This window comes from Eubalaena glacialis, chromosome 11, assembly GCF_028564815.1.
Source record: "Eubalaena glacialis isolate mEubGla1 chromosome 11, mEubGla1.1.hap2.+ XY, whole genome shotgun sequence".
In the NCBI taxonomy this organism is placed as follows: Eukaryota; Metazoa; Chordata; class Mammalia; order Artiodactyla; family Balaenidae; genus Eubalaena; species Eubalaena glacialis.
The window spans coordinates 110,241,403-110,313,491 of record NC_083726.1 but is presented as its reverse complement, the minus strand read 5'-3'; the positions used below and the strand labels follow the sequence as shown (position 1 = coordinate 110,313,491).

The window sequence follows — 72,089 nt, the reverse complement described above, 5'->3', positions numbered from 1 at the left end:
TTATGTGCTGATGCCACTTACAACATCTGGGAACCGCCACTGTGCAGAAAAAACTATGACTACCACCACTGTTATATATTTGAAGTTCTCTTATTTGCTGATGGTTCTCAAAGCCAAAGTAATTCCAAGTTTTTTGGATCAGGTTAAAGGTAAGCACAAGTCAGACCAGCTCCAAAACTCAAAGAAAGGTGAACTCATTTTGGAGTCATCATCCTCTGCCTTTTAATTCTTCCCAGTTTAAACAACCAGTTCAAAGGATGATAGTTTAAATGAGAACCAAATAATCTCAGTCTGTTTGTTTGAATAAATGATCCAGCAGAAGAAGAAAACATCATATGCAGATGATCCAGTAAGAGGAATAAAAAACAGCTAGAGAGAATCCAGACCATTTGCTACTGCCAACCCTGGATCAACAGCAGATGGCGCCAAAGAACCTTAGTAACAGCTCTGCTACCAGCTCCAAGATTGCCTTCTGCTTCCCACACCATTCACCCAGGATTGCTAAGGAGTGGAGGTTAAGAGCACAGACTCCAGAGTCAGACTGCCTGTCTTCACAGTACTGCATTTGCTCGCTGGGTGACCCTGAATGAGTTTTGAACTTGGTTTTCCTCTTTGTAGAATAAGGATGTTAATAAAAACTCTATCTCACAGGATTGTTGTGAAGATTACATGAATTCTTACATGTAATCACAGGCAATAGTTTCTTGTATATAATAATCTTTCAAAGTGTTATTTGTTAGTGAATACATAATATAAAAAGAAGTACTGCTGTGACATCAAAAGCATAATATTTAGGAGGGAGAGCAAAAGGTTAAGCTTTTGTATAGGATTGAAATTAAGTTGTTATCAGAATAAAATTGACTGTTAGTTATAAGATGTCTTTTGTAAGCCTCATGATAACCAAAAACTAACAACCTACAGTAGATACACAAAAGGTAATGAGAAGGAAATCAAAGCACACCATTATCCAAAATTATCAATTCACAAAGGAAGATCACAAGAGAGGAAGAAAGAAACAAGGGAACTAAAAAAAAAAAGAAAAAAAGAAAAAGGCAAGAAACCAATAGGATGGCATTAGTAATTCCTTACCTATCAATAATTATTTTAAATGTGAATGGATTCAATTCTTCAACAAAAAAAGCAGAGTGGCTGAATGAATAAAAAAAATAAAACCCAGCTATATGTTGGCTACAAGAGATTCACTTCAGCTTTAAGGATACATATAGGCTCATTAAATAGATGGAAAATGATATTCGTGGAAATAGAAACCAAAAGAGAGCAGGGGTCTTATATTTATATCAGACAAAATAGGCTTTAATTCAAAAGCTGTAAAAAGAGACAGAGATGGTCATTATATAGTGATAAAGGGTTCAGTTTATCAAGAGCACCCAACATCAGAGCACCTAAATATAAAAGCAAGTACTCGCATCTCTAAAGGGAGAAATAGGTTACACTATAATCAGGAGGCCAAGAATAGTCAATGGGGAAAGGATAGTCTCTTCAACAAATGTCGTTGGGAAAACTGGATAATCACATGTAAAAGAATGAAATTGCACCCCTATCTTACTCAATCCACACACATTGACTTGAAATGTATTAAAGACTTAAATGTAAGACCTGAAACTGTAAAATCCTAAAAGTAAACATAGGGGAAAACTCCATAACATTGGTCTTGGCAATGATTTTCTGGAAATGATACAAAAGCAGAAGCACAAAAGCATAAATCAAGTGGGACTGCATCCAACTAAAAAGCTTCTGCACAACAAAAGAGCTATTAACAAAATGAAAAGGCAACTTCTGGGATGGAGGAGTATATTTTCAGACCATATATCTGAAAACAGGTTAATATCCAAAATATATAAGGAGCTAATACAACTGAATGGCAAAAACAAAAACAAATAGACTGATTAAAAACCAGGCAAAGGGCTTCCCTAGTGGCACAGTGGTTGGGAATCCGCCTGCCATTGCAGGGGACACGGGTTCGAGCCCTGGTCCTGGAAGATCCCACATGCCACGGGGCAACTAAGCCCGTGCACTACAGCTACTGAGCCTTCACTCTAGAACCCACGAGCCACAACTACTGAACCCTGTGCACCTAGAGCCTGTGCTCCGCAACAAGAGAAGCCACCACAATGGGAAGCCCGCGCACCGCAACGAAGAGTAGCTCCCGCTCACCACAACTAGAGAAAGCCTGCGCGCAGCAATGAAGACCCAACATAGCCAAAAAAAAAAAAACAAAAAACAAAAAACAAAACCGAGTCAGAGGACCTGAATAGACATTTTTCCAGAAAAAGACATACAAATAACCAACAGGTACATGAAAAGATGCTCAACATCACTAATCATCAGGGAAATGTAAATTAAATCACAATGAGATATCATCTCACATTGTTAGACTAGCTATCATCAAAAAGACAGAAAAAAAAAAGATAAAAGATAAGTATTGGTGAGGATTTGGAGACAAGGGAACCCTTGAGCACTTTTGGTGGGAAAGTAATCTGTTGCAGTCACTGTGGAAAACAGTATGGGGGTTCCTCAAAAAAATAAAAATAGAATTATCATCCAGCAATCTCACTTCTGGGTATATGTTCAAAGGAAATGAAATTATTATTTTGCAGCGACATCTGCAACTCCATGTTCATTGCAGCATAATTCATAATAGCCAAGACATGGAAACAACCTGAGTGCCCATCATTGGAAGAATTGTAAGGACTATATATACATATATGTGTATATATATGTATATGTATATGTGTATACACACACAGAGTGGAATATTACTCAGCCATAAAAAAGGAAATCCTGCTATTTGAGACAACATGGTGGGACTTTGAGGGCATTATGCTAATGCAATAAGTCAGATAGAGAAAGACAAATACTGTACGATCTCACTTATATGTGGAATCTAAAAAAGCCAAACTTGTAGAAACAGAGAGTAGAATATTAGCTGACAGGAGCTTGGGTTGGGGGAAATGTGGAGATGTTGGTAAAAGGATAGAAACTTCCATTTATAAGATGAATAAGTTCTGGGAATCTAATGGACAGTATGGTGACTACAGTAACAATACTGTATTATACACTTGAAAGCTGCTCTAATAGAGTAGATCTTGAAAGTTATAACCACAAAATGAAAAATGGTAGTTATTGTACTAATCGTTTTGCAATATTTACACGTATCGAGTTATCATATTTTATACCTTAAACTTACAAATATGTCAATTATATGTCTAAAAAGCTGGAAAAAAAGAGTTCCTGTTTTGTTTTAGGATGGGGAAATGTTATATTGGGAGGGGCAGAAGCTTCTGGGTATGGAGAGCCTGGGTATTGAGGCTTCGCAGGGCTAAGTCAGGCTGCTCAGGAGGGCTGAGGACCCCATGGATTTGGATGGTGACTATAGTTAATGATACTGTATTGTGTATTGTGTATTCGGAAAGTTGCTAAGAGAGTAGATCTTAAAAGTTCTCATCACAAGAAAAAAAACTGGGGACTTCCCTGGCGATCCAGTGTTTAGGACTCCGCGCTTCCAATGCAGGGGACGATGGTTCAACCCCTGGTAGGGGAACTAAGATCCCACATTCCTCGCAGTTGTGCCAACGAATTAAATAAACACACAAGAAAAAAAATTGTAACTATAGTGTGATGGATGTTAACTAGACTCATGGTGATTCTTTTGCAACATATACATTCAGTAGTCCCCTGTTATCTGCAGTCTCGCTTTCCCGAGTTTCAGTTAACCATGGTCAACTTTGGTCTGAAAATACTAAATGGAAAATTCCATAAATAAATAATTCATAAGTTTTAAATTGTGTGCCATTCTTTTTTTTTTTTTTGCCATGCTACACGGCTTGCGGGATCTTAGTTCCCCTACCAAGGATGGAACCTGCGCCCCCTGCCGTGGAAGCGTGGAGCCTCAACAGCTGGACCGCCAGGGAATTCCCAAATTGTGTGCCATCCTGAGTAGGGTGATGAAATCTTGCACCTTCCTGCTTCATCCAACCCCGGGATGTGAATCAACCCTGTGTTCAGTGTATCCAGCTGTATGTGCTACCCACCCATTAGTCACTTAGTAGCCATCTCAGGTATCAAATGGACTGTCCTGGCATTACCGTGCATGTGTTTAAGTAATGCTTATGTTACTTAATAATGGCTCCAAAGCACAAGAGTAATGATGCTTGCAATTCAGATATTCTCTTACTGTGCCTAATTTGTAAATTAAACTTTATCATAGGTACGTATGTATAGGAAAAAACAGTGTAGGAAAAAACAGTTTATTTAGGATTTGGTACTCTCCATGGTGTCAGGTATTCTCTGGGGGTCTTAGAATGTATGTCCTGAGAATAAGGGGAGACTACTGCATACTGAATTATTATATTGTACACCTGAAACTAATATAATGTTATATGCCAATTGTATTTCAATTAAAATAAAAGAATCAGGGAATAGAGACAGTGGCTGAAGGGACATCTAGGGTCAGAGACCCTCTCTTCGTGGGCGAGACAAAGTCATTGAAAAACTGTAAGGTGAGGTGTTGGCCTTCTCCTTAAAGGTATTAAAATTGTAAATCTTCTTAGCATGGGGACCAGGGTGGACTGCTTCCTGGAAATCTCACCAGAAAAAAATTCAGAAATCCTTGGGGCATCAGGAAATGGATTTGGTCCAAAGCCATGAAGGTTTCAGAAAGCTACAGCTTAGATTCCTCACCCTAGCCTCCCCCAAACTTCCTCACTTTCATCCAGTGAAGTACTCTTAGGGCAGAGCTCTCTATTCTTCACAATTAACTTGTGTTCCAGGGACGGAAACACTCCATTTCTGTAACACACAGTTTATATTCTTCTTACTTCTCACTTGACACTTTTTCTACCCTCCTCTAAAAAATCTCGAGCTTTTGGTATTGGTGCCATTTGGTACAGGTGTTTCATTGGTTGTGTTGTTTACCCAGGCTGCAGCCTATCATCTTGTGGTGGGAAGGAGCAGGTTCAGTTTTAGCTATAGTCTGTCCATGATATTAACCAAACCATTCATGGATCTGCCTTCCTTCTACTTGAGGAATACCACTTTCTTTAAAAAAATGTATGTTGTGTGATATGAGGATTTCCACGGACTTTCTCCTCCACTCTCTCTTATGGGAAAAATTCTTGAAGGAATCATTCTGGTAAATTCATATAATAAAGAATGGTTCTGGATTTCTAGTTGGAGTCTACAAACGACTCTCCTCTGGGTTTCAATATCTTAATCCTTTCTTCCTCCATGCATTCCTTCACTCTGAGATGTTATATTTAGCACCATAATTTTTTGTGCTGCATCTTCCTGACTGCCCTCCCCAACCCTCTCAAGTACAGTTCTGCTAACAGTGTGGACGGCATGGTGGTATATTCTTGGTAATTTTTACTGAATGCTTTGGCTAAGCTAAGCTGGTTTCTTGTTACTATATATATATTACAGTTTACCAATCTTGGAAAAGTCTACATAGAAAAGACTTAAAAGCCGCTCTGCATTCTAAAATTTGGAAAGCCATGCAAATTCATTGTCAAAAAGAACCCAAACTTCCTATATTTGATCATAAGCATCTGTGAAATCCAGAGGATGGAGCAAATCAATTATTAACTTTTCTATAAGGTTGCCTTTGTCTCTGCAGTCTTACTTGGATGGATGCCTAAAAGCCCCTGTTTCTTGGTCCTCTTTCATACTTTCTTTTGATTTTTTTAAATAAATTTATTTATTTATTTATTTTTGGCTGTGTTGGGTCTTCGTTTCTGTGCGAGGGCTTTCTCTAGTTGCGGCGAGCGGGGGCCACTCTTCATCGCGGTGCGCGGGCCTCTCACTATCGCGGCCTCTCTTGTTGCGGAGCACAGGCTCCAGACGCGCAGGCTCAGTAGTTGTGGTTCGCGGGCCTAGTTGCTCCGCGGCATGTGGGATCCTCCCAGACCAGGGCTCGAACCCGTGTCCCCTGCATTGGCAGGCAGACCCTCAACCACTGCGCCACCAGGGAAGCCCCTTTCTTTTGATTTCTTTTCTTCCCTTCTCACAGTTAAGGCTACATCCTGCTACACTACCTGAGCTAATGTAGTAACATGTTTGTGGATGACAATTTAATGTCATTTTTAATGACTAATTTCTTTCTACTTTGGGACAGCAGCTATAAGTTACAAATCAGGGAGGACCAGACTTCTTGGGTCACTGAGTCTCCTGGGAAAATCCTCCTAGCAATCTGTTAGGACAAACATACCCTGCCTCTGCATCCTGACCCTCCTGCTTTTCTTCTAACTGTTGTGCAGAACCGTTGAGTTGCCCGGGTTCTATGGCATCCTTCCAGATCAGCTTGAGAGGACTCTCCTTTCATAAAGTGAAAGACAAATTAAGCTTTTTTTTTTTTTTTTTTTTTTAAAGCAAAAGAAGTCTTTCTGCTCCTCATCTCCTTATGTCATAGCGACGGTGCAGCTGTACTTTTTTAATTGCAAATTTTCTTCCTGTGATATTCCTGTGTGGTTGTAATTGAAAAGCTGCCAAATGATAAATCATATATAAATATCCTGTCTCCTCTGTCAGGTCTGATTAAGACTTAATAAGAAGCCTCGTGGCCTCCACCTGTTAGTATGTTGTGGTGTGTCTTCTGTATGTTTTGAGACAGAGATTTGTCGTGTTTGCTGTGACACATTTGTTGGTGATAAGCTGCTTGTTTTTGAAAATCAAAATTGCCTTATTAATTGCTGAAATCTTATGCCTTTGAAACGAAAATATCAATTACCTAAATAATGTTCTCAAAAATATTTCTTCTTACTTAAGAGAATTTCTCTTAAATGTCTAGTTCAGTACCACTCAGTCATTCAATAAACATTAGTTGGGCATCTATTAAGTTATAGACAGTGGAAATAGAGACAGTATCCTCAAAACCTAGTTTAGGAGATCGTGTGGCATATAGAGAAATGAGTTTACAATTTCAGGCCCTCTGGTAGCAGTACCTGGGAGGTAAAATGGGGTATTAAAGGAGTTATGTAAGTATAGGCATTATGCCAATCTTGGGCCCTAGCAGGGCCTCAGCAGATGCCTGCAGCCTGCAACGGCCTTAGTTAGCGTACCCAGATGGGGAAGCATTCACTGATAAGGAAAAGAGAATCTGTTCACAGATTTTTTAACTGTTAGAGGCAAGAACAAATTTATCTGTATTATCAGTGCTCTTTAGGCTGGTCTGCAGGCAGGACTCAGCTGCTACAAAGTTCCATGTGCAACACACACCAATGTGGGAGTGTCAGGCTTTGAACTCTGAGTGTCACTAATGTTGAGTTTAAATGGTTTAAGAATCACCACCGGGCTTCCCTGGTGGCGCAGTGGTTGAGAATCTGCCTGCCAATGCAGGGGACACGGGTTCGAGCCCTGGTCTGGGAAGATCCCACATGCCACGGAGCAGCTGGGCCCGTGAGCCACAACTACTGAGCCTGTGCGTCTGGAGCCTGTGCTCCGCAACAAGAGAGGCCGCGATAGTGAGAGGCCCGCGCAACGCGATGAAGAGTGGTCCCCACATGCCACAACTAGAGAAAGCCCTCGCACAGAAACGAAGACCCAACACAGCAATCAATCAATCAATAAATCAATCAATAAATAAGAAAGTGAATTTCTAAAAAAAAAAAAAAAAAAAAAAAAGAATCACCACCTACAAGAACTCAATGGCTCTGGAGTTGTTAACTACATGAACTCTGGGCAGAGGTGGATGAATCATGAAACGAATGAAGCTTCATCTTCATGGCCTCTCATTGCACCAGCCCCTTCCAAGGTCTGAGAGCCTAGCGCTGTGCTCACAAGAGCATAGGTTTTGAATGTGTCATTGTCTTGTATTGAAGAAAAGAAGCAATTCAGTAAAATTATTTCTTATCCAATGGCCAAGAAGTTAATTAAGTGCATGGAGCACTAAATCCAGGAATCAGATTTGTTCAGGAAATCAGCAAGAATCTGAAGAGGTTTAGAAAGCACATGCTGCCTTTTCATTAGTACAGGGTTGGTGGAAGGATAAAAATAAAATCAAACATGATGGACTGACTAACCCAGAGGAAAGGAGAGCTGTTTAAGGATGAAGGTCAAGATGCTAAGAGACAAAAGCGGGTAAATGGGAGCATGACTGTCAGCACAGACTGACATAAAGGGAAAAGGAGATGCACCAGGTGCAGGTGTTCTTAAACAGGGCTCTGGATCTAGTTGTTGGTAAATCAGAAATGGTGACTGGGAACCAGCCAAGTGCAACAGAGGAAGCAAGGTGAGATCTGAGGGAGCAGCTTGGGATGAAGACACAGAAGGAAGATGAGATCCAGGAAAATACTGAGAAGCACTTTCTTCATGTGACAGATTCTGTCTTCTTTTCAAGTCTTCTTTCTCCTTTGTATCAGTCAGAATAGACTTTGTTCTGCTGCTGGAACAGGTGAATCCCCAAATCTCAGTGGTCACACACACACACACACACACACACACACACACAAGCATTTATCATTAACCTACATATGTACTGTGGTCAGTGGAGGGCTCTGCTCCACATAGTAACTCAGGACCCAGGCTGACTGGGGCTCCACCAGCTTGTACATGCACTATTTGGAACATGCAGTTTCTGGGACAGGAAAGAGAGAGACTAGAGAGTCACACTTGGGATTTTCACTGCCCCCACTTGGAAGTGACAGACGTGACACCCACCCACATTTCATTGGCCAGAACTAGTCACTGGGGACTAGAAAAACAAATATTTGATGAGTATTGCTGTCTATGCCACATCCTTCAATAAAATTGTTGATAGCAGTGTTGTCAGTTTTTTCTTGCCTTGGAGAAGCTTCCGAGTTACAGCTTTGTGCAGAAATTAAATGTGATCTGACCCTCCCCAGAGTGGAATTTGAAGGCATTTTCTATTTGATTCCTTTGGCTGCTGTGTCTCTGACTCCTTACATTCACTTTAGTCTGTGCGGAGTGTGATTAGTCAGATTTGTGTGTCCCCTGTCCCCACCTCCCTCTCCCCACCCCTGTAGTCACTAACTGCAGGGTTATTTTCAGCCTTTGTTCATGCATTCATTTTTTAATTATCCAATATTGCTTAAGCTCTTACTATGTGCCTTTACTTGGTCCAAAAGAGGTATTGAAGAATAAGACACAATACTTGCTCTCAAGAAGCTCCCACTTTGGAGACAGTAAGCAAGTTTTTATAGACTAAATAGACACAGTAGTAATTTTGAGCTGGAAGGATCAAAAAGAGAGTCATAGAGGTGACAACTCTGTGCATTTATAAACATGGGAAGATTTATGAATGATCTATCTGTAGTGGGCTTGAAAATGTGTCCTCTAGAATTCAAGGTATGCATAAGTGCAGTATTTTCTGTTTTTCTGTAACTGATTTCATCTTGCTCACTAGCAAGGGGTGTTTGTGTGGATTAAAAGTTTCCATAAAGTTAACACAGACTCTCCCATTTAAAATGTGTCCTTCGACTTAGCTCAGTAATAATTACCTTGTCAATTCTAGGTTCAAACTCCCTGTTGAGATTGGTTTTCCTCTTTTTAGGAGGCATCTTCTCCGTTTCTCCTCCCAAAGATGGTGTCTGGGACGAGGTGGTTTCTTACAATCCAGTGGCAGTGGGGAAGGGTTCTTGGTCTGCATGCTCTCCACTTTTATTTGCTTGTCTTTGATTTAGTATATTTGAGCTGGTCTGGTCTCTGGGCATCTGGTGCTGGACCTCTGGAGAAATGAATGAGGTCAATTCAGTGCCAAGCTCTTTGCTAGATGTTTCTGGTCATGGACTGTAAAGAACTGAACAGAGTCAATGGGCTGGACCTCAGGCAGCTCATGACCTTGCTCTTTCTTTTATGCCTTTGTGATGAAGTGGTCTTTGGTAAAGGAGCCTTTCCTAACCCTGTACCATCCATGCAAGGAATACAGATGGTGAGGTTGATCTCCAATACTTTGGTGAAACAACTCAATTAACAATTTCCTTTTAATGTTATATAGATCTTTTTTAATTCAAAAAGAGTATTTTGTATTTTAGTCACCCTGTTTCTGATTGGTCCAAAGGAAATGTCCCTCAAGCACAGATGTTTAATTATTAACTGCCCTAGCAAAGGGATTACTTAACCTCTTAAACCTCCATTTTCTCATGTGTAAATTGGGAATAATAATGCCAAATTACAATATTGTTGCAGCATACTGTATTGTTTTACAATCCATAAGGCCAATCAAACAGTTATCCTAAGTAAAAGAACAGAATTCTTTCTGCTCTTTCCTTCTGCACTTCTAATTCAATATAGAAGCTGTTGAACTAAATTTTTATAGCAAAATTTTGTTCCTGTTACAGTCATGTGTGGCTGTAATTGAAAATGTGCCAAATGATAAATATATAAACATCCTGCCCACTTGGCCGTATCTGATTAAGACTAGAGCACGAGGCTTCATGATCTTCTCCTGTCAGTATATTGTGGTTTGTCTTCTGTATCTTTGGATACACAAAGAAACTTGCAGCATCTATAAATTTTTAAAACTGGCTGTCTCAGCACTGCTCTGGGAATGGGGCTGCATTTGTTTCTGGACACTGGAATTTACTGCATTCATTGCAGAATTGTGCTGTAATGAACCATGCGTAGCTTGTACCATTTAATAGTACTGAAATATCATTACAACAAATGATGCAACTTGCGTTGTGCTCTTAAGTCCTCACAACAAATTGAATTATGTTTTCAAAACAGTTCTTTTTGATTGGAATGATTTGTGCAAAACACCTAGCAGAGTGCCATTCATTCATTCATGTATTCAATAGACATAGTTTGGGATTTTTAATTAGCCAGGCATTGGGAATCTGGAGGCAAATTAAACACAGAACTTCTACCAAGAACATTCTCACTTATAAAGTAGAATTAGGAAGTAAACAACTTAATTCATGAAAGGGTTATAGATGGTAAGGCAGAGCTTCATGAGCGCCCCCAAAGAGAGAGGGGTCAGTTGTAGAAGGCTCACAACTCTGACTGGTACAAATTATCATCACACAACTGTGCTTTCCCAGTAGAATTTGACAGGCTCCAGTCAAGGCTTGATGTAACAGAGTTTAATTTCACATTCTAGAGTCCTGTGATTCCTGGGATGGGATGGAGAAAGATGCCCTAATACTATTTCTCTACTACCACTAAGTATTGCCAGTAGCCAGCACTTATCACTTACTAATGCCAACTCACTTAATCCTCACCAAAACTCTGTCATCTAGGCCCGATCATAACCCTCCTTTTATAGACGAGGTAACCAAGACCCAGAGAGTTTAAGAACCCTGTTCAAGGTCGCACACGTGGTATGTGGCTGAGCTGTGAGTCAAGACAGGGCAGTCTGGCTCCCGAGTCTGTTCTCTTGACCACTGCACTGCACTCTCTCAAGTTCACTGTGGGACCCCGCTGGGTTGGTGTCCTCTCTAAAACTTTCTTCCTTTTCAAATCTTTGTTGAGATTGTACACTGATATTTCCTTATGTGACAAAGAAGACTTACCTTCATCAGAGGATGAGTTGGTCCATGTTGATACTGCACCCCAAGCTCTGGGGTATAGGGTGCTGCTTGGGGACAGCATGTCAGCTCTGAGTTAGCCCCTCTTCCCAGCCCATCCCTCCCTAGAACAGGGTCTGGAACCCCTAACAGTGTCTTATCTGTGCGATCTCAATCCCGAAGTAAGTGAGACCATGTGTACCTGGTTCTGTAAATGCATCCCTATGTCATCCTGTGGGAAGGGATGACTGGACTCCAGGAAGCACATCCTGTGTTCTAGGTGTCTGGCTGAATGGCTTCTGGTGATGGTGTGGAATCCACAACGGGTAAGGAATATTAAATCAGGGCCACAGAGGGAGTATAGCATCAACTCTAAGTGACTGACCAGACCCTGGTCCTACTCTAGTACCTGAGTTTAAATTCCAGTCCTGATGTTTATAATCAGTGATTATCATTAATGTGTTAAGAGTACAGATGTAGAAGGAGATGGAGCTCGTGTACATCCATGGGACTTCAGAGTGAGAGGAACAGATGACAAGTAAGTTATTCTTGTAAAATGAATGGGTGTTAGATTGTATATAAGTAATAGTAAGTATATAGTACCCTTATACTATAATATATACTTAATTATAGTATAAGGGTAATATATACTTAATTATCTATTAATTATTAATAATAAGTATATTTAGTGAGAAAAATGTATGTGTTCAGTTGTCTTTTCTCCCTTTTCATGTACCCGAGTCTCAAGGAGAAAGAATGGGCATGGCAGGAACAGAGAAGCTGTGTCTGCTCACCTTGATGACGGGGTCCTCTGGTGGGTAACGTGACGGGGCTGTGGACTGACCTGCAGCTGCCCTCAGGGTTGGTCCCACTGAGACCATCAGGTGTGGGATGGGGAGGGCGTGAACATGTCTCTGAGCTCTGGTGGGGACTCAGGGGCATGTGTGTTGTAGAAAGCTTCCTTCCCATGTCTGTGTGCTGAAATGTAAAGAGTTAGGGTGAGGGGGTCACAGGGTGGGCTTGTGTGAACCGCAGGGGTGCATCACGGGAACCCTGAGCCTGAGGGGGTGTGAAGAGTGAGGGTAGCATGTTAGTGACCTTGAATTTTGAGGTGAGGGCTCAATCTTGCCTCCCCTACGGTCCCTCTCAGTCTCTCTACTCATCCCAGGGCTACTTTCTGGGGAGCTTCCATGATCAGTGGAAACCAGAACAAGGCAGCAATGACTAAACTGGGCATAAGTCCCTTCTGCTTTGATCTTTCCCCTCAACCCATCTGGGCTTCCATTCCTGCTGCCACCTTTCCTCTTAAATGCAGAACGAAGGAGGTGGGGTCACTGATGGTTTCAGGCAGCATGTACCCCCATCTCTTTTCTGTTTCTCATGCCTCTTCTTTGTCCCCTTGCCTGCATCCACCCTCTAGCAGAAGACGTTCTATTTCCCCTTTCTGTCTTGGGCAGTTTCCTTAAATTATATTTTGCATCTTCTTTAGTTATGATTTATAATACAATTGTGTTCTAAGTCCTACCAAACCAAACTTTCAATATATAAAGGGGAAAAATTTGAAGTTTAGAAAAGCTTAGTCTTTCAAAACTATTTATTTTCTTCTTGGGACCCGAAAATCCTATTTTGGAGGGCTATAGTTGACTGATGACTTCCTCTTTCTCTTTATTTCCTGTAACAGCAATCTCTTTCTCTCCTGAAGCCTCATTTGGTGACTAGCTGAAAGGGATATTTCACATAAAATGAAATGCAATAAAGGAAAAGGCATTTAGCATGTCTAAAAAGCCCCTTATATATAGCTATTGTGTCTCTGTATCTATCTATCTATCACCATCACCATCATCATCAATCCATTATCCCATCTGTCTAATCTATTTTTTAGTGTCTATTTATATTGCTATTTTAATTAATTTATTTATAGTTCAAACAATGACACTCTGGTGTCTTCAACAATAGACCATTCTAAGATGTTTAAATATGAAAATAACATTAATTGTGATCTTTTAAAAAAAACCAACCACTTAAATTTTACTTGACTTTAGCTTCCAGGAATTTGTCATTCCCAGCCCTGCCACCTCGTGGCGATCCTATAAACTGCACACTTGCAAAGTGGAACCTGATACTATTAGCCAAGCAGCATCCACGTAGAAGCTGAAACCTTCATGCGTTGGACAAGTGCACAGATACAGTGAGTGGATTACAATTTGACCTTGGACTTTCATTGTAAAGATTAATCATTTAAATATTTGGAACTCAGAAGTCTAGAACCCATCAGGACTTTGAAATATTCCATGTCTACTTGAGCCGAGGGCCGGCAGTAAGACCTGGGAAAGAGCAGGGCTAAAGATTGGGAGGAGTCATCAACACCAAAGTCTCCATTGTCTGGAAACCTCCCCATCCCAGCCACTCCTGGAAGAGACAGTGACCTAGACCTGGAGTGGAATGAGAGAGAGAGGTTTATTTTTTCCTTTTCCTTTTTCAAGAAGGTTGAGTGATTCAGAGGAGAATAGATAGATTTCCAGGTACTATATAGCAATATGGTAAAAAATTTCTCTCTGATAATGATTGATAAGTTATTACCATTAAGGTAGCTAACTGTTAATATGTTCTCATTTTCAAAAGGATATGAGATGTCTACCGACTGCCACTTTTCATAAAACAATTTAAACTTACATCATAGGAACATGTTTATTAATATACTCTGGGAACTGCAGCTGTCAGGTGGGCTGGATATTACCTAAATGTGACCAAAGCATCTTCAAACTGTCCCCTCAGAGAAATCTGAGGCTGGAAGGTGAGGTTAGAATGTGGCCTCGCGGGGAGAGCCAGCCTGAGGCCTGCCCTCCTCCTCTTCCCATTTCCTCACCTCCCACACAGCCAGGGGCCTGGCCTGTGAGCAGGTGCTGCACCCCAATCTGGGTGTCTTTGTTCCTTATAAACCAGTACCTTCAAATCTTGATGTGCAGAAGAATACCCTGGAAAGCTTGTGACACACAGAGTCTATTTGCTAGGCCTGGGGTGTGGCCTGAGAACTTTCTAACAAGCTCCCAGGTCTTGCTGGTGCTGCCTGCAGGTGGACCACGCTTTGAGAAGCCCTGGTCTAAACTGCACCCCCATCTCCACAGCAAACAGCAGGCCCCTGGTCACCCTCAGGACCAGGGTTGACCACTCGTTTTCCGCTCTTGGGAGCACGTGTTGGGAAGAGACCCATGTTGGTTTTGCAGAAGGCGGGGCACCATCTGGGCAGGGAATTCCTGGTTCTGTGAACCCAGATTGGTCTAGAAGGGGGATGGCATGGACTCCATCTGGCTGCGCGTGTCCACTCTGCTCACAGACTCCTTTCCCTCTTGTGGGGCTGGCTGGGGGGCAGCCGGGGCAGTATCCTCTAAAGTGCAGCATCCAGGGCGGGGCCTCTCTGGACTGAGTCTAAGGGGGCTTCTGCCTGGACACACTCTAATCACTGCACTGAGCCTGTGTTTTGCAGGAAGAAAAATGGTAAAGTGCACCAGCCAGGTGGCTCTGAGCCCTGAGCCCCACCCGGCTCTCAGGGTAGGACTGCTGGCCCTGGGCAGCTGCCTAGAGTGGAGGAGATCGGGTCTGTAAATATCCTGCAGACTACATCCCCCTCTCATCCTGGAGAAGGGGAATTTAGCCCCAGGTGACCTGTGCCTGCTGGACAGAGTGGTCTTAGGGGCTAAGAGAGATCCCTGATGGGGAAATGTTAGGGTCTGTCAAAGCCCCGTGTCACTATGAGCCCCTCGGTGCTCCAGGACCCAGTCTCCAGATCATTCTGAGAAGGGGGGAAGACCAACAATCTCATCCCCCCCAACTTCATGGTTCCCACCTCCTGCCTTCCACGTTCACCTGTGAATTCCTGTGCTCCTGGTCCTCATTTTCTGCTGGCCTGATAATTATTCTTGTATTTCAAGCCTTCTTTTGGTTCTCTGCTTTGGCTCTGAGCTCTGTCACAGGGAAGAACAATGCTTGATTCCACCAATGATATTCTCCACGGGCCAACCGATCCCAGCACCCTGACCCTGCGAGACCTCACAGTCTGCAGAGATCAGCCAGGATGATTGGGGGAGAGAAAGCCATTCATGCTTTTCGATGCAACTTTTCTACGCCAGCCCCGGTCATGGGGGCCTGGTTCTCAGGGGCCCACGGAAGCTGGAGGTCAAAGGACCGTGTTGCTTATATAAGGAGATGTTGAAAATTCAGAAGCTAATTGGTGTTTGAGCTTCAGAAAGTGGCAGATGAAGGCTCCGATAGCGTCTGAAATGGTAAAAGGTGTCGCTATTGGCTCTCAGTAGGGAGGATGTCGTGGGATGGGTCTATAGAGACCTGTGTCGGTGCCCTGGTGCCTCGTCACAGGGTGATTTTGCAGCTGGGATTGTGACCTTGATGACTTGGGCGTCAGGATGGCTCTGAACGGACGCCTCTCCCCTCAGGGACTCAGTTTCCTCCTTCTCAGCACTCTGTTGAGTGGGCAAGGTAAGAGCTGCCCCTCTTTCCTGGGGTTAACAGCAAGGGAGTGGATGCCTTGGGAAAGGGAAAGGTCTCTGGAGTTCTGGAGCCGAAGCCTCGGTGAAGACCCTGTGTTTCTGACCAAAAAGGAACCACGCTGACTGTGAATATTGGTTCCTCTCCTGGGGAGGGTCGACTGACCGTAGCGACAGGTTTTACAGAGAAGTGATGCTTGATCTGGACTGAGGAGGGTCAGCTTCGGTCCTCTGCACTGTCTCCCTTGTTTTCAGGGAGCCTCTATGAGTCCCAGGGGCTCCCAGTGTGTGGAAGATCTAGCGATTGACCTCAGCTGGAACTCTGGGCTGTTCCCCATACACTCCATTTGCCTGCTGTGTAGACACTGCCCCTGGGATTCCCATGTTGTATGCGTTTATGCCCCTTTAGGCTCTGTGCTTGTGTGTGTGTGTGTGTGTGTGTGTGTGTGTGTGTGTGGAGAGCGTGAAGCCTGTCTGTGTGAGAGGAACAGGGCTGCTAAGGAGGGACTGAGTCAGTTGGTCTGTGAAACACACAGGGTGCCCACAAGGCTGGGTGTTCTGTCAGCTGCATGTAACCAGATCATGGATACTCGTGCACCTGCCTGCTTCTCTCTGGCTCCTCTCCTCCAACCCCAGGGCCTCCCCTCTGCTCGTTGCAGTGCTTGCCCAGCACCGGGCTCTGTGAGAGGCTTTGCCTCCTGGCCTCACCTGTTCCCACCAGGTGTCCCTTGTGGAGAAGAGGAACCTGCAGCCAGGAGCGGGTACCTCTTGTTTATAGAGATTAGTTGATGCACAGCACCAGTTATATAATGTTTCCGAGTCCCTGCCCCAGTCCCTGTGAATTGTCTCCTGCTGTGCTGGGGTCCTGGGATGGTCCTTTCCCCTCCCTAGGATCTGCTGTGAATTCTGTAGGGTGCATTTTCTCTCTCTCATGCCATCTTCTGTCCCTCCCTGGGGGCTGGTTTCCACTGAGTGAGAGGATGACAGGCATCAGGGATGGGATGCAGAAAATCTAGTCCTCAGCCTGGAGGAGGTGGCTCTTTCAGATTTGGGTGTTGGTCTGGCTGAACTCAGTACAGCCCTGTCTCCTCTCAGTGCTCACTGTCGCTCCCTAGACCTCAGCTTCTGGTCCCACAGCTCTCCGTGGGAAGCCCCCTCCCTCCTAGTCTCTTCTTCTCCAGTGCTGGGCAGATGCTAGTGAAAATTCTCCTTCTGGCGGCTCTGAAGTGCAGACGTGGGTTTTGGTCCTATGAGGGGGAGAGATAATGGATGTTCTGATACAAGGCCCCCTCCTCTTACTAGGAAAACTGTAGGAAATTTCCTCAGTAGTTTTATAAGAAGCAAGAACTTTTCACCAAAGCAAGCACTATTTTCATTTTCCATGAAACAACACCGTTCAGAGTTATCCTACTAAAATTTTATTCTTCTACTTCATACGACGTTGGACACTTGCTCCTTGTAAAACAGTGGTCTTGGCCTTTGTGAGCATCTGATGATTTCTGAGCTGGGCACACATTACAGGAGTCTCCACCTTGAAATTCATGATGGGCATTGGCATCAAATTATCCCTCAAACGCAATTTATGCCATTATACACAAAAATGTAGACCCTCAAGAATAGATAATTTGGTATATATGATTTTGTAACCTGTTTTTACAATCAATAATATATTTTGGACATTTTTCTATATCATTAACTATGCTTTAACACACTAAAATGTTTTATTGTAGAATTAAGAAACACAGGATATCACAGGGATAGTATTGAAATTTTTAATTGTCTTCAGTTATTTCACTATATGAATGAAATGCAATATACTCACCTAACCATCTGTATTGGGCATTTAGTTGTTTTCAACGTTTTTGCTATTTTGAAAAAAGTTGCTCTGAACTTCCCTGTATTTAAATGTAAGGACCATCCATGATTGTTTCTCTTAATCACATTTTATGTGGAGTTGCTGCTTTATAGGCTATGAGTACCTTTAAGGCTTTTGATACATAGAGATTAATGCCTGCCAGAAATGTTTGCAATGCATTTTAGTTCCACAAATGTTGTACGAGAATGTTAGTTTCCACATACCCTCACCAACTTTGTCTTCTTATGAAGTTTTAAATTCTTAGCCAGTTTTGTAGGCAAAAACTGGCGTATATTAGCCAATTTAATCCTTCATTTGTGAATTACTTGCTCATGACATTTGTCCTTTTAAACTTGTGATGTTTGTCATTTTTGTCATGATTTATATTGAAGCTCTTTGTACTACTACTACTACTATCTACTACAACTACACCACCAGATACCTATACTGCATTCACTTATATGAACTCATTTGAGTGCACAGCAATCCTATAAGGAAGAATATATTTTTTACCTCCCAAAACAGATCACTGAGGCAAAGCAAAGTTAAGTCACTTGCCCAAGGTGCGACAGGTATAAGAAGTAGAGGCAAGAATTGAACCCAAGCAGTTTGGGTGCAAGTCCTTGTCCTTATTGAATTATTCCATCTATAGGCCGAAGAGATGTCCTTCAGTTTATTATTTTAATTTTATCTTTCCTTTGTTTTTAGTTTCATGCAAGTTTCTAATAATATTAATTGTCTATTAAAATTTCCCTTTTTTTTTGTTTTTGCTTTCAGAGCCTTATTAAGAATGTTCTTCTCCACTTCAAGTTTAAATAAATTATTTAATCTTTAATAATTTTATGAATATATTTAAATATTTGTCAATACTAAATAACTGTGTAAGTTATTTTATATCCAATATGAAATTCTAATTTTATTTTTTCATATATCATTCTTGCAGTATGTCTTTTTCTTTTCTCACTGATTTGAATGCCACATAAAAAAACATGCTAAATTACATCATTTCCATACCTTCTTTTTGGAATTTATTTAGACTTTCATTCCACAATATTTATTGATTTAAAGAGGGTCTTGTGGGGTATTAAATCCATACCCTTTGCAGTTCACCAGATGCTGAGGCACTAATGGTGATGAATGAAGTTCCCTGGCCCATAAAGCTTATAGTCTAGTGAAGCTGGGCACCAGAACAAGAATTTATAATAAACTCTGGTAAGTGCCATCAATCGGGACACCAGTAGGGTTACTTAATCTAGCTGGGAGAAGCAGAAAACATGTCCCTAAAGTAATAAATTTTAAGCTGAGACCATGTGTTCTAGAAATGAAGTTATTTAAAGTTTAGAATTTATAGTATTGACAGTAAAGCCTAATATATAAACTCTTGTATGCATACATATCTAGTATATGTCACTTTTATGTAATGTAATTTATTTAAATTGTTTATTTCAAGTATTAAAGGCTGAGAAATATATTCCAAGCTCCCATTACTATTATTCCTCTGTCAGTTTTTCCTTGCATTTGCAAAAGTTTTAGTCTATATACATAGTTTTTTCTATTTTTTTCTAGCTTTATTGGGTATAATTGCCATAAGATATGGTATAAGTGTAAGGTGTACAATGTGATGCTTTGAAATGCATATATATATTCTCTGAGGAAGTCGTACAGATGGCCAAAAAGCACATGAAAAAATCTAATTATCAACATCACTAATTATCAGAGAAACGCAAATCAAAACTACAATGAGGTATCACCACACATCAGTAAGAATAGCCATCATCAAAAGGTCTACAAACAATAAATGCTGGAGAGGGTGCGGAGAAAATAGAACCCTCCTATACTGTTGGTGGGAATGTAAATTAGTGCAACCACTATGGAGAACAGTATGGAGGTTCCTTTAAAAACTAAAATTAGAACTACCAAATGATCCAGCAATCCCACTCCTGGGCATATATCTGGAGAAAACCATAATCTGAAAGTATACATGTACCCCAATGTTCATTTCAGCACTATTTACAATAGCCAAGACATGGAAACAACCTTAATGTCCACTGACAGAGGAAAGGATAAAGAAGATATGGTACATATATACAATGGAATATTACTCAGCCATAAAAAAGAATGAAATAATGCCATCTGCAACAACATGGATGGACCTAGAGATTATCATACTAAGTGCAGTAAATCAGACAGATATAGACAAATATCATGTGATATCACTCATATGTGGAATCTAATTCTTAAAAAAAAGATAAAAATGAACTTATTTACAAAACAGAAACAGACTTACAGATATCAAAAACAAACTTATGGTTACCAAAGGGAAAATGTTGGGGGGGAGGGATAAATCAGGAGCTTGGGATTAACACACACACACTCTGCTATATATAAGATGGATAATCAACACAGACCTACTGTATAGCACAGGGAACTCTACTCAATATTCTGTGATAACCTATATGAGAAAAGAATCTAAAAAAGAATGAGTATATGTATATGTATAACTGAATCACTTTGCTGTACACCTGAAGCTAACACAACATTGTAAATCAACTATACGCCAACAAAATTAAAATATTAAAAAAAGAAATATGTATTATGAAATGATTACCATCATTAAGTCAGTTAACACATATATCACATCACATAGTTACTTTTCGTATGTGTGTTATGAGGACTTTTAAGATTGACTTTATTAGTAATGATCAAGTACACAATCCAGTATTATCAACTACAGTCACATGTACATTCCATTCCCAGAGCTTATTCATGTTATAAGTAGAAGTTTGTACCCTTTGACCACCTTCATGCATTCCTCCCACCCCCACCCCTGCCCAGGCAGCCACCAATTTACTCTCTGTTTCTATGAGTTTGGTATTTTAGATTCCACATATAATGAGATCAAACAGTATTTGTTTTTCTCTGTCTTACTTATTTCATTGAGCGTAATGTCCTCAAGGTCCATCCATGTTGTCCCTAGAGACAGAATTTCCTACATTTTTATGGCTGAATAATTATTCCATTGTGTGTATCTATATCTACATCTATAATATCTATGCCTGTATATAGACTTAAACCTACATCTTTATCTATAGATATATCTATAAATCTATACATCAAATATTTATCACATTTTCTTTATCCTTATAATTGTCAATGAACACTTAGGTTGTTTCCACGTCTTGGCTATTGTGAATAATGCTGCAAAATGATAGGAGTGCAGATATCTCTTCAAGATCATGATTTCATTTTTTAAGATAAATACTTGAAGTGGAATTTCTGGATTACATAGTAGTTCTATTTTTAATTTTTTGAGGAACCTCCATATTGTTTTCCATAGAGGCTGTACCTATTTAAATTCTCGCCAACAGTGAACAAGGTTTCCCTTTTGTCCACATCTTTGCCAACAATTTTTATCTCTTGTCTTTTTTTGAAATAGCCATTGTAAGAGGTGTGAGGTGATAGCTCATGGTTTTGATTTGCATTTTCTTGATGGTTAGTGATGTTGAACACCTTTTCATATACTTACTGGTCATTTGTATATCCTCTTTAGAAAAATGTGTATTTACATCCTTTACCCATTTTACAATCATATTATTTTTGGTTTTTTTGTGGGTTTTTTTTTTTGCCATTGATTCATGAGTTTCTCACATATTTTGGATATTGGCCACTTGTCAGGTATATGATTTGCAAGTATTTTTTCCATTCTGTAGGTTGTCTTTTTATTTTGTGAATTGTTTCTTTTGCTCTACAGGAGCTTTTTAGTTTGATGTAGTCTCACTGTTTATTTTGATTTTGTTGCTTGTGCTTTAGGTGTCATATCCAAAAACTCATTGACAATACCTATGTCAAGGAGATTTTCTCCTATATTTTGTCCTAGAAGTTTTATGGTTTCAGAGCCTAAAGGAAATTAAGTCTTTAGTGTATTTTGAGTTAATTTTTGTGAATGGTGTAAGACAGGGGTCTAGTTTCATTCTTCTGTGTGTAAATATCCAGTTTTCCCTGCGCCATTTATTGGAAAGACTATCTTTCCCCATTGAATATTCTTGGCTTCCTAGTCAAACATTAGTTGACTGTATATGCTTGGTTTTATTTCTGAGCTCTCATTCTGTTTTATTGATCTATGTGTCTATTTCATATCATTTCTCTACTGCTTGGTTACTACAGCTATGTAGTATATTTAGAAATCACAAATCCAGGTTTTGTTTGTCTGTTTGTTTTTTCCAAAGATTGCTTTGGCTATTTGAGGTCTTTTGTGGTTTGACACAAATTTTAGTATTTTTTTTCATTACTGTCAAAAATGCCATTGGTCTTGATAGGAATTGCCTTGACTCTATAGATGGCTTTGGGTAGTATGGAATTTTAACAGTATTAATTCTTCTAATTCATGAACATTGTATAGATTTCCATTTATTTGTGTCTTTTTCAATTTCTTTCATCAGTCTTATACTTTTTATAAGATCTTTCACCTCTTTCACCTCTTAAATTTATTCTTAAGTATTTTATTATTTTTGATACAATTTTTAAAAATAAATTTATTTATTTTTGGCTGTATTGGGTCTTCGTTGCTGTGCGTGAGCTTTTCTCTAGTTGCGGTGAGTGGGGGCTAGCTCTTTGTTGCGGTACATGGGCTTCTCATTGCGGTGGCTTCTCTTGTTGCGGAGCATGGGCCCCCTAGGTACGTGGGCTTCAGTAGTTGTGGCACACAGGCTCAGTAGTTGTGGCTCGTGGGCTCTAGAGAGTAGGCTCAGTAGTTGTGGTGCACGGGTTTAGTTGCTCCGCAGCATGTGGAATCTTCCCGGACCAGGGCTCGAACCCATGTCCCCTGTGTTGGCAGGCAGATTCTTAACCACTGCACCACCAGGGAAGTCCTTGATACAATTTTAATGAGATTATGTTCTTGATTTTTTTCCCAGATGTTTCATTGTTAATGTATAGAAATGCAAATGATTTCTGTATGTTGATTTTGTCTCCTGCAACTTTACTGAATTCTTTTATTAATTCTAATGGTTTTTATCTTGGTGGAGTGTTAGGGTTTTCTACATATAGCATCATGTCATCTGCAGAAACAATTTTAATTCTTCCTCTCTAATTTGGATGCTTTTCTTCCCCTCTCTCTCTTTCTTTATTTCCTCCTCCTTCCCTTCCTTCCATCCTTCCTTCCATCCTTCCTTCCATCCTTCCATCCTTTCTTCCTTCCTTCCTTCCTTTCTTCCTTCCTTTCTTTCTTCCTTTCTTTCTTTCTTCCTTCCTTCCTTCCTTCCTTCCTTTCCTTCCTTCCTTCCTCCCTCCCTCCCTCCCTCCCTCCCTCCCTCCCTCCTTTCTTTCTTTCTTTCTTTCTTTCTTTCTTTCTTTCTTTCTTTCTTTCTTTCTTTCTTTCTTTCTTTCTTTCTTTCTTTCTTTCTTTCTTTCTTTCTTTCTTTCTTTCTTTTCTCTCTCTCTCTTTCTCTCTTTCTTCTTACTTGATCTGGATGGGACTGCCAGTACTATGTGGAATAAAAATGGTAAGGGTGGACACACTTGTCTCACTCCTGATCTTAGAGGAAAAGCTTTCAACCTTTCACCATTGAGTGTGATGTTAACTATGGGCTTCTCATATATGGTCTATATTATGTTGAGGAATGTTCCTTCTATACCCAATTTTTTGAGAGTTTTTTAAATGTAAGGATGTTGAATTTTGTCAGACACTTTTTCTGCATCTATTGAGATGATCATATGATTTTTATCTTTCATTCTATTTATGTGGTGTATCACAATATTGATTGCATATGTTGAACCATCCTTGCATCCTAGGGATTAAACTCACTTGATTATAGTGTTGAATCCTTTTAATGTGGTGTTGAATTCAGTTGGTTAAATTTATTGAGAATTTTTAATTTATATTCAAAGGGACATTGGCTTGTAACTTTTTTTCTTGTAGTGTCCTTACATAGCTTTGGTATCAGGTTAATTCTGGCCATGTAAAATTATTTTCAAAGTGTGCCTTCTTCAGTTTTCTGGAAGAGTTTAAAAAGGATAAGCAGATCCAAGCAGGAAAAAAAAATTAAAAAAATATAAAAAGGATTGGCATTATTTCTTCTTTAAATATTTGGTAGAATTCATCAGTGAAAACATCTGTTGGAAATTCCCTGGTGGTCCAGTGGTTAGGACTCCACCCTTCCACTGCAGTGGGCATGGGTTCAATACCTGGTCAGGGAACTAAGAGCCTGCATGCTTCGCAGCATGGCCAAAAAAAAAAAAAAAAAAAGGTAAACATCTGTTCTTGGCCTTTTTTGGGGGGATGTTTTTAATTACTGATTCAATCTCCTTATGCATTATTGATTTCTTCCAATTTACTATTTTTTCATGATTCAATCTTGGTAGGTTTTATGCTTCTGTGAATTTATCCATTTCTTCTTTGTATGCTTCTACGAATTTATCCACTTCTCCTAGGTCATCCAATTTCTTTGGCATATAATGGTTCATACTGGTCTCTTATGATCCTTTGTATTTTGTGGGATCAGTTTTAATATCTCCTCTCTCCTATCTAATTTTATTTATTTGAGTGTTACCTCTTTCTTTCTTGGTTAGTCTAGCTGAAGGTTTGTTTATCATTTTTGTTCATCTTTTCAAAGAACCAACTCTTAGTTTTGTTAATGTTTTCTATTGTTTTCCTACTCTCTATTTCATTTATTTCTGCTCTAATCTTTGTTTTTTCCTCTCTCTGCTAGCTTTAGGTTTAGTTTGTTCTTCACTTTTAGTTCTTTGAAGTGTAACGTTAGGTTGCTTCTTTGAGATGTTTCTTTTTTCTTAATGTATGCATTTATCACTATAAATTTCCCTCTTACAACTGCTTTTGCTGCATTCCATACTGTTAGTATGTGTGTTTCCACTTTAGTTTCTCTGAAGATATTTTAAAATTTCTCTTTTGATTTCTCTGTTGATTGATTGGTTGTTCAATAGCATGTTGTTTAGATTCCACATATTTGTGAATTTTCCAGTTTTCTTCCTGTTGTTTTCTACTTTCCTGTCATTGTGGTCCAAAACATATTTTACATTATTTCTATATTCTTGAATTTGTTGATATGTTTTGTAGTTCAATATATGGTTTATTTTAGAAAATGTTCTGTGTGTATTTGAGAAAATTTGCTACTCTGTTGCTGTTAGTTGAAAAATTCTGTATATGTCTGTGCAATCAATTTGGTTTACAATGTTGTTCAAATCTGCTGTTTCCTTACTGGTTCCCTGTCTGGATGATGAATCCATTGATCTTAATATATTTAGGTGCTCTGATGTTGGGTACTTATATATTTATGAGTATTATATCCTCTTGATAAATTGACCCCTTAATCAATATTTAATGACCTTTTTTCTCTCTTGCTACAGCTTTTGACTTAAAGTCTACTTTGTCTAATATAATTATAGTGGCCTCTGCTCTCTTTTGGTTTCCATTTGCCATGGAATATCTTTTTCCATCCTTCACTTTGAGCCTATGTGTGTCCTTAAAGCTGAAGTGAGTCTCTTGTAGGCAGCTATACTTGGGTCTTGTTTTATTTATCCATGCAGTTAGTCTATGTTTTTTGATTACAGAATTCAATCCATTTACCTTTAGAGTAATTATTGATAGGTAGGACTCATTAATGCCATCTTATTAATTGTTTTCTAGCTGTTTTGTACTTCTCTTACTCCTTTCTTCTCTCTTGCTGTCTTTACATATTGCATATTTTCCATTGTGGTATGCTCTGATTCCCTTCTTTTTATTTATTATGGATCTATTGTAGGCTTTTGCTCTGTGGTTACCCAGAGTTTTACATAAAACATCATATATATATATATCAGTGTATTTTATGCTAATACTAATTAACTTTGATTGCATACAAAACTCTACCCTTATCCTCCTCCCCACATACATTTTATGTGTTTGATGTCACAATTTACCTATTTTTGTATTGTGTATTCATTGACAATTGTACTTAGAGCTATTTTTAATACTTTCGTCCTTTTACTAGATTAAAGTAGTTAACACACCACTGTATTATAGTATTAGGGGATTCTGAATCTGGCTATATGCTTAACTTTACCTATACCTAGTGTGTGTGTTATATTTTCATATGTTTTATGTTAGTAATTAGTTTCCTTTCATTTTGGCTTGGAGACCTCTTATCAGAAGTTTTTGTAAAGCAGGTCTAATGGTAATGATCTCCATCAAATTTTGTTTGTTAGGGAAATTCTTTATCTCTCGATCATTTCTGAATGACAACTTTGTTGAGTAAGGTATTCTTTTTTTTTTTAATTTTTATTTATTTATGGCTCTGTTGGGTCTTCATTTCTGTGTGAGGGCTTTCTCCAGTTGTGGCAAGCGGGGGCCACTCTTCATCACAGTGCACGGGCCTCTCACTATCGCGGCTTCTCTTGTTGTGGAGCACAGGCTCCAGACACGCAGGCTCAGTAATTGTGGCTCACGGGCCCAGTTGCTCCGCGGCATGTGGGATCTTCCCAGACCAGGGCTCGAACCTGTGTCCCCTGCATTGGCAGGCAGATTCTCAACCACTGCGCCACCAGGGAAGCCCGAGTAAGGTATTCTTGGTTGGCAGTTTCCTTTATTTTTTTCTTTACTTTTCTCCCTTCCTTCCTTCCTTTCTTTCTTCACTTTGAATATGTAATCAATCCTTCTCTCCTGGTCTGCAAGATTTCTTTTGACAAATCTGCTGATCTCCTTATGTGAGTTCTCTTATGTGACAGAATTTTTTTCTCCTCTTTGGACTTTTAAAATTCTCTGTCTTTGATTTTAGACAGTTTATTATGTGTGTCTTGGAGAAGACTGTTTTGGATTGAAATTTTGGGATGACTTATTAGCCTCATGAACTTGAATGTCCAAATCTTTCCCCAGGTTTGGGAAATTCTCAGCCATTATTTCTTTTCTCCCTCACATCTCCTTCTGTGACTCCATTGCATACATTGTTTCTCTTGATGGTGTCCATCATTCCCACTGGTTTTCTATGTTCCTTTTCATTCTCTTTTCTCTTTTTGCTCCTCTGATTGGATAATTTCAATTGATCTTTCTTCTAACTCATTGATTCTTTCTTTTGCTTGGTCAAGTCTGTTGTTGAACCTCTGTATTGAATTCTTCAGTTCACTCATATTATTCAGCTCCAAAATTTCTGGTTAGTTCTTCTTCTTCTTCTTTTTTAAAAAATATTTTCTATATCTTTATTGTTCTCATTTTATTTGTATTGTTTTCTTGGTATCATTAAATATCTATATATGTTCTCTTGTAGCTCTCTGAGAACCTTTATTATATTTTTAAATTATTTTGCAATGTTCACACTCTCTCTCTCCACTGCCGGGGGGCTGGGGTCTCCTGTGGGGGGCCCAGATGGTACCCCAGGTCTCCCTTCAGGGCCGGGGTGAATGCCGGGGAGAGCCGGGAGGGGGAGGAGACTGGGCAGGGGTTGGGGCAGGGAGAGCAGCGGCCCCAGCGAGTTTGGGGGAGTAGTAACCAGGTGGGGGGGGAGGGGCCAAGCAGGGAGGGGCCTCAGGGCTCCCCCCCACCTATGGACAAGTGGCTGCTGGGGCCGCCTCCTCCAGGTGGGGGCTAGGGGGGCCTTGGGTTAGTGGGTGGGGAGCCTGGGGACCCTGCTGAACCTCCCAGTGGCAGAGACCCCGGTGGGGGTGGGGGTGGGGTCCCGGGAGGCTGAGGGAAGCAAGACATCAGGGACATTCTGTAGCAGATAATGACCATCACCGACCAGAGCCTGGACGAGGCCCAGGCCAAGAAACATGCCCTAAACCACCAGTGAATGAAGCCTGCCCTCTTTAGCGTCTTGTGTGAAATCAAGGAGAAAACTGGCCTCAGCACTCGAAGCTCCCAAGAGGAGGAGCCTGTGGACCCGCAGCTGATGTGCTTGGACAACATGCTTCTGGCAGAGGGTGAGGCAGGGCCTGAGAAAGGGGGGGGGCTCAGCGGCAGCAGCTGCCACTGCTGCAGCCGCCGGGGACGGTGTGTCCCCTGACACCTCCATCGAACACTCCGATGATCGCAGCAAACTTGCCCAGATTTGCCACATTTGCCACTCGGAACTGGAGAAGTATCAGCAGGCATGTCACGAATTCACAAGCCACGTCATGAACCTGCTGAGGGAGCAGAGCCGCACGCGGCCCGTGGCACCCAAGGAGATGGAGCGCGTGGTGAGCGTCACCCACTGGAAGTTCAGCGCCATCCAGATGCAACTCAAGCAGAGCGCCTGCGAGGCCATCATGATCCTGCGTTCCTGCTTCCTGGATGCCAGACGAAGAAGCCGTAATTTCAGCAAACAGGTCACTGAGGTCCTGAATGAGTATTTCTACTCCCACCTGAGTAACCCATATTCTAGTGAGGAGGCTAAGGAGGAGCCGCCAAGAAGTGCAGAATCACTGTCTCTCAGGTCTCCAACTGGTTTGGCAACAAGCGGATTCGCTATAAGAAAAATATTGGAAAGTTCCAAGAGGAGGCAAAAATCTATGCCATCAAGACTGCTGTGTCAGTCACCCAGGGAGGCCACAGCCCCACAAGATCCCTGACACCCGCTTCCTCCGCAGGCTCTGGGGGCTCTTTCAATCTCTCAGGATCCGGTGACATGTTTCTGGGGATGGCGGGCTCAACGGAGATTCCTACCCTGCCTCCCAGGTGGAATCACTCCGACACTTGTTGTGGCCGGGGGCTACGGGGATAACCTCGGGGGAGGCCAGATGTATAGCCCTCGGGAAATGAGGGCAAACGGTGGCTGGCAGGAGGCTGTGACCCCGTCCTCAGTGACATCCCCGGCAGAGGGACCAGGGAGCGTTCATTCTGACACTTCCAACTGATCTCGCCTCTCAGGGCCACAGGGGTGGGGGGCTCACAAGGCAACTCTTGAAGAGGACGCAGGCATCCAGAGGACAAAACCCAGACACAGGGGAAGCACAGGATAGAGAAGGGCAAATGCGGTCATCCCCTCCCTGGCCAGACTCTCTCATTGCTGGGTGTGGGGGGGGTGATGACTACATGGCAGGGAAGATGGGGTCCCTTAAGGGGAGAGTGAAGTCTGTCTCCCCTTTTTTCCTTTTTTCTCCCCCTTTCTCTCTCACACAGAAACACACACACCCAGAATCCTATTTTTCAGATCTTTCCTCTCCTCTCCTTCTCTTTCTCTCATACACACACATACAGCTATTCCGTTTCTTTCTCTCTCTTTCTCTCTCTCTGTCTCTCTCCGGGCTCCCCCACTCCCCCCCCCCCCCTTTATATGCTCTGGGATCTGTGGAGATGCCAGGCCTGCCCAACCAGAGATGCCAAAAATGGGGACATGACTTCTGGACAGAGGACATGGGCCACACCCCCTGTGCCTCCCAAGCCCCTGCCCCTCCACATGACTTTATTACCTCATACCAGCTCATCTTAAACCAATAGAATTGTTCCGTGGACGAGAGTGTCTGACTCAGATATCTACCTCAGAGGGAGTTTCTGCTACTTTAGAGAATTGTTGACTGGGCTTTGGGGTTGAACCTTTTTTTTTTTTAAGGAAAGAAAAATTAACCCTGGGATCCATCTGTTTTTTTTTTTTTTTTTTTCGGGGTTTTTTGTTGTTCGTGGTGGTTCTTAATTTTTAATTTAGTTTGGGGAAGTAGATGTTTTTATAAATACGTTGATTTTTTAAAAAAATTTCTTGCTTTTCCTATATTAAGGGTGATAGCCAAAGGAGTCATGATAAGAGAAAGGGGAACAAATAGAACTGGTGTAGAGGCCTGCTTGGATCCAGTCCTGTCCATCAGGAAGTACATTTAGCAGGGCCCCACGCCTGCCCCCCCTAAAATCACTTGGGTGCTCTCCTTTGCTAAAGTCACTGAGGTGTTCTTTGCTTGTGCAGGCAGCTTCCTGCTGCATTTGGTGTGGAGGCAGTCAGGGCTTGCTCAGCCAGCCTATTCCCCCTGTTCCCACCACTGTTGGGCAGGGCTAGACTCAGTAATTTTGAGCAAATGTCACCTTCCCCTGGGAGTGACACTTCTACAATCTTTTTTTTAAACTACCATTTGCAGATTGGAGGGGGAAGAATGGGGAGGGGGTTATTGCCAAATATGTTAAACATGGATTGGGTGTCTGTGTATGTATCTCCCTCAATTTCCCCAGAAATGACATATCTTTTTTTTTCTCAGTCCAAAATCAAGAGGGTGGGGAGAGAGAGGAGGGAGGCTGCAAAGAGCCAGGTATGAGGGAAGGTAAAATCACCACTGTCCCACCCTTGGCCCTGAACCCTACTATCTGAACCCCTCAAATATCCTCAGGATTTTACAAGACTGTAATAGTGGGGAACTTCTCCCATCAAAGATCCAGGCAGGACTGGGGGGCAGGTTGGGAGTGTGATGGGTGGGGTGGGAAGCATGGGCCGGGGACAGTTCTCTCCTCACTTGTACACTTGTAGTTTCACGGAAAAAAAAAAGCAGTTTTATTTATTTATTTTTTAATTAATTTATTTATTTATGGCTGTGTTGGGTCTTCGTTTCTGTGCGAGGGCTTTCTCTAGTTGTGGAAAGCGGGGGCCACTCTTCATCGCGGTGCGCGGGCCTCTCATTATCGCAGCCTCTCTTGTTGCGGAGCACAGGCTCCAGACGCGCAGGCTCAGTAATTGTGGCTCACGGGCCTAGTTGCTCCACGGCATGTGGGATCTTCCCAGACCAGGGCTCGAACCCGTGTCCCCTGCATTGGCAGGCAGATTCTCAACCACTGCGCCACCAGGGAAGCCCCAAAAAAGCAGTTTTAAATAAAGAAATTTCTCCCCCCCCAAAAAGAAAAACAACAGAAATGTGCACACATGTTCAAAACAGCACTGTTTTTCTTTTAATATTTATTTATTCATTCATTTGTTTGGCTGTGTCAAGTCTTAGTTACGACACGTGGGATCCTCCTTGCGGCACTCGGGCTTCTCTAGTTGCAGTGCGCGGGCTTCTCTCTAGTTGTGGCAGGCGGACTCCAGAGTGTGCAGGCTCAGTAGTTGCGGCCCGCAGGCTTAGTTGCCCCGCGGCATGTGGGATCTTAGTTCCCTGACCAGGGATCGAACGCGCATCCCCTGCATTGGAAGGCGGATTCTTAACCACTGGACCACCAGGGAAGTCCCTGAGAATCTTCAGAATAGTTATTTTGAATTCTTTGTCAGGCAATTCCTGGACCTCCATTTCTTTGGGGCCAGTTACAGGAGATTTGCTGTATTCCTTTGGTTGAATTTTGTTTCCCTGATTCTTTTTGATATCTTAGTCTCTTGTAGATGTCTGCACGTTTAAAGGAGCAGACACCTCTTCCAGACTCTATGTACTGATTTCAGTAGGGAAAGCCTTTCGCCTCTGGGTAGGGGCACACTGGATTGTACTGCAGGGTGCCAAGTGCAGAGGCATATGGTGGCACTGGGTCTGGGAGGGCATGATGTCTGTTTGGCTCAGGCTGCTGACGTCCACAGCATTGACAACTGTGTGGTCTTTGGCAAGGATTGCAGGGGGTCTGGAGTCACTGGAATGGCTGTTGTTGTCCTCAGCAGTGCCTCTAGTTCTAGTGGCTAGGGACCATACCGGTGAAGCAGGACTTTCATATCGTGCCCCCCAAAGGCTAGGGACACTGGTTACTCAGCCTGCTGTCACTTTTCTGGTGAGAGGAGCTCTCTTGGCACCCCTGGCATTGAACAATGCTGGCTTGGAGGATGGAATGATGCCACCAAATGACAGTGTCTTGGTGTGATCAAACTTCTTAGAGGACTCCAGATCTTTCCAGAGCTGTTTTTGTTCCTGATAGCTGTCTAATTTTTGGTCTTTTTTAGGGGGATGGAGGCTGCTCTCTCCTACATCAGCATTTTGGTGATATCATGTTTGAGGACATTATTCTTTGAGAGAATGGTTTTGAGTATAGAATTTTAGATTGGCAATTTTTTTTCTTTTGGCACATCTAAGGGCTTCAGTCTACTCTATACTGGCATCTCTCTTTGTTCTTGGGGACTTAGATGTTGGTATAGATGTTTCTCATTTTTATATACCTAGTCTATATCTTGATATTTTTCTTTTTGTCAGTTTCTGCTGTTTCTTACCATTTTAGTAATAATAAGCTAAATTATGTTGTAGTAACAAATAACCAAAAGTTTTTCTTACATGACATGTTCTATTCACTTTGGCAGGATTTCTGCTATCATAATTATTCACCTACTCAAGTTGTTGAATGCCCTACCATCTTATTATGCTACCACTTCAACACAAGGCTGCAGTATTTGCTGTGGCAGAAAAATATATTGCCTCTCTCTCTTTTTAAAAAAATATATTGTCTCTTAAATGCTTCTATGTGGAAGTGACATCATTTGTTCTCACACTTCATTGGATGAGCCAGATCACATTGTTATGCTTCACTTCAAACAGGCAAAGAAGTATTAATATTTCCATGTGCTCAGAAAAAGAGAATTTTAAATGTCACTGAACACTACTAATGTTTCCATCTATGACGTTTCTGCAAATGGATTCCTTTTTATATGTCTTGCCTGAGTTTTGTTGGGCTTATTCACTCTAAGGATTGGTGTCTTTCATCAGTTCTGGAAAATTCTCACTCAGTATTTTTCAAATATTGTCTCTGCTCAGTACTCTCTCTTTCTGTATCTCTCTGTGTCTGTCTCCCTCTCTTCTTTCCCTTGTTTCATTTTAACTTAATTAAAACCTCATAATTCCATTTTCTATCTCTGATTTTCTCTTCTGTAATTTTCATCATTTTGTTTCTCTGTGCAGTATTCCAGGTAATTTATTCTAATTATTATTCACCTCACTAATTCGCTCTTTACCTGAATTTGATATTATGTAAAAATTTAAATTTCAACAAATATATTTTTCATTCATAGAAGTTAGCTTTAGGTTTTAAAATTTTTTCTATGTATTTAAAAAATTCCTTGCAGTTTCTTTAAGAGTGTATTTTTATTTCTTCAAATACAGTACATATGGTAGTTATATAGCCTGATATCTGATATATCTAATATGAGAAGTCTCTGTGTCTGCTTCAGTAGTTTCTCTTGGTTCTTGTTAATGGAACTTTGTTTCTTTGTGTGCTTGCTTTTTTTTTGAAAATATACTGGTCATTGTATTTATAAAAATTATTAATAGAGGTAATTTGAACAAGGTACTTTGCTCTAGAAAGGGTTTTATTTTTATTTTTTCATAATTTCCTGCTATTATCAGTAGTGGATCTCCTTAATACAAGTGCAAAAAATTGATACTATCTGGACAGTCTGTACATTTAAACTCTGAATCTAGTTTTATGCAAGAGCATGTCTATTTCAAGTGGTGTCCTGGCTTATTGTGGAGAATGTCTTCTTTTGGATGTCTCATCTGGGTGTGGGTTTGGGATTTGATTTATGGCTCTTCACCATCAAAGGGCAGAAACTCCTCCCCAACCCCAAATAGGCTAATGCCCTCAAGGCAAAAGCACTTTGAATGCTCTTGTATCTTAGTGAATTTCCATTTTCCCTTCAGATTTGGCCTTATTTTTTGTTCCTATCTTATCAGGTCTTTAATGCTTTTAAGACAATTTTTAGTAAATTTATTCCACTTTATTTTCAGCAGACGAGATAGCCTCAATAACCAAGCCTACCATCGCTGAGATAATCTCTTGGAACTTTTCACAGTAATGAAATCATGTACTTATTTGTTTTGTGTCATCAACTAGGTAAAAGGTACATGAAGGCAGGAATATTGTCTTACTGCTTTCTGCATTTACAGCACTAAGTACAGGACCTGTCTCAAAATAGATAATTTTAGTATTAATAAAAGTAGCTTCCTGTGTGCTTTTAGGATCCCATTCCAATCCTAAAAGGTCGATGTCAGACTTCTAAAAAAAACCCAAATAAACTTCACAGGATGTCTCCCTTCTTCTACTACCTCCTTTGCCTCCTTCCCATTTATCTTTATTTCCTTCCTATAATGAACCCAGGTCTATGGACTGAACTGTGTCCCTCCAAAATTCATATATTAAAGCCCTCACCCCCAGTGTGACTGCATTTGGAGATAGGGTCTTTAGGAGGTAATTAAGGTTAAATAAGGTCACAAGTGTGGCGCCCTAATCCAGTAGGTAGCATTATAAGAGGAAGAGAGGGAGATCTCTCTCTCTTTCTCTCCCTGTGCACATGCACTAAGGAAAGGCCATGTGAGCACCAGTGAGACAGCAGTGGCTTGTAAGCCAGGAGAAGAGGTCTCAGAATGAAATCTGCCGTGCCAGCATTTGGATCATCCTGCTGTTTTCTGACGCTGGAGGGAAGCCCTACATTACTTATATGTTGCTGTGCTACAAATTACTGCCAAACATGGCAGCTTAAAACAACAAACAAACATCTAGCATCTCATAATTTCTGTGGGCTAGGAATTGGCATGGTTTACCTGACTCATGATGTCTCAACAATGCGCAGTCGTCTGAAGTTTCACCCAGGGGTGGGTATCCTTCAAACTTACTCACCTGGATGTTGGCAGCATTCAGGCCTTGGTGGACTGTTTAACTGAGACCCCCAGTTCCTTGCTGGCTGTTGGCTAGAGGCCTTCCTCAATTCCTTGTCATGAGGGTCTCTCCATAAACAGCTCACAACCTGGTAGCTGGCTTCATCAGAGCAAGAGAGAGAGCAAGACAGGTCACAAGGGAGAAACCAGGGTCGTCTTGAAACCTAATCTCTTAAGTGACATCTCATCACTTTTGCCAAATTCCAGTTGTTATGTGCATGTTACTAGATACATTCAAGTGTGGGGATTATACAAGGACACGAATACCAGGTGGCAGGATAATCGGGACTTTTGAGTATCTGCTTACCATGGTCCTCTGTTCCTAAGCTAGCTGAGAGTGCTCCCTATGGGACAGAGAAGGAGAGGGAAGATTCCTCCCTGGCATCCTGGGCCATGAGCTGTAACTGAGATGGGGAAGCTGAGCCCCTTAGTAGCTTTGGGCACATGTACCCCTTAGTAGCTTTGGACAGCATCCAGAGTTCTCTGAAGGCCTGTCCTTTGTGGTGTCCCTGGAGGTGGGTTCTACAGGCTTGTGAGAAATACCTGGGTGCATCCCTCCCCAGCTCCACGTTCAGTGATGCCACATTGGTAGCTGAGAGTTGGCCACAATGGGAATATTTACACCTCAGAAATGAACAAATGCTATACACAGGGAATTTTTCCCCTCAGAGAGCTCAGTTTTTAATACTTACCAGCACACCACCGCATGGTCTCCTAAAATCTCTCCTGTGTCCTGTGTCCTGTGTCTCTGTCTCTCTTGCAGCTCTGGAGCTGAGGCTGAAGGATGGAGGCCACCGCTGTGAGGGGAGAGTGGAAGTGAAGCGTCAAGGAATATGGGGCACAGTGTATACTGATTTCTGGTTCCTGGACGGTGCAGATGAGGTGTGCAGACAGCTGGGATGTGGAGCTGCTGTCAATGCTCCCAGAGGGGTTTATTTTGGACCAAGACTTATTGGCTCCACTTGGCTTTTCTATATTTACTGCAACAATGCAGAGACACAATCAAGTTTCAGCATCAAAGACTGTGATCATTATGATTTTAAAAACTATAATCGTATCATCTCTCATGACCAGAGTATTGGAGTAGTCTGCTCAGGTAAGGCCTGTCTGGTCTGGGAGGGGATCCCCAGCAGGAAAAGCTTCAGTCTCATTCCCAGAATAACTATGGGAATACCAGATCACAGAATTTAGAGCATCCTTGGGGGAAGACTCCAGCCACGCAGTGATTCCTAGAGCATTAGGTGCTCAAGGGGGTGTAAGGGCTTGCTTGCCCCTGGACATTAAAGTCTCCAGACCTGTGGACAATCAGACCCTTCAGATCTCTGTGGTGTTTCATAAGAGGCAGGGAAGTGAGGTCAAATATTACAACAGGTACAACCGCTGGGTTGTACTTTTATGAATTAGCTTCATCATGGCAGTTACTTTTTATTCTTTCATGGGCTGTTCAGTCAGGTTCGGCCACAAGAGAGGACATAAGAGAGGGACAGGCAAACATAGTTTATTATACTCAGAGGTCCTAGAGAGACAGGGCCACCACATACCATAAGGGGGCCACATCTGGGAGGCACCAAGGGAGCAAGCTCAACGAAACATGGGGAGCCGTAAGAGGGAGTGAAGACTCGTGGACAAGTGACAATATTAAGGGTAAGAGTGGAGTGACACAAGGAAAAAGCATGAGGGGATTTCATTGATGCATTTGAATGTCACTAGGTCACAGTCAGGGGAGGGCAAGAAGTGGAATTTGTGGCTGGGCTTAGTCATCACAGGTGCACGTGGACACCTGATGGGGTGCTCACATCCTGTTTGTGGGGATATTCACGCAGCAGGGAAACATGACGTTTTAACATTTACAACACAGTAACTGGAGCAAAACAAGTACAAAGGCCAATGAGGCTAAGAGAACCTGAAGTGACTCATACGAAGTGCTCAATACTGCCTAAGTATATTCGACCTGTGTCAAGGTGGATGCAGTAAAGACAGCAGTGAAACTAGAGTGTGAGTGGGTGGTCACAGGATCTGCCAGAGATGTTTCCAGTTGTTATCACAATGGTGGATGAAATGCCCAGGACATTAATCCCATCAGAACAGCTGGATTGGAGGCAGATTCAGATATCACAGTGAGTTCCTAACGTAGGTGTTTGAGCCTTAGAAAATGGTCAACCATCTGATGGTGGGACAGGGGGAGCCCTGAGAACACCTGCTGTAGGGTTCTGGCAACCCATAGCCAATCAGCTCTTTTGGAGAAGATGACAGGAAAAGTGATTTTTCCAATCTCACCCTCAGCAGATCTTTGATGATACTAGTGGAGGCCCCTAAGAAAATAATTCTTTTCATTTTTAAGCTACTTTATTGAGGTACAATTGACATGCAAAAAGCTGAACTTTTTTGTTTTTTTCAGCAAAGTAAGGGTTTATTTGCGTGGTGCCAAGCAAGGGAGTGGGAGACAAGTCTCAGATCCATTCCATCTTGGTTTTTGAGTTAGGGATGTTTTAAAGGGAAAAAACAAAGAAACTGGGATTAATCATCCTCTTGTGACATTTCTGTGACATTTCTTAATTGTGGTTTTGGAAGTCAGGAGGCCTCCAGTTTATGATTCTCTGGCCAGGCAGCCCATGGCTTAGGGGTCTGTGAGCTCACCTTATCCCAGAGAAGCAACTTGAGTTTGTAGGTTAATGATGAAATCTGCAACAGCAACTTTAGTGCATTATGTTAGGGACAACAGCAATCTTAGTTGTCTGACTCTGGTTGATCAGTGTTCAGTTAGCACAGGGTTGAGGTCAGAGGGGATAAGAAAGGGAATAAAGTGTTTGATAGAAAAATTAATCATAAACTCAGTAAGGGAACTCGGTTTTAAGGGGACTTGGTTTCAGTTATGAGTGTCTACCAGCAAAAAGAGACCAGGAGCACAAAAGCTGAGCAAAAGCTGTCTGATTTGGTGACGAGGAGCCACTGGGGACATTTGAGAAGATAGTTTCAGTGGAGTGGTGCGGACCGGAATGAAGTGCCTGTGATGAGGGAGGGATTCATTGGTGAGGAAGTGGAAGAGGGGAAGACAGACAACCTTTCAAAAAAATGTTGGCAGGAAACACATAAGAAAAAAGAACTCCAGGATTCTTATGCTCCTATGTTGGGTGCATATATATTTATATTTGTTGTATCTTCTTCTTGGATTGATTCCTTGATCATTATGTAGTGTCCTTCCTTGTCTCTTGTAACATTCCTTATTTTAAAGTGTATTTTATGTGATATGAGTATTGCTTCTCCAGGTTTCTTTTGATTTCCATTTGCATGGAATATCTTTTTCCATCCCCTCACTTTCAGTCTGTATGTTTCCCTAGGTCTGAATTGGTTCTCTTGTAGGCAGCATATAGACGGGTCTTGTTTTTGTATCCATTCAGTGAGCCTGTGTCTTTTGGTTGGAGCCTTTAATCCATTCACGTTTAAGGTAGTTATCGATATGTATGTTCCTATTATGACTTTCTTAATTGTTTTGGATTTGTTTTTGTAGGTCCTTTTCTTCTCTTGTGTTTCCCACTTAGAGAAGTTCCTTTAGCATTTGTTGTAGAGCTGGTTTGGTGGTGCTGAATTCTCTTAGCTTTTGCTTGTCTGTAAAGCTTTTGATTTCTCCATCGAATCTGAATGAGATCCTTGCTGGGTAGAGTAATCTTGGTTGTAGGTTCTTCCCTTTCCTCACTTTAAATATGTCCTGCCACTCCCTTCTGGCTTGTAGAGTTTCTGCTGAGAAATCAGCTGTTAACCTTATGGGAGTTCCCTTGTATGTTATTTGTCGTTTTTCCCTTGCTGCTTTCAATAATTTTTCTTTGTCTTTAATTTTTGCTAATTTGATTACTATGTGTCTTGGTGTGTTTCTCCTTTGGTTTATCCTGTATGGGACTCTCTGCACTTCCTGGACTTGGGTGGCTATTTCCTTTCCCATGTTAGGGAAGTTTTCGAGTATAATCTCTTTAAATATTTTCTCGGATACTTTCTCTCTCTCTTCTCCTTCTGGAACCCCTATAATGCGAATGTTCTTGCGTTTAATGTTGTCCCAGAGGTCCCTTAGGCTGTCTTCATTTCTTTTCATTCTTTTTTCTTTATTCTGTTCTGCAGCACTGAATTCCACCATTCTGTCTTCCAGGTCACTTATCCGTTCTTCTGCCTCAGTTATTCTGCTATTGATTCCTTCTAGTGTTTTATTCATTTCAGTTATTGTATTGTTCATCTCTGTTTGTTTGTTCTTTAATTCTTCTAGGTCTTTGTTAAACATTTCTTGCATCTTCTCGAGTTTTGCCTCCATTCTTTTCCCGAGGTCCTGGATCATCTTCTCTATTTTTATTCTGAATTCTTTTTCTGGAAGGTAGCCTATCTCCACTTCATTTAGTTGTTTTTCTGGGGTTTTATCTTGTTCCTTCGTCTGGTACATAGTCCTCTGCCTTTTCATCTTGTCTATCTTTCTGTGAATGTGGTTTGTGTTCCACAGGCTGCAGGATTGTAGTTCTTCTTGCTTCTGCTCTCTGGTGGATGAGGCTATCTAAGAGGCTTGCGCTAGTTTTCTGATGGGAGGGACTGGTGGTGGGTAGAGCTAGCTGTTGCTTTGGTGGGCAGAGCACAGTAAAACTTTAATCTGCTTCTCTTTTGATGAGTGGGGCTGGGTTCTCTTCCTGTTGGTTGTTTGGCCTGAGGCGACGCAACACTGGAGCCTACCCGGGCTCTTTGATGGGGCTAATGGTGGATTCTGGGAGGGCTCACACCAAGGAACACTTCCCAGAACTTCTGCTGCCAGTGTCCTTGTCCCCACAGTGAGACACAGCCACCCCCTGCCTCTGCAGGAGACCCTCCAATACTAGCAGGTAGGTCTGGTTCAGTCTCCTATGGGGTCACTGATCCTTCTTCTGGTCCCGATGCGCACAGTGCTTTATGTGTGCCCTCCAAGAGTGGAGTCTCTGTTTCCCCCAGTCCTGTCGAAGTCCTGCAATAAAATCCCGCTAGCCTTCAAAGTCTGATTCTCTAGGAATTCCTCCTCCCATTGCCGGACTCCCAGGTTGGGAAGCCTGACCTGGGGCTCAGAACCTTCACTTCACTGGGTGGACTTCTGCGGTATAAGTGTTCTCCAGTTTGTGAGTCACCCACTCAGCAATTTTGGGATTTGATTTTATTGTGATTGCACCCCTCCTGCCATCTCATTGTGGCTTCTCTTTTGTCTTTGGATGTGGGGTATCTTTTTTGGTGAGTTCCAGTGTCTTCCTGTCGATGGTTGTTCAGCAGTTAGTTGTGATTCTGGTGCTCTCACAACAGGGAGTGAGAGCCCGTTCTTCTACTCCACCATCTTGAACCAATCATCATCAGTGTCTTATAGTTTTCTGCATACAGGTCTTTTGTCTCCTTAGGTAGGTTTATTCCTAGGTATTTTATTCTTTATGTTGCAATGGTAAATGGGAGTGTTTCCTGAATTTCTCTTTCAGATTTTTCATCATTAGTGTATAGGAATGCAAGAGATTTCTGTGCATTAATTTTGTATCCTGCTACTTTACCAAATTCATTGATTAGCTCTCATAGTTTTGTGGTAGCATCTTTAGGATTCTCCATGTATAGTATCATGTCATCTGCAAACAGTGACCGTTCTACTTCTTCTTTTCTGATTTGGATTCTTTTTATTTCTTTTTCTTCTCTGATTGTTGTGGCTAGGACTTCCAAAACTATGTTGAATAATAGTGGTGAGAGTGGGCAACATTGTCTTTTTGCTGATCTTAGTGGAAATGGTTTCAGTTTTTCACCATTGAGGATGATGTTGGCTGTGGGTTTGTCATATATGGCCTTTATTATGTTGAGGTAGGTTCCCTCTTTGCCTGCTTTCTGGAGAGTTTTTATCATAAGTGGGTGTTGAATTTTGTCGAAAGCTTTTTCTGCATCTATTGAGATGATCATATGGTTTTCATCCTTCAATTTGTTAATATGGTGTATCATTGATTGATTTGCATATATTGAAGAATCCTTGTATTCCTGGAATAAACCCCACTTGATCATGGTGTATGATCCTTTTAATGTGCTGTTGGATTCTGTTTGCTAGTATTTTGTTGAGGATTTTTGCATCTATGTTCATCAGTGATATTGGCCTGTAGTTTTCTTTCTTTGTGACATCTTTTTCTGGTTTTGGTGTCAGGGTGATGGTGGCCTCGTAGAATGAGTTAGACAGTGTTCCTCCATCTGCTGTATTTTGGAAGAATTTGAGAAGGGTAGGTGTTAGCTCTTCTCTAAATATTTGATAGAATTCGCCTGTGAAGCCATCTGGTCCTGGGCTTTTGTTTGTTGGAAGATTTTTAATCACAATCTTAATTTCAGTGCCTGTGATTGGTCTGTTTATATTTTCTATTTCTTCCTGGTTCAGTCTCAGAAGGTTGTGCTTTTCAAAGAGTTTGTCCATTTCTTCCAGGTTGTCCATTTTATTGGCATATAGTTTCTTGTAGTAATCTCTCATGATCCTTTGTATTTCTGCAGTGTCAGTTGTTACTTCTCCTTTTTCATCTGCAATTCTGTTGATTTGAGTCTTCTCCCTTTTTTTCTTGATGAGTCTGGTTAATGGTTTATAAATTTTGTTTATCTTCTCAAGAACAAGCTTTTAGTTTTATTGATCTTTGCTATCGTTTCCGTCATTTCTTTTTCATTTATTTCTGATCTGATCCTTATGATTTCTTTCCTTCTGCTAACTTTGGGATTTTTTTCTTGTTTTTCTTTCTCTAATTGCTTTAGGTGTAAGGTTAGGTTGTTTATTTGAGATTTTGTTGTTTCTTGAGGTAGGATTGTATTGCTATAAGCTTTCCTCTTAGAACTGATTTTCCTGCATTCCACAGGTTTTGGGTCGTCGTGTTTTCATTTTCATTTGTTTCTAGGTATTTTTTGATTTCCTCTTTGATTTCTTCAGTGATCTCTTGGTTATTTAGTAGCGTATTGTTTAGCCTCCATGTGTTTTTAGTTTTTACATTTTTTTTCCTGTAATTGATATCTAGCCTCATAGTGTTGTGGTCGGAAAAGATACTTGATACGTTTTCAATTTTCTTAAATTTACCAAGGCTTGATTTATGACCCAAGATATGATCTATCTTGGAGAATTTTCCATTAGCACTTGAGAAGAAAGTGTATTTTGTTGTTTTTGTATGGAATGTACTATTATTATCAATTAAGTCTATCTTGTCCAAGTGTCATTTAAAGCTTGTGTTTCCTTAGTTATTTTCATTTTGGATGATCTGTCCATTGGTGGATGTGGGGTGTTAAAGTTCCCTACCATGATTGTGTTAGTGTTGATTTCCCCTTTTATGGCTGTTAGTATTTGCCTTATGTATTGAGGTGCTCCTATGTTGGATGCATATATATTTACAATTGTTATATCTTCTTCTTGGATTGATCCCTTGATCACTATGTAGTGTCCTTCTTTGTCTCTTGTAATAGTCTTTATTTTAAAGTCTATTTTGCCTGATATGCGTCTTGTTACTCCAGCTTTCTTTTGATCTCCATTTGCATGGAATATCTTTTTCCATCCCCTCACTTCTAGTCTGTATGTGTCCCTAGGTCTGAAGTGGGTCTCTTGTAGACAGCATATAGACGGGTCTTGTTTTTGTGTCCATTCAGCCAGTCTATGTCTTTTGGTTGGGGCATTTAATCCATTTGCATTTAAGGCAATTATCGATATGTATGTTCTTATTACCATTTTCTTAATTGTTTTGGGTTTGTTATTTTAGGTCTTTTCCTTCTCTTTTGTTTTATGCCTAGAGAAGTTCCTTTAGCATTTGTTGAAATGTTTGTTTGTTGGTGCTGAATTCTCTTAACTTTTTTGTGTCTGTAAAGGTTTTTATTTCTCTGTCAAATCTGAATGAGATCTTTGCTGTGTAGAGTGATCTTGGTTGTAGATTTTTCCCTTTTATCACTTTAAATATGTCCTGCCACTCCCTTCTGGCTTGCAGAGTTTCTGCTGAAAGATCAGCTGTTAACCTTATGGTCCCACCTCAGAGGTTCAGGCCTGACACCACGCCAGAGCACCAAGACCCTTTCAGCCACATGGCTAATGCTTTCATTGATTTTTGCTGAACTCTTGCATCATCAGCTAACCTACGCTTGTAATTCCATCATGATTTAGCAGTATCAGACTCAGTTTTGACATAATTGACTCTTGAGGCCACCATAAGAGGCCGAAGTCTTCTACTATTGTATTGCTTCTATTTCTCCCTTAAGCTCTGTCAATGTTTGCTTTGTATATTTAGGTGCTTTAATGTTGGGTGTATATGTATATATATGTATATGTAATTATATGTGTTATATCTTCTGGTTGAACTATTTTATCATTATGTCTCTTGCGACAGTTTTTGACTTAAAGTCTCTTTTGCTTGACTTTCCTCTCTTTTGTTTACTATTTGCATGGAATCTCTTTCTGCACCTCTTCACTTTCAGCCTATGTGTGTCATGAAATCTAAAGTATATAGTTGGGTCTTGTTTTTTAATCCATTCAGGCACTCAATGTTTTTTGATTGGAAAGTTTAGTACATTTACATTTAAAATCATTATTGAAAGGTCAGGACTTACTGTTGCCCATTATGTTAATTGTTTTCTGTCATTTTGTAGTTCTCTTGTTCTTCTCTTCTGTTGCTGTCTTTGTGAAGTGACTCTTTTCTCCTTACCTTGTGTCTGTACTATACTTTAATTGTGGTTACCTGGGAACTTGCATCAAACATTTGATAGTTATAGCAGTCTATAACTGAAGTTAAGTACAATTAAGGTAACAACTTTAATAGCACACAGAAACTCTACATTTTACTATTCCCCCACACTTTATGTAATTACTGTCAGATTTTATTTCTTTACATATTGTATTTCCATCAGCAAATTGCTGTGGTTATAGTTATTCTTACTATGTTTGACTTTTGATTTGTAAACTAGGGTTAAAAGCAAGTTATGTGCCATGATTACAGTATTTCAATATTCTGTATTTCTCTTCATATTTATCTTTACCAATGAAAGGCAGGTCTAGTTGTGGTGAAACCCTTCAGTTTTTGTTTGTTTGTTTGTTTGTTTTTAATATTTAAAAATCTCTCCTTCATTCTTAAAGGACAGTTTGCCAGGTAAAGTGTTGATAATTGGCAGGTTTTGTTCTCTAAATACTTTGGATATGTTATCCTGCTCTCTTCTAGCCTGCAAGGTTTCTGCTGAGAGATCTGCTATTAGTCTTATAAGGGCTCCCTTGTATGTGACAAGTCACTTTTCTCTTGATGGTTTCCAAATTATCTTTGTTTTTGAATTTTGATATTTTAATTATAGTGTGTCTTGGCATAGACCTCTATGGATTCTACCTATTTATGAACTTTTGGGCTTCATGAATCAAGATGTCCTTTTGTCTCCCTAGATTTGGGAAGTTCTCAGTCATTATTTCTTTAAATAAGCTTTCTGCCCTTTTCTCTTTGTCTTTTCCTACTGGGACTTTCATAATGCATGTATAATTTTGCTGTATGGTTTCCCATATATCAGGTATGTATAATTTACTCTTTTTTTCTTTTTGTTCCTGTAATCAGATAATTTGAAATAATCTGTCTTCAAGTTTGCTGATTCTTTGTTTTGCATGATACAGTTTGCTTGAAGTGCACTATTGAATGTTTCAGTTCATTTGTTGTATTCTTGAGTTCCAGAATTTTGTCTGGTCTCTCTTTGTGTTTTCTATTTTTTAAATAAACTTCTCATTTTGTTCATGTACTATGTTCCTGATGGTGTTTAGTTGTCTGTTTGTGTTCAGTTGTCTGTTTGTATTCTCTTGTAGTCACTGAGTTCAAAACAATTTTCTTGAATTTTTTGTCAAGCAGTTCATAAATCTTCATTTCTTCAGGGTAGGTTACTGGAGATTTATTGGTTTCCTTAAGTGGTATCATATTTTCCAGATTCTTCATGATATGTGTAAGCTTGCATTGGTGAATGTGCATTTGGAAGAGCAGACACTGCTTCCAGACTTTACAGACTGTTTTTGACAAATAAAGATCTTTTCTGCCAGGTCCCTGAACTGGTAGGACAGCCTCTGGTCTAGCAAAGCTGGAGTCAGTTTATGTGGCTGCTGCTGGGTGGTTTTTGTGTCTGGTCAGTGGACCTGTTGGCAGGGACATGGATGGTGTGACTTCCTCTGGCTGCCTAGGTGGGCAGGATTGCCTCCCTACTGTGGTAGAGTGGAGCTGAACCTAGGTCATAGGGCTGCATTAGACTCTGCACTCACTCTCATGTCCACAGTTGGCAATCCTGTTGCCAGGGATGCCAAATGGTGTGGCTCCTTCTGGATCTCTGGGCAGACAGGACTTCCTCTAGGACCATGGTGGTGCAGGGTTGGAGCCACATCGTGAAGCAGCTTTGGGGTTCACAGTTGTGTCTGAACAACAACATGGCAGGCATGTTGCTGAGGGCACACTGTTTCTGTGGGAGAATGAGGGTTGGAGAACCTCCTTTTCTGTCATCTCATTGACATCGGATATGAATACAGAATTAGCACAATGGTAGAATTAAAATCAATTAATATCACCCCTGAGTGTTTTCTGTGACTCATGTCTCAGAAGAAACACCTCTTGCAGGAACTGTTTGGCAAACTCTGTCTTGTACACTTCCGCTCAGAACTCACTCTCTACCAGGTTCATTGACAAATCCTAAGTTTTCAGAGAAATGTCTAGGACCATCCCTTCTTCCTCCTGTGACTCTCTGAGCTTACTTAACATAACAGACTCATCTTTTTCCTCATTTAGGTCACCTAAGAATTTCTTGGAATTTTTTGCCATCAAAAATTGTCAGAAGAATAAAATTTGGTACCATAAAAGTGGATTAGTTATAATGTCTATATTTCTTCTCTTGAGCCATCATCCATCTACAGTTGGCATGCCCTCATGAATCCAGACTTTATGATTTTCTCTACCCCAAGTCACTTGAGGATTGGCTCGTGGGGGATAAAACTGATCAGACTATGAACCCCACAAGTCTCAGGAAAGCTTTATAAGTTTGTCTGGATGATAGGTCTCTGCTCTCTCATAGCCATTTCACTCTGGTTTGTTCTGTTCTTCATATCTCTATACTCAAGTTTGAGTGCCCACATATTATGCATTATTTCCTTGGGCTCTGGAAGTCCCAGGCTCCTAAAAGAGAAATTTACTTCTCCAACAAATGCTAAAATATATGTTCCTGGTATTCAGCCATTCCTGATGATCTGTCTTGGGCCCTGTAGTTTCCTGGCCCCTAGATAAAGAATTCACATTTCTAACCAATCTCAAAGTATTTGTTGCTGGGATTCAGTCATTCCTAACTGACCCTGCAAATACTTCTGGGTTTCTCTTCAGAAACTTGCTCATGAAAATGCAACTCTGACACTGTCAAATTCTCTCTCCATGTCCCACTCCTGGAAAAGAAAAGCTTTCACACCGTTGCCTGTTACATATTTTTTCCAATTGTCAAGCCAAGATCATGAACACTCACTGGCTTTGTTTGTTTCTTTTAGGATTTGTGCGTCTGGTTGGAGGGGATGGACCCTGCTCAGGGCGAGTAGAAGTGCATTCTGGAGAAGACTGGACCCCAGTGTCTGATGGGAACTTTACATTCCCCACGGCCCAGGTCATCTGTGCAGAGATGGGATGTGGCAAGGCTGTGTCTGTCCTGGGACACGTGCCCTTCAGAGCATTAAATGGCCGGGTCTGGGCTGAAGAGTTCAGGTGTGAGGGGGAGGAGCCTGAGCTCTGGTCCTGCCCCAGAGTGCCCTGTCCAGGGGGCACTTGTCACCACAGTGGAGCTGTTCAAGTTGTCTGCTCAGGTAAGATGCAGATCAGGACATTAACCTCCCTGCATACTCTGTTCAGGTCAGAAAAACATGAGATTTTGCTAAAATTCTGTCTTTTCCAACCAGCATACACAGAAGTCCGGCTCATGAAAAATGGCACCTCTCAGTGTGAGGGGCAAGTGGAGATGAATATTTCTGGAAGATGGAGAGCGCTCTGTGCTTCCCACTGGACTAGGGCCAATGCCAATGTTGTCTGTCGTCAGCTCGGCTGTGGAGTTGCCATCTCCATCCCAAAAGGAGCAGAAGGGGGTGATCAAATCTGGGAAGCCCGATTTCACTGCCTGGGGGCTGAGTCTTTCTTGTGGAATTGCCCTGTGACTGCCCTGGGTGTTCCTGACTGTACCCATGGAGACACGGCCTCTGTGATCTGCTCAGGTAAGAGAGAGGGAAGGGCTAACTGGTACTCAGGATGCTCCTTGAGTGAAACGTCCCCAAGAGCAGAGACTGAGGGAAAATTGACCTCAAAAGTTAGATATTGCATGGTGAAATATGGTTTTTGTCATTGTTCATTTTGCAGAGCAGGGCAAGAAGCATTAAGGGGAATAATATTTTTTTAAATAAACATAGGTATTTAAGTATAATCATAGAGAACAATGTATAAGCAGTAAGTATATACCTCAGTCAGCATTTTTCCCCACTGAACCATGTGAGAATTACTATACCCATCAGATTGCTTTACTAGGTATCTCAGCATGTATTTCTTAAGTGCAAAGACATTCATTCAAATTCAGGAAATTTTAATTTCACACAATATTATTAACTGTTTATTTGAAATACATCAGAACCTGAAGTTGTTTGCTTTTTATTTGGTTTTGTTGTTATAGTAGAAAAGTTTAATTACAAATTCAATATTTTTAATAAATCAGGATTATTCAGATTTTCTATTTGTTCTTGTGTCACTTCAACTGGTGATTTTCAAAGAATTTCTCCACTTTAGCTAAATGTTTAAAAGTCTTGGCAAAGGGGGAGTGACATCAGCATCATGGTGGTGTAAGATGTCCCTCCTTTTTGTCTCTCTTTTTAACAACTAATGATCAAAAGTGCCTCTGTGAAAGTTGTGGGATCCAATATCCTATACCAAGGGACCAGGAAGATGATCACCCACCTGGGCATCCAGTAATAGGCAGATAGACATTGGTACAGACTGCGAACCCAACAGGAGCTAGTGAACCTGTCCCAGCCCCCTGAGCCATGGTCAAGGAAAACCTGGAGAAAGTTGGCAAGTGCTGATTTGGTCAGACACTTACGAAAATTGTTAGAAGTCCAGGATTCCTGAGAGGAGATTTCAGTACTCTGTTGGAGCCACACACACACAAAAAAAGTTTGAATGATTGGAGAGGATTAAAGAATTTTGTTAGTGCTGCCCCTCACCCCAAGGTGACACAGCATAAATCTGAACTAGCCAGTGGTGCGTCTCCCATGGGGGAAAAGGAGAGCAGTGAGCTAGTGTCCACTCAGTACTGCTGGAGAAGCCAGTTTCTCTCCAGCAGCACCCAGAGTTCTGGGGCCAGACCTCCATGACTGCGGGGAGAGAGGAGATATGAAAGATCATTAAGAATGTCAAAGGGCATAAAAGGGATGCAATTCCTGCTGACTGTGCTCAGGGCTTCAGCAGGAAGCCCATCCATAATCCTCTGGGAGAATGTCACCCAAAGATCTCCCTCCCTGGGCCTGTGGGCACCTCCAATTCCCTGAGTACTAAACTCACACTTACTGCCACTCTCCTGACAGCTGCTTTTGTGTGTTCCCAAGTGTGGAGGTGAAAGCAAACTCCAGTAAATGGAGTGATCTCAAAAAAACAGACTAGGGTCTGTGGGCAAGGAGGTAACCACAGACTTGAGCTGTAGCACAACATGCTGCAAAACAGAAGAGTGGTTTCCAGCAGCCTGGTGAGTTGTAAGAACCAGAGGAGACATAAAAGCTTAAGATTTCTGCTGCAAGAAGGAGCAAGAAATGTGGAGCAAGTGAGTCTATACAAGGTCAGAGAAGAGTATATACCACCTGAATGTAATTAGTAAAGATTTGATGGGGGTGTCTGCTACATCTAAAGCAAAAGCAGCAATGCAAAATTGCGAGGAACTTGAAGAATCAAGGAAAGTAGTCATCACCAAAGGGTCAAAATAACCTTCCAAAACTGACAAAGACACATGTTGATGACATGGAATTTTGTGATCTAGCTTATAAAGGATCCAACATAGCTGTTCTGAGGAAACTGAATGAGATACAAGAAAACACAGAAAGACAATTCAATGAAATCAGGAAAACAATAGATGAACAAAATGAGAAATTTAACAAAGAGAAGTTATAAAAAGAACCAAACAGAAATTCTGCTGCTGAAGAATTTAATAAATGAAATGAAAAAAAATACAATAGAGAGCATCTCTAACAGAGTAGATCAAATTCAAGATAGATTCAGTGACTACTGGATCCAATCTTTGAAATAATCAGTCAGTGGAGAACCAAAGGAATAAGTAAAAAGGAACAAAGATATCCTATGCGATCTATGGGTCTCCAACTAACACACAAATATTAGAGTAATTAGGGTTCTATGAGAAGAGAGGGATATGCTGAGAGAAAGGTTATTTAAATGAATAATAGCTGTGGACTTTTCAAACTTGGGGAGAGGCTTGAAAATTCACATTGATGAAGCTAATAGATCACCTTATTATCTGGATGCAAAAAGACCTTCTCCCAGAAACACTATAATTAAACTGTAAAAATCAAAGACAAAGAAAGAATCATAAAAGTAGCAGAAAAAATATTGAATAAAATGGAATAACTAAATGATTATAATGTGCTGTTTAAAATTTGAAACTCTATTGGTAATATCCAGGACCAGCTTGTTCACATTGTTTAGGGTTGCAGATTGATGACTTACATATGGTTTGTCCATGTATGCAGATTGTCTTTCTAATGATCAATGAGGCATAAACCAAATATAAGTGATATTTCTTTACTAGCAAAAACTAGGGGAAAATTGGAAAAATTCCATTTATTATAGTATCAAGACTGTTAACTATGTAGGAAGAAACTAAACAAAATATTTAAAGGCCTTTACATTGTAAGTCACAGAACATCTAAAAAAAAAAAAATATATATATATATATATATACCATGTTAATGGATTAGAAAACTCAATAGAGTTGTCAATTCTCTTCACTTGATCTACACAATCAATCTAATCCTAATCAAAATCTCAGCAATATTTTTATAGAACTTTCTAAGCCAATTATAAATTATATATTTAAATGGAAAGGAACTGGAATGGACAAAACAATTTTGAAAAAGAAGGACAAAAATGGAAGTAACCTAACTTCAAGTTTCCTACAAAGTATCCAAAGCAACGTGGACATTGAATAAGGATAGATTAATAGATCAATGGAATGTAATAAAGTTCAGTAATAGATCCAAACCCATGTATAATAAGTTGATTTTCTACAAAGGCATAAAGATATTTCAAAGGGGAAAATATAATCTCTTCAAAAAATGATTGGCTAACTGAATATCTGCATGGGAAAAAAGTGAACCACAATCCTTACTTCACACCATAGGCCCCATTCCCCCCAACCTCACCCTGCAGAAAACCCCTCAATCCATCAAAATATCTCAAATAAATGATCAGTCTCATGTAAAATTTAATTATAAAACTTGAAGAAGAAAACTAAGAAAAATTATCATGACCCTGGAGTAGGCAAACATTTCCTAAGGCACATAAGGCATTAACCATTAAAAAAATGAGAAGTGATTTTCATCAAAATTAAAACATTTGCTTTTTGAAAGAAAACATTAAGCAAATGAAAAGGTACTCAACTGATAGGGAGAAATTAATTGCCATACGTATATCTAACAAAGGACTTGTATCCAGAATAAGAGAAGAATTTATAACAGAAAAATAAGAAAAGAAATACCCAGTTTAAACATGGGCAAAAGATTAAGAAAGACAGTTCCCCAAATATGATATACAAATGGCCAATAAGTAAATGAAAAGATACTCAATATCATTAGTTATTAAGGAAATTCAAATTGAAGTATAGGAGATATAAATTCACAAGCTAGAATGGCTAGAGTTAAAGAGACTGACAATTCCAAGTTTGGGGAAGGATATTGATTCACTAGAACCCTCATACACTGCTGATAATAATGTGAAAGAAGACAACTCTTCTGAAAAAATCAAGTTTTTAAAGGTAGACATACACTTACCATGTTACACAAAATTTCTGTTACGCAAGAGGAATGAAAAGATTTGTCCACAAAAACTTTAGGCAAGCAAAGTCATAGCATCTTTATTTAAAAGAGCAAGAAGTTATAAACCACTCCAATTTTCTTTAGCAAAAGAATGGAAAACAAATTATGGCATATTCATACACTGTAAGCCTTTAACAATAGAAAGAATAAACTACTCATAAATCCAACTACACAGATAAATCTCAAAGCATGCTGAGTGAAAGAAGCCATGTAAAAAAGGATTATATTTTATATGATTTTATTAAATTCTAGAAAAACACAACTCATCTATTGTTATAGAAGACAGATCCTGGGTCTGGGTTTGTGGGGCTTTTATTGGTTGCAAAAAGCATATAGGAACTTTTGGGGTAATCTTATATATTCTGAATTTTAATTGTGGTAGTGGATACACTGGCACAAACAATTGTCAAAACTTATGAAAACATACTCAAAATAAGTGTATTTTATTGCATGAAAATTATACCTCACTACAGATGGTTTACTATTTGTCTTTTGTTTTTAGCTTAATTCTACTTCAGTAAAACACCATATTTTTAATGATTTTAACCTTTTGAAAAATTTTGGATCTCATTTTTGTATAACATGATCAGCCTTGGTAAAAGGCCCATCAGCCCTCGGAATAAGGTGTGTTCTGTGGTTTTGAGATGCATGTTTGTTAAGCGATACCATTCAAATATTCAAAATATTTACTGACTGGTTTTGCTGGTTTGCTCTATCAGTTACTGAGGCTGATAGAAGTTGGTTTCTGGTTACTGCTGCTGCATAACAAATTATTTCAAAATATAGTCACTTAAAGCAACCTTTTTGGTTTGCATAACACAGATTACTGTGTATTTTTTCTCCAGCTCCCAATCACATTTTCCTCACTTGCTTTAAGTCCTCATTGACAGCATTGCCCAAGCCCATTAAGCTTCTGCTAATAAGCTCCTCCACCCCTTTTAGCTTCTGCCTCTTACTTTGTTCCAAAAGCAATGTCACATGTTTTAGGTGGCATCCCCAATTTGAGCCATTATGGATACAGATGCTATGTATATGCATATACAAGTCCTTTTGAAGACAAACACTTCATTTGTCTTCAGTAAATACTTAGTAATATGGTGAGTATAAGTGTTTGGTTACTATTGCTGCAGAACAAAATTTCCCTTAAAACTCCTTTTTATTTTTGCCTGTGATTTGCTGGAATTTGGGAAGTGCTCAGATTGGCAGTTCTGTCCTGGGGTCTCATCAGGTTGCAGTCAGATATCAGCTGGGGCTGAAGTCATCTGAGGATCCAACTGAGTTGGGGATCCAGGATGGTTCATGAACAAGCCTGGCAAGGTGGAAGTTCAGCTGGGTTGAACTGAGTGACCAGAGACCTGCACATGACAGTCTCTGCAGGACGAGAGTCTCAAGAGGGTAGACTTGCCTATGATTTCACAGGAGGCTGCAAGATTTTTCAGACCTAGTGCTGCAAGTCAAGCAGTGCTACATTTACTTCCTTCTCTTGCTTTCTTGGAACTCACGAAGGTCAGCAGATATTCAAAGGAAGGAGGCATAGACCTCACTTCTCAGTGGAGGTAACATCAAAGATTCTGTGGATATGTTGAAAAACCACCAACCCTACCAACCTTCTGATCATTACTGTTTCTGCAGGAAACCAGACCCAGGTGCTGCCCCAGTGCAACGACTCCGTGCCTGAACCAGCAGGCTCTGAAGCCCCAGAGGAGAGCGCTGCTGCCAACTGCTCAGGTGAGGGGTCCCACTAGACCAGAAGACCCTTCTCAGTCCCTGTGTCAATGCCCCATTGTCCCATTCCTCTCTCCTCAGACAGCAGACAGCTCCGCCTGGTGGCCGGGGGCGGTCGCTGCGCCGGGAGAGTGGAGATCTTTCACCAGGGCTCCTGGGGCACCGTCTGTGATGACGGCTGGGACCTGGACGATGCCCACGTGGTGTGCAGGCAGCTGGGCTGTGGAGAAGCCCTCAACGCCACGGTGTCGGCTCGCTTCGGGGCAGGATCAGGGCCCATCTGGCTGGACGACCTGAACTGCACAGGAAAGGAGTCCCACGTGTGGAGGTGCCCTTCCCGGGGCTGGGGGCGGCACGACTGCAGACACAAGGAGGATGCGGGGGTCATCTGCTCAGGTCTGCGCTGCACATTGTCCCCAGGCTGGAGGAGGGGGTGGGGACCCTGGAGGACGGGGATCTGAGCCCTGAGGAAGAGTTCCTGAAAGGGCCAGAGAAAGAATTTCCTCCCACGGAGCCTGTCCTTCCAGCAGACGTGAAGAAGAGGTTCTTTCACTTCCTCCTGCAGCTGCTGAGGTTCTGGTCCTTTCTTCTCAGCAATAGCTCCTGGCAGAGCTGTTTCTTACAGTTTCCACTTGAAAGCAGGGCTCACTCTTCCGTTACCTTTGGTAGTAAAATCTCGAGATCCTGTTGCTATTGTAATGAAACCACATATTGAGTAGTTAAAAAAACACGAATTTATTATTTTACAATTCTGTATGTTAGAAGTCTGACAAGGGTCTCAGAGGGCTAACATCCAGGTGTCCACAGGGCTGCATTCTTCCTGGAGGCTCTGGGGAGGATTCCTTTTCCCCAGCCTTTTCTAATTTCTAAAGGTGGCCTGCGTTCCTTGGCTTGGAGCTCCCTTATTCTTCAGACAACATTCCCTCTTCTGACCATTCTTCCATGTCTCATCTCCTTCTAACCAGTCAGGAAGAGTATTCCAGTTTTACGGATAGTGGGTCTTAGGATGTGATTAGATTGGATTTACTTTGTTAATTCATAATATTGCAGGTTAATCTCACCATCCCAAGGTCCTAGTCTTAATAATTTCTATAAAGTCCCTTTTGAAATATAAGGTATTCACAGGTTTCAGAGATTAGGATGTGGACGTCTCTGGGGTCCATTATTCTGTCTATCACTTCCATGTCCCTTTCACATACTGTCTTAGAGGTTTTTTCAGGAAGCAGGATTCAGCTCCCCCCCGCCCCCGCCCCCCCCCCACCCCCCTGCTGCAGGTGCCCAGGTTGGTCTTCCTCTCTGTTCATATCCACTACATCATTGTGGTAGAAATAGAAAGACAGACACAAATAGACAAAAAAGGAGAAAGATTTCAGTCTTGTCACCTGGTGGGTATTTCCTCAGCTGGGTCAGGGATGACTGTTCACTATTTCTGGGAAGAGAGGAAAACCCAGAGCACTGAGTGGGGTGCTTACTGTGTCCTGTTTCCTCCCTTTCAATTTTAGAGTTCCTGGCCCTCAGGATGGTGAGCGAGGACCAGGAGTGTGCTGGGTGGCTGGAAGTTTTCTACAACGGGACCTGGGGCAGTGTCTGCCGCAGCCCCATGGGAGACATCACCTTGTCCATCATCTGCAGTCAACTTGGCTGTGGGGACAGTGGAACTCTCAACTCTTCTGTTCCTCTTAGGGGAGGTTCTAGACCCCAGTGGGTAGATGAAATCTCCTGTCGGAAAACTGATACCTCTCTCTGGCAATGTCCTTCTGACCCTTGGAAATACAGTTCATGCTTTCCAAAGGAGGAAGCCTATATCTCATGTGCAGGTGACTTACTGTCTGTTTCTGTGTGTCTGTGCCAACCTTGTAGGTCGTTGTTAGTGAGATTTTGCACTTTCAGATCTAAGTGATGAGTTTAAACTGAGTCTACAAAATGAATTTTGGATCAAGATTATTTAATCTACATGTTCCAATATTGTTTCAAAGGAAAAAGTAAAGAAATCTGGGCTGACAGCAGTTTATGTGAAAAATACCACGGAGATTAGGTGCATGTGTTCCAAGTGCAAAAACAACTGGAAACCGTGTCACAGGGAGTCTATAATCAGGCTAATTAGCAGAAATGCCAGAGTAGATGCAGCCTAATTGTTGACCTCAGACTTTGAAGGACTTTCCCGTGGAAGAGGGAGGAGATTCACCAGAGCTGCTCCAGGGGGCAGGACACTGATGATGGATGGAGATTTCAGGGAGGCAGGTTTGGGTTCATCCTCAGTACAAGCAGCGTAGGGGAATCTCACCCCTGTGATGATACCCCAGGGAAAGAACAATACTACCAGGTCAAAGAACACTGGAGGCACAAAGGATGGCCAGCCCTCCTTCCCTTATGTCTCCTTTTGCCTGTCTCTGTGTCTCTTCCCTGAATCAGCCACAGTTGCTACTGCTGGACTTGTAGCATGCTTGGCACTAGGGAAATTGTGTCCTTTCCACTGGTTTGTTTTATGCCTAGAGAAAGACCAGTTCCTTTCTCTTTCATCTACATTACAAAGACATTACTTACTTACTGTAAACAGAGAAGACATTTAAAATGTAAAAAGATAAATGAATCACATCCCATGGCCTCTTGTCCACTCATATACTGATGTAAACAAGATTAATGGACTGATATATGCTATTTTTCACATTCCTCCATTATCATATATATATCCAAACACATATACCCATAAAAGAGTTTATGTTGATGGTGTATTGTTATTTATTTTTACAAGATTGGGATTCTATCATACACATTATCATTAAATTTGCTTTTTATCACTTAATAATATATCATGTATCCATGATAGCTCTAACTCTTTTGTAAAACAATGGCATAATATTTCATTAATGAGAGGTTGGTACTCCAGTTCATATTACCATTTGCCTGTTTACTGGTAGGTCAATTGTTTTAAATTTTTTTCCCCTTGACAAACAATTTTGTGGTAAGCATTTTGTACATGTACCTCTATATATTGCTGAGTTTATTACTTAGGATTACTCCCAATGTTGATATTATTAGATAAAAGGGTATATATATATATATATATATATATATATATATATATATATATAACACACACATATACATTCGTATGTACATAGATAATCACACACAAATTTTAATAGATATTGTCAAATTACTTTCTAGGACTAATTATTTCCAATTGTCTTCATATCTAGATAGAAAATGCCGGGATTTTTCAATAACTTGACTATTAAACTAAAGCCAAATCATAGAGAAACTCCAAGACCAATAAACTGTAAGAGCTCACAAGTCTCATCCTAAAACATTTGAAGTCTGAAATAAGGATGACAGTCGCTTTACTCCTGGTTCCTTTCAACTTCCTTCCTTCCCTGCATCCTTTCCTTACTTCCTTCTTTTGCAGTTTCACAGGATCTTCCCTTCATTCACCCTTTTTTTTTTCATTCCCCTTTGTTTCCCCCCCACTATTTCATACACACACACACACACACACACACACACACACACGCATGCACACACCATTCTGGTATACCCCAGATGATGTGCTAAGAGTTGCCTGAAATCCACAGCCGAGGGGGAGTGTGACAATAGATATTGCAAAGACAGAAGCTCACTCCCTTCCTTGCCTCTCTCCACGTCTTTTTCTGGTTCCTGTGGAAAGTTGAAGGGATATTAAACAATAAGACCTTATTTTGATGATAATTTTCTATGATCAAACACAATGGATTGAGAAGTAGTGAGGTCTCCAATCCTGAACATGAGCAACCACACAAAAGAGTTCCTTACATCATTTTTAGTGATGTCTTACTGCTTAGGGTAGGAGGTTTGATAGTATAATACAGAAAGGATATACCAATTCTGATATTTTATGACAAATACTGTGTATATGTCTGTTTTCTTGCATTGTTTTGAATCTATGTTTATTTTCTTTTTTTAAACATCTTTATTGGAGTATAATTGCTTTACAATGGTGTGTTAGTTTCTGCTTTATAATAAAGCAAATCAGCTATACATATACATATATCCCCATATCTCCTCCCTCTTGTGTCTCCCTCCCACCCTCCCTATCCCGCCCCTCTAGGTGGACACAAAGCATGGAGCTGATCTCCCTGTGCTATGCGGCTGCTTCCCACTAGCTATCTATTTTGGTAGTGTATATATGTCCATGCCACTCTCTCACTTCGTCCCAGCATACCCTTCCCCCTCCCCGTGTCCTCAAGTCCATTCTCTACGTCTGTGTCTTTATTCCTGTCCTGTACCTAGGTTCTTTAGAACCATTTCTTTTTTTTCTTTTTTTTAGATTCCATATATATGTGTTAGCATACGGTATTTGCTTTTCTCTTTCTGACTTACTTTACTCTGTATGACAGTCTCTAGATCCATCTACCTCACTATAAATAACACAATTTCATTTCTTTTTTTTGGCTGAGTAATATTCCATTGTATATATGTGCCACATCTTCTTTATCCATTCATCTGTCAATGGACACTTAGGTTGCTTCCATGTCCTGGCTATTGTAAGTAGAGCTGCAATGAACACTGTGGTACATGACTCTTTTTGAATTATGGTTTTCTCAGGGTATATGCCCGGTAGTGGGATTGCTGGGTCATATGGTAATTCTATTTTTAGTTTTTCAAGGAACCTCCATACTGTTCTCCATAGTGGCTGTATCAATTTACATTCCCACCAACAGTGCAAGAGGGTTCCCTTTTCTCCACACCCTCTCCAGAATTTGTTGTCTGTAGATTTTCTGATGATGCCCATTCAAGTGTGAGGTGATACCTCATTGTAGTTTTGATTTGCATTTCTTTAATGATTAGTGATGTTGACCATCCTTTCACGTGTTTGTTGGCAATCTGTATATCTTCTTTGGAGAAATGTCTATTTAGGTCTTCTGCCCATTTTTGGATTGGGTTGTCTGTTTTTTTGATATTGAGCTGCATGAGCTGCTTGTAAATTTTGGAGATTAATCCTTTGTCAGTTGCTTCATTTGCCAATATTTTCTCCCATTCTGAGGGTTGTCTTTTGGTCTTGTTTATGGTTTCCTTTGCTGTGCAAAAGCTTTTAAGTTTCATTAGGTCCCATTTGTTTATTTTTGCTTTTATTTCCATTTCTCTAGGAGGTGGGTCAAAAAGGAACTTGCTGTGATTTACGTCATAGAGTGTTCTACCTAAGTTTTCCTCTAAGAGTTTTATAGTGTCTGGCCTTACATTTAGGTCTTTAATCCATTTGGAGTTTATTTTTTTGTATAGTGTTAGGGAGTGTTCTAATTTCATTCTTTTACATGTAGCTGTCCAGTTTTCCCAGCACCACTTATTGAAGAGGCTGTTTTTTCTCCACTGTATATTCTTGCCTTCTTTCTCAAAGATAAGGTGACCATATGTGTGTGGGTTTATCTCTGGGCGTTCTGTCCTGTTCCATTGATCTATATTTCTGTTTTTGTGCCAGTACCATACTGTCTTGATTACTGTAGCTTTGTAGTACAGTCTGAAGTCAGGAAACCTGATTCCTCCAGCTCCGTTTTTCTTTCTCAAGATTGCTTTGGCTATTCAGGGTCTTTTGTGTTTCCATACAAATTGTGAAATTTTTTGTTCTAGTTCTGTGAAAAAAGCCATTGGTAGTTTGATAGGGATTGCACTGAATCTGTAGATTGCTTTGGGTAGTAGAGTCATTTTCACAATGTTGATTCTTCCAATCCAAGAACATGGTATATCTATCCATCTATTTGTATCATTTTTAATTTCTTTCATCAGTGTCTTACAGTTTTCTGCATAGTGGTCTTTTGTCTCCTTAGGTAGGTTTATTCCTAGGTATTTTATTCTTTTTGTTGCAATGGTAATGGGCATGTTTCCTTAATTTCTCTTTCAGAGTTTTCATCATTAGTGTATAAGAATGCAAGATTTCTGTGCCTTATTTTGTATCCTGCAACTTTACCAAATTCATTGATTAGCTCTAGTAGTTTTCTGGTAGTATCTTTAGGATTCTCTATGTATAGTATCATGTCATCTGCAGTGACAGTTTTACTTCTTCTTTTCCAATTTGGATTCCTCTTATTTCTTTTTCTTCTCTGATTGCTGTGGCTAAAACTTCCAAAACTATGTTGAATAATAGTGGTGAGAGTGAACAACCTTATCTTGTTCCTGATCTTAGAGGAAATGGTTTCAGTTTTTCACCATTGAGAATGATGTTGGCTGTGGGTTTGTCATATATGGCCTTTATTATGTTGCGGTAAGTTCCCTCTGTGCCTACTTTCTGGAGGGTTTTTATCATAAATAGGTGATGAATTTTGTCGAAAGCTTTTTCTGCATCTATTGAGATGATCATATGGTTTTTCTCCTTCAATTTGTTAATATGGTGTATCACATTGATTGATTTGTATATATTGAAGAATCCTTGCATTCCTGGGATAAACCCCACTTGATCATGGCATATGATCTTTTTAATGTGCTGTTGGATTCTGTTTGCTAGTGCTTTGTTGAGGATTTTTGCATCTATGTTCATCAGTGATATTGGCCTGTAGTTTTCTTTCTTTGTGACATCTTTGTCTGGTTTTGGTATCAGGGTGATGGTGGCCTTGTAGAATGAGTTTGGGAGTGTTCCTCCCTCTGCTATATTTTGGAAGAGTTTGAGAAGGATAGGTGTTAGCTCTTCTCTAAGTATTTGATAGAATTCACCTGTGAAGCCTTCTGGTCCTGGGCTATTGTTCTTTGGAAGATATTTAATCACAGTCTCAATTTCAGTGCTTGTGATTGGTCTGTTTTTATTTTCTACTTCTTCCTGGTTCAGTCTCAGAAGGTTGTGCTTTTCTAAGGATTTGTCCACTTCTTCCAGGTTGTGCATTTTATTGGCATATAGTTGCTTGTAGTAATCTCTCATGATCGTTTGTATTTCTGCAGTGTCAGTTGTTACTTCTCCTTTTTCATTTCTAATTCTATTGATTTGAGTCTTCTCCCTTTTTTTCTTGATGAGTCTGGCTAATGGTTTATCAATTTTTTTTATCTTCTCAAAGAACCAGCTTTTAGTTTTATTGATCATTGTATTGTGTCATTTCTTTTTCATTTATTTCTGATCTGATCTTTATGATTTCTTTCCTTCTGGTAACTTTGGGTTTTTTTGTTCTTCTTTCTCTAATTGCTTTAGGGGTAAGGTTAGGTTGTTTATTTGAGATGTTTCTTGTTTCTTGAGGTAGCATTGTATTGCTATAAACTTCCCTCTTAGAACTGCTTTTGCTGCATCCCATAGGTTTTGGGTCATCGTGTTTTGATTGTCATTTGTTTCCAGGTATCTTTTGCTTTCCTCTTTGATTTCTTCAGTGATCTCTTGGTTATTCAGTAATGTATTTTTTAGCCTCCATGTGTTTGTATTTTTTACAGATTTTTTCCTGTAATTGATATCTAGTCTCATAGCATTGTGGTCGGAAAAGATACTTGATACGATTTCAATTTTCTTAAATTTACCAAGGCTTGATTTGTGACCCAAGATATGATCTATCCTGGAGAATGTTCCATGAGCACTTGAGAAGAAAGTGTATTCTGTTGTTTTTGGATGGAATGTCCTATAAATATCAATTAAGTCCATCTTGTTTAATGTATCACTTAAAGCTTGTGTTTCCTTATTTATTTTCATTTTGGGTGATCTGTCCATTGGTGAAAGTGGGGTGTTAAAGTCCCCTACTATGATTGTGTTACTGTCAATTTCCCCTTTTATGGCTGTTAGCATTTGCCTTATGTATTGAGGTGCTCCTATGTTGGGTGCATATATATTTAAAATTGTTAGATCTTCTTCTTGGTTTGATCCCTTGATCATTACGTAGTGTCCTTCTTTGTCTCTTGTAATAATCTTTATTTTAAAGTCTATTTTGTCTGATATGAGAATTTACTCCAGCTTTCTTTTGATTTCCATTTGCATGGAATATCTTTTTCCATCCCCTCACTTTCAGTCTGTATGTGTCCCTATGGCTGAAGTGGGTGTCTTGTACACAGGATATGTATGGGTCTTTTCTTTGTATCCATTCAGCCCGACTATGTCCTTTGGTTGGAGCATTTAATCCATTTACATTTAAGGTAGTTATCAATATTTATGCTCCTATTACCATTTTCTTAATTGTTGTGGGTTTGTTATTGTAGGCCTTTTCCTTCTCTTGTGTTTGCTTCCTAGAGAAGTTCCTTTAACATTTGTTGTAAAGCTGGTTTGGTGGTGCTGAATTCTCTTAGCTTTTGCTTGTCTGTAAAGGTTTTAATTTCTCCATCAAATCTGAATGAGATCCTTGCTGGGTAGAGTAATCTTGGTTGTATGTTTTTCCCTTTTATCACTTTAAATATGTCCTGCCACTCCCTTCTGGCTTGGAGAGTTTCTGCTGAAAGATCAGCTGTTAACCTTCTGGGGATTCCCTTGTATGTTATTTGTTGCTTTTCCTTTGCTGCTTTTAATATTTTTTCTTTGTATTTAATTTTTGATAGTTTGATTAATATGTGTCTTGGCGTGTATGTCTATTTTCTTTGTCTTCAATACTTTTACGTGCTTTTTCTGGGGTTCTGTGTTTTTTTATCTCTGCGTCCTCTTAATATAGTTTTTCTCAGTATATTTATTTGTGTATCCTGGACACTTACTACCCAGCTGTTTTTCTACTTATCTATCTTTCCCTAAATTCTACTTGTTCTATTCCTTTAAAAAGATGTCATCTTCTTATAGTAATCTCTTTGCTTGTCCATATGTCATACTGAAAAATGGATAAGAAAAGTTTAGAATCTGTTATATAATTTCCTTTTAAAAAGTATAAATGTAATATTGAATACAAATTACTTCTGTGATTCTGGACTTATTATTTTTAAAATATCTCTTCTCTATTACCGTAAATCATTAATTTGTATATCCTTTATTGTTTTACTAATTAGCAAGAATTCAAAAAAATTGTATTTCATTGGGTTTTATTCATCTATTCATTCACTCATTAAATATCAAGCCCTTATCATAGTATTCAGAGAAAGTTCTCCATACATCCTTGTTGAATGAATGCATACAATGTGCAAGGCACTCTCTTAATAGCCAAAAAATGAGTAATATATGCAAGGTCTTTCCTCTAGTGGAGCTTTCATTCAGGAGTGTGTTTGTGCGTGTGTTTTTGTGTATTTGTAGATGTCTGTGTATGTATTTGTTGTGGGATGTGGAGAGTGATAAACACGTAAAAACGTAAAGTTATTTCAGCTGGTGATAAGATCCAGTGAATGCCTCATCCCATTAGATTATGAAGCATGTGTTTTCACTTGTCATTTGGACTGAGCCAAGGACCTTAGATAATTTTGTGTGGGGACAAGACCACCCCCAGCTGTCCCTGATTCAGCACTTCACATTGTTTGCTTCTGCAGGAAGGAGACCTAAGAGCTGTCCAACTGCTGCCCCCTGCACAGGTACGTCAGCCCCTCCCTCCTCCCCTGTGGCTCCCAGGGGCTCCTTCCTTCCCACCAGGGGCAGTAACAGGAGGGGCTGCTGTCTTTTCAGACAAAGAGAAGCTCCAGCTCAGGGGAGGAGACACCGTGTGCTCAGGGCGGGTGGAGGTCTGGCACAGCGGCTCCTGGGGCACAGTGTGTGATGACTCCTGGAGCCTGGCAGAGGCCGAGGTGGTGTGTCAGCAGCTGGGCTGTGGCCACGCCCTGGAAGCCGTGAGGGACGCAGCATTTGGCCCCGGAAATGGGAGCATCTGGCTGGATGAGGTGCGGTGCGGGGGCCGGGAGTCCTCCTTGTGGGACTGTGCTGCGGAGCCCTGGGGGCAGAACGACTGCAAGCACGAGGAGGATGCTGGAGTGAGGTGCTCGGGTCAGTGGAGGGGCTTGGGTTCCACGCTGGTTGAGCTGGGGCAGTGCTGGAGCAGTGGGCTGGGCTGGGGTGTGGTGGGGAATTTTTGTATTCAGAAAGCATCCAGGTACTGTAGCTATGATCTAGGAAGGGGGAGCTGGGAAGATTCAACACTGATGCTGTGGTGACTGAGGGGTGATTTCAGGGCTCAGGAGGGAGAAATGGGCTCCCATGCATTCTGGCCAATTCCTGTGCTCCAAACTCTTGTTTTTCTCTTTAGGTGGAAGAACAGCATTGCCCCCCACTACAGCAGGTACTGTGCTACAATCCCTGGGTAGGGGAGAATATTCAGAGTCTTGGGACCTGTCCTGTGGACTCTCTGGCAGAAGTAGCCAACTCAGGAGAGGAAAGATCCTGAGAAGCCACTGGCTGGTGGGGAGGAGCCAGAGCATTTTCCTCGGGAAACATCCCGTGCCTTGGTTCAGGGTGCCAGAAGTTTCTCATGCCCGAGGCCCAAGGGAGGCTGGTTCTTGCGTTGCAGAATCTAGCGTTTTCCTACCTGCCCTTGCGTGTTGCTCCTCATCAGCTAGGTGCCAGTCCCAGGACCTGTGTGATGCTCTGGTCTCATGAAGCCCAAGGGGAAGGGATGCAATTGTAAGCTGGGTACTCAGAGGCTGGGTCCTCAGCAGGGAAGCTCCCTAATAATCCCCAGCTCTCCCTTGGGCCACACTGGCTGGAGTGGTATTGAATTATCCCAGGGCAAGACCTAGGGGAGCCCAGTCATTGTCAATCCAGTTGTGTCTCAGGCTGGGACTTTACTGTCCAGTGCTCCCTGGAAATGTTGGCATAGGGAGTTTCTCTGTGCCCATGACCTTCTCCAAACCCTCTTGCCTTGTTATCCTTAGGGACCAGACCAGGCTCATATCCTATCCCTGGCATCTTCTCCCTGCCTGGGATCCTCTGCCTCATCTTGGGGGCCCTTCTCTTCCTGGTCCTCATCATCCTGGTGACTCAGCTGCTCAGATGGAGAGCAGAGCGCAGAGGTGGGCTGCAGGGGGTACTGGGTACCATGGAAAGCGTGTGGAGGCAGGAAATGGGGCCAGGTGTGAGGAGGGGAAACTTGGGCCAGGTCTTTGTTCTTTCCCCCTTTAGTCTGCAGAACTCCATCTGCTTCATGTTAAACTCTAAGGGCTGAATACACAGAGGTTCTTAGGACTGAGGTGTGAACACTCATAAGTCATGGCCTCTTCTGTGAGACCAGAAAGAGTTGGGGCTGAGCTGTGGATTCAGGGTCAGACAAAGGCAGAAGGTGCAGACATGGTACATGGGGTGGGAGACTCTACAGAAGTCCCGGCAGCCCTGAGGGTTTTTCCACATGTGAGCATCGGGGAAATGAAGGGTTAGCTTGGGGGTTCATGGTGTCTAGGGTGGCAATCTCTGACCTGCTGGTGGTTTTCTCAGCCGTATCCGGTTTTGAAGATGCTCTTGCTGAGGCCATGTACGAGGAGCTTGATTACCTTGTGACACCAAAGGAGGATCTTCTGGGCAGGCCAAGTGGGTATCTCTGCCTTGACCTCCTGGGACCTCTGGCTGTCAGACCCCACTGGCTGTGAGCCATCTTCTCAGCATCTGCAGACCCCACATCTGCCCCAGGCTCACAGAGGCAGTCCCTCCAAAGGCGGCAGGCTGGCCGCTCCAGAGCCCCTGTGAGGTCCCAGCCTCCCTCTAAACTGCAGAAGCCAAGCCTGTCCCTGCATTTCTTCTCAGCCTCACACAGGTCCCATGGGTGTGGGGAGGGTCATTCTGTTTGTTGTGTGATGTTCTTCTCCACATTAGGGTTCCTGTCAGATGACTCTTTGACCAAACTTTCATATGACGCTGTGGATGCTGAGGGCAATAGTGACTATAAGTCCACTCCAGGTAGTAGAGGTGGACCTGCCTCGGCTGGGTGTTGGGGGGAGGGAGAATTTCCCTTATAGAGACAAGGTGCAAAGGGAACAGTCTTCTTTTGACTGGGACTAGAGAGATCCCTTGAGTCCAGATGGGGCCCGTCCTCCCGCTTCCCTGGCTGTTCCGCAATGTCTCAGATTGGAGCTGGGCTCTCTGTGTCCAGAATCACACTCATTCAGTCACAACAGGCACACACTGTTTTAAAAATTAATATCTGGAAAGCATAATTTGTTGGACTATTTTAGTAACGCTCATTGGTATAAAGTTGCTTTGAGATATGAAGTTTTAAACAAGAAATATTGAGATTTTGAAAGTCATTGTTTTGGTTTATGGGCACATCAAAATGAAATATGGCCTTAGAAAAAATCTGTTGAAACAAGGAGTGACTGGTGCCTCTATTTTGCAGCTCAGAAACTTTGGGTCAGAAGGGATCTTAGGTATTTCCCAGGCCAACCCTTTTACTGTGGTTTTATCTGACCCCCTTTTCTGCCCTTAGAACCCCCAGAGCAGAGGACTGATGACGCTGGTGAGGGTTATGATGATGTTGAAGAGGTACCAGCGCCTGGGGCTCCTCCTGCCTCTCCGAGGAGTGAGGGGGAAGTGCCCCCAGAGAAGGAGAATGGGGTGACGGCCTCTCAGACAGGTGAGTGGGGTTAGCTGATCTCCTGTAATCTTTGGTCTCTGTCCTGGAAAGGGTGAATTTGAGCTCCTCAATGCCCATCCTTCCTGGAGATTCAAAATTTGGATGAGTTCATGTGTTTGATAGGATCACCACTAACATATGGCATCTTTAATGCTGTCAGACTACTTGGGAGGGAGGAATCACTCTATGTTCTTGGGGTGTATGTCTCCAAATTGTGCGACCGAAAAGTTTCACTTTATGAGTGATGTGCTTGCATTAGGTCTTACAGATTAGGGAATTTCCTGGCTGTCCAGTGGTTAGGACTCTGCTCTTTCACTGCTGGGGCCTGGGTTCAATCCCTGCAGGCGAACTAAGATCCTGCAAGTGGTGCAGTGCAGCCAAAAAAGAAAAAAAGGCTTGTAGATTAATTGAGCATATTTACTGAATCCAAAAATGGAACAACTGTTTTGATTACATCTTCATGCTGTCTCATACATGAAAGGTAGTTAGAGATTTCACAAAAGATATTGCAGTACTGGAATTTGTGAAGCATTTTGATAATTTAAGATACACTGTGGTTTTTTGAAACTAGAGGCCTGTAGCTTAGTTACACCCGCGCAGAACGGGTGATTACCACACCTACAACACCTTTTCCCCAAATCACCTTTCCCCAAGATCCCCATGCGCCCCGCAATTCCTACGCCTCAGACAGCCCTGCTGTGTTATTCTTTATCCCATAAATACCCCAGCCCTTTGTCTTCCGGGAGCCAGATTTGAGATTTGTTCTCCTGTCTTCTCTTTGGCTGCCTTGTGAATAAGCCCTGTCTTCGCTGCAAACCTCGGATGTCTCAGCGTTTTAGCTTGCTGTGTTTCTGACAAAGGGAACCTGGCTCAGATGAATCACCCAGCAAAGAAAAATCCAAGACACCAGTCAGACTTTTACCACAGTTGTCTATGCCATGTGGCTGACAGGGTCTTTGTGCTCCGACTGGGTGTCAGGTCTGAGCCTCTGAGGTGGGAGAGCCGAGTTCAGGGCATAGCTCCACCAGAGACCTTCCAGCCCCACATAATATCAATCGGCGAGCACTCTCCCAGAAATCTCCGTTCTCAACGCCAAGACCCAACTCCACCCAATGATCAGCAAGCTCCAGTGCTGGACACCCTATGCCAAACAACTAGCAAGACAGGAACACAACCTCACCCATTAGCAGAGAGGCTGCCTAAAATCATAATAAGGTCACAGACACCCCAAAACACACCACTGGACGAGGTCCTGCCCACCAGAAAGACAAGTTTGAGCCCCATCCACCAGAACACAGGCACCAGTCCCCTCCACCAGGAAGCCTACACAAGCCACTGAAGCAACCTTACCCAACCGGGGGTAGACACCAAAAACAACGGGAACTACGAACCTGCAGCCAGCAAAAAGGAGACCCCAAACACAGTAAGTTAAACAAAATGAGAAGACAGAGAAATATGCAGCAGATGAAGGAGCAAGGTAAAAACCCACCAGACCACCAGAAGATCAAGATGAAAAAAAAAAATTAATTACATGGGACTGAGTGAACTGATGAAGATGATTATAATTTTTGTGACTTTCTCTTTGAATAATAATAAAAACAAAACCCACCAGGCCAAACAAAAGAAGAGGAAATAGGCAGTCTACCTGAAAAAGAATTCAGAGTAATGATAGTAAGATGATCCAAAATTTTGGAAATAGAATGGAGAAAATACAAGAAATGATTAACAAGGACCTAGAAGAACTAAAGAGCAAACAAACAATGATGAACAACACAATAAATGAAATTAAAAATTCTCTAGAAAGAATCAATAGCAGAATAACTGAGGCAGAAGAACGGATAAGTGACCTGGAAAATAAAAGAGTGGAAATAACTACTGCAGAGCAGAATAAAGAAAAAAGAATGAAAAGAATTGAGGACAGTCTCAGAGACCTCTGGGAGAACATTAAACACACCAACATTTGAATTATAGGGGTCCCAGAAGAAGAAGAGAAAAAAAAAAGGTACTGAGAAAATATTTGAAGACATTATAGTTGAAAATTTCCCTAATATGGGAAAGGAGATAGTCAATCAAGTCCAGAAAGTGCAGAGAGTCCCATACAGGATAAATCCAAGGAGACACATGCCAAGACACATAATCCTCAAACTATCAAAAATTAAATACTAAGAAAAAATATTAAAAGCAGCAAGGGAAAAGCAACAAAAAACATACAAGGGAATCTTCAGAAGGGTAACAGCTTATCTTTCAGCAGAAACTCTGCAAGCCAGAAGGGAGTAGCAGGACATATTTAAAGTCATGAAAGGGAAAAACATACAACCAAGATTATTCTACCCAGCAAGGACCTCATTCAGATTCGACGGAGAAATTAAAACCTTTACAGACAAGCAAAAGCTAAGAGAATTCAGCACCACCAAACCAGCTAAAGGAACTTCTCTAGGCAGGAAACACAAGAGAAGGAAAAGACCTACAATAACAAACCCACAACAATTAAGAAAATGGTAATAGGAACATACATATCGATAATTACCTTAAATGTAAATGGATTAAATGCTCCATCCAAAAGACATAGACTGGCTGAATGGATACAAAAAGACCCATATATATGCTGTCTACAAGAGACACACTTCAGACCTAGGGACACATACAGACTGAAAGTGAGGGGATGGGAAAAGATATTCCATGCAAATGGAAATCAAAAGAAAGCTGGAGTAGCAATTCTCATATCAGACAAAATAGACTTTAAAATAAAGACTAATACAAGAGACAAAGAAGGACACTACATGATGATCAAGGGATCAATCCAAGAAGAAGATATAACAATTGTAAATATCTACGCACCCAACATTGGAGCACCTCAATACATAAGGCAAATGCTAACAGCCATAAAGGGGAAAATGACAGTAACACAACCATAGTAGGGGACTTTAACACCCCACTTTCACCAATGGACAAATCACCCAAAATGAAAATAAATAAGGAAACACAAGCTTTAAATGAAACATTAAACAAAATGGACTTAATAGATATTTATAGGACAATCCATCCAAAAACAACAGAATACACTTCTCAAGTGCTCATGGAACATTCTCCAGGATAGATCATATCTTGGGTCACAAATCAAGCCTTGGTAAATTTAAGAAAATTGAAATCGTATCAAGTATCTTTTCCGACCACAATGCTATGAGACTAGATATCAATTACAAGAAAAAAACTGTAAAAAATGCAAACACATAGAGGCTAAATAATATGCTACTAAATAACCAAGAGATCACTGAAGAAATTAAAGAGAAAATCAAAAAGTTCCTAGAAACAAATGATGATGAACACGACAGCCCAAAACCTATGGGATGCAGCAAAAGCAGTTCTTGAGGGAAGTTTACAGCAGTACAATCCTACCTCAAGAAACAAGGAAAATCTCAAATAAACAACCTAAACTTACACTTAAAGCAATTAGAGAAAGCAGAACAAAAAATCCCAAAGTTACCAGAAGGAAAGAAATCATAAAGATCAGATCAGAAATAAATGAAAAAGAAATGAGGGAAACAATAGCAAAGATCAATAAAACTAAAAGCTGGTTCTTTGAGAAGATAAACAAAATTGATGCACCATTAGCCAGACTCATCAAGAAAAAAAGGGAGAAGACTCAAATCAATAGAATTAGAAATGAAAAAGGAGAAGTAACAACTGACACTGCAGAAATACAAAGGATCATGAGAGATTACTACAAGCAACTATATGCCAATAAAATGGACAACCTGGAAGAAATGGACAAATTCTTAGAAAAGCACAACCTTCTGAGACTGAACCAGGAAGAAATAGAAAATATAAACAGACAAATCACAAGCACTGAAATTGAAACTGTGATTAAAAATCTTCCAACAAACAAAAGCCCAGGACCAGAGGCTTCACAGGCGAATTCTATCAAACATTTAGAGAAAAGCTAACACCTATCCTTCTCAAACTCTTCCAAAATATAGCAGAGGGAGGAACATTCCCAAACTCATTCTACGAGGCCACCATCACCCTGATACCAAAATCAGACAAAGATGTTACAAAAAAAGAAAACACCAGACCAATATCTCTCTTGAACATAGATGCAAAAATCCTCAACAAAATACTAGCAAACAGAATCCAGCAGTACATTAAAAGGATCATACACCATGATCAAATGGGGTTTATCTCAGGAATGCAAGAAATCTTCAATATACACAAATCAATCAATGTGATACACCATATTAACAAATTGAAGGATAAAAACCATATGATCATCTCAATAGATGCAGAACAAACTTTCAACAAAATTCAACACCCATTTATGATAAAAACTCTCCAGAAAGTAGACAGAAAAGGAACTTACCTCAACATAATAAAGGCCATATATGACAAACCCACAGCCAACATCATTCTCAATGGGGAAAAACTGAAACCATTTCCACTAATATCAGGAACAAGACAAGGTTGCCCACTCTCACCACTATTTTTCAACGTTGTTTTGGAAATTTTAGCCACAGCCATCAGAGAAGAAAAAGAAATAAAAGGAATCCAAATGGGAAAAGAATAAGTGAAGCTGTCACTGTTTGCAGATGACATGATACTATACATAGAGAATCCTAAAGATGCTACCAGAAAACTACTAGAGCTAATCAGTGAATTTGGTAATGTAGCAGGATGCAAAATTAATGCACAGAAGTCTCTTGCATTCCTATACACTGATGATGAAATCTGAGAGACAAATTCAGTAAACACTCTCATTTACCACTGCAACAAAAAGAATAAAATACCTAGGAATAAACCTACCTGAGGAGCCAGAAGTCCTGTATGCAGAAAACTATAAGACACTGATGAAAGAAAGTAAAGATGTTAGAAATAGATGGAGAGATATACCATGTTCTTGGATTGGAAGAATCAACATTGTGAAAATGACTATACTACTGAAAGTCATCTACAGATTCAATGCAATCCCTGTCAAATATCAATATCAATATCTACTTTCACAGAAGTAGAACAAAAATTTCACAGTTTGCATGGAAACACAAAAGACCCAGAATAGCCAAAGCAATCTTGGGAAAGAAAAATGGAGCTAGAGGAATCAGGATCCCAGACTTCAGACTATACTACAAAGCTACAGTAATCAAGACAGTATGGGACTAGCACAAAAACAGAAATACACATCAGTGAAACAGGATAGAAAGCCCAGCGATAAACCCACGGACATATGGTCACCTTATCTTTGATAAAGGAGGTAAGAATATAGAATGGAGATAAGACAGCCTCTTCAATAAGTGGTGCTGGGAAAACTGGACAGCTACATGTGAAAGAATGAAATTAGAACACTCCCTAAGGCCATACACAAAAATAAACTCAAAATGGATTAAACACCTAAATGTAAGGCCAGACACTATCAAACTCTTAGAGGAAAACATAGGCAGAACACTCTATGACATAAATCACAGCAAGATCCTTTTTGACCCAGCTCCTAGGGAAATGGAAATAAAAGCAAAAATAAACAAATGGGACCTAATGAAACTTAAAAGCTTTTGCACAGCAAAGGAAACCATAAACAAGACCAAAAGACAACCCTCAGAATGGGAGAAAATATTTGCATATGAAGCAACTGACAAAAGATTAATCTCCAAAATTTACAAGCAGCTCATGCAGCTCAATAACAAAAAAACAAACAACTCAATCCAAAAATGGGCAGAAGACCTAAATAGACATTTCTCCAAAGAAGATATACAGATTGCCAACAAACACATGAAAGAATGCTCAACATCATTAACCATTAAAGAAATGCAGATCAAAACTACAATGACATATCATCTCACACCAGTCAGAATGTCCATCATCAAAAAATCTAGAAACAATAAATGCTGGAGAGGGTGTGGAGAAAAGGGAACCCTCTTGCACTGTTGGTGGGAATGTAAATTGATACAGCCACTATGGAGAACGGTATGGAGGTTCCTTAAAAAACTAAAAATAGAACTACCATATGACCCAGCAATCCCACTACTGGGCATATACGCTGAGAAAACCATAATTCAAAAAGAGTCATGTACCAAAATGTTCATTGCAGCTCTATTTACAATAGCCAGGACATGGAAGCAACTGAAGTGTCCATTGACAGATGAATGGATAAAGAAGGTGTGGCACATATATACAATGGAATATTACTCAGCCATAAAAAGAAACGAAATTGAGTTATTTGTAGTGAGGTGGATGGAGTTAGAGTCTGTCATACAGAGTGAAGTAAGTCAGAAAGAGAAAAACAAATACAGTATGCTAACACATATATATGGAATCTAAGGAAAAAAAAAAAAAAGGTCATGAAGAACCTAGTGGCAAGACGGGAATAAAGACACAGACCTACTAGAGACTGGACTTGAGGATATGGGGAGGGGGAGGGGTAAGCCGTGACAAAGTGAGAGAGTGGCATGGACATATATACACTACCAAACGTAAAATAGATAGCTAGTGGGAAGCAGCCGCATAGCACAGGGAGATCAGCTCAGTGCTTTGTGACCACCTAGAGGGGTGGGATAGGGAGGGTGGGAGGGAGGGAGATGCAAGAGGGAAGAGATATGGGAACATATGTATATGTAAAACTGATTCACTTTGTTATAAAGCAGAAACTAACACGCCATTGTAAAGCAATTATACTCCAACAAAGATGTTAAAAAAAAAAGTTTGTATCTAATATGCTTTTCCTGATGTGTGTGGTTTTTTAAAAATTTATTTATTTATTTATTTGTGGCTGTGTTGGGTCTTCGTTTCCGTGCAAGGGCTTTCTCCAGTTGCGGCAAGCGGGGGCCACTCTTCATCGCCGTGCGCGGGTCTCTCACTATCGCGGCCTCTCTTGTGGAGGAGCACAGGCTCCAGACGCGCAGGCCCAGTAATTGTGGCTCACGGGCCCAGTTGCTCCGCGGCATGTGGGATCTTCCCAGGCCAGGGCTCGAACCCGTGTCCCCTGCATTGGCAGGCAGATTCTCAACCACTGCGTCACCAGGGAAGCCCCCTGATGTGTTTTATATTGTGCAGAAATGATCTCAATCTGATGCGCCAGGAGTGCTGTGTTTTCGCTTTGCCCCTGATTCTGATGCCTCTAGAGGGCTCTGTTTAGTCTGAGTCATGATCATAACCAGGCCCTAAATTTGCTGTTGCAGGTTTTTTTCATGTTCCTCCAGGAAAGAAGATCTGGGAAAGGAGAAACTCCTGACCGAAGAATATGAGCTTGGAAATGAGGATGCTGCATTTGGAAGCAGTGGAATTCCATTTGAAGAACAAATACATGTCTATTGAAACTCCTGTTACATTCTGGTCCAAACTTGAGGTTCAGAAAATATCACTGCTTGTGTCCATATAGGATAATGCTGACTTGTGTTCCTTTTTTATGTAAATTGTCCAATAATAAATACTTTGGTCCTTTCATATAAGTTCTTTGTTGTTGAGAAATTTTTGTGAACATCTAGACACTTTAACCCAAACTACTTTTACAGTATTCATCCCCTAGTCACTTTCATCCAGATATATATTTTCTTCTCCTGAGTGAAACCCTAGGTGAGAGACCTA

The 72,089-nt window shown here is 41.0% G+C and overlaps 1 protein-coding gene and 1 pseudogene across 1 annotated transcript; both read left to right on the top strand.

Annotated features, from left to right (window-relative positions):
* Window positions 1–27,529: 27,529 nt before the first annotated feature.
* On the top strand, window positions 27,530–28,672 carry LOC133100745 (pre-B-cell leukemia transcription factor 2-like; annotated as a pseudogene).
* A 6,100-nt stretch (window positions 28,673–34,772) lies between these two features.
* On the top strand, window positions 34,773–71,831 carry LOC133101764 (antigen WC1.1-like). The gene is made up of 14 exons (XM_061206689.1): window positions 34,773–35,424; window positions 45,829–46,137; window positions 46,231–46,539; window positions 52,042–52,137; window positions 52,216–52,530; window positions 53,637–53,951; window positions 61,504–61,545; window positions 61,637–61,951; window positions 62,211–62,243; window positions 62,836–62,973; window positions 63,392–63,484; window positions 63,767–63,850; window positions 64,377–64,523; window positions 71,684–71,831. Exons 1-14 carry the CDS (start codon window positions 34,773–34,775, stop codon window positions 71,734–71,736), a joined length of 2,901 nt encoding a protein of 966 aa, XP_061062672.1. The 3' UTR covers window positions 71,737–71,831.
* The last annotated feature ends 258 nt before the right edge of the window (window positions 71,832–72,089 follow it).

Coding starts and splice junctions, on each gene's coding strand:
- LOC133101764 (XM_061206689.1), top strand. CDS start 34,773: ATGTACCCCTTAGTAGCTTTGGACAGCATCCAGAGTTCTCTGAAGGCC. Junction 62,244..62,835: donor ATTGCCCCCCACTACAGCAG/GTACTGTGCTAC, acceptor TGTTATCCTTAG/GGACCAGACCAGGCTCATAT. Junction 63,851..64,376: donor TGACTATAAGTCCACTCCAG/GTAGTAGAGGTG, acceptor TTCTGCCCTTAG/AACCCCCAGAGCAGAGGACT.